At 39.3% G+C, this 72,089-nt stretch overlaps 4 protein-coding genes across 6 annotated transcripts in view; 3 read left to right on the top strand and 1 right to left on the bottom strand.

Annotated features, from left to right (window-relative positions):
• The first annotated feature begins 20,721 nt into the window (after nt 1-20,721).
• On the top strand, nt 20,722-33,780 carry LOC144529741 (uncharacterized). Its single transcript, XM_078269005.1, is given in 15 exon segments — nt 20,722-20,887; nt 22,070-22,372; nt 28,109-28,426; nt 28,584-28,880; nt 28,971-29,281; nt 29,367-29,652; nt 30,094-30,390; nt 30,481-30,497; nt 30,499-30,792; nt 30,879-31,164; nt 31,336-31,662; nt 31,830-32,147; nt 32,553-32,837; nt 33,015-33,163; nt 33,380-33,780. Coding segments are annotated over 15 exon segments (3,648 nt in total). The 5' UTR covers nt 20,722-20,736; the 3' UTR covers nt 33,389-33,780.
• A 7,680-nt stretch (nt 33,781-41,460) lies between these two features.
• On the top strand, nt 41,461-55,837 carry nacc1a (nucleus accumbens associated 1, BEN and BTB (POZ) domain containing a). Of its 3 annotated transcripts, XM_078268745.1 has the most exons (9): nt 41,767-41,854; nt 42,333-42,479; nt 45,516-45,669; nt 46,489-46,758; nt 47,192-47,843; nt 48,095-48,265; nt 50,192-50,297; nt 50,473-50,570; nt 51,702-55,837. In XM_078268745.1, exons 3-9 carry the CDS (start codon nt 45,544-45,546, stop codon nt 52,010-52,012), a joined length of 1,734 nt encoding a protein of 577 aa, XP_078124871.1. In that variant the 5' UTR covers nt 41,767-41,854; nt 42,333-42,479; nt 45,516-45,543; the 3' UTR covers nt 52,013-55,837. The 3 variants fall into 3 exon arrangements, with proteins under 3 accessions (XP_078124870.1, XP_078124869.1, XP_078124871.1); XM_078268744.1 differs by lacking the exon at nt 42,333-42,479 and having other exon boundaries at nt 41,461-41,854; nt 48,098-48,265; XM_078268743.1 differs by lacking the exon at nt 42,333-42,479 and having other exon boundaries at nt 41,461-41,854.
• Nucleotides 55,838-62,599: 6,762 nt separating this feature from the next.
• Nucleotides 62,600-63,711, top strand: ier2a (immediate early response 2a). Its single transcript, XM_078270216.1, has one exon. It carries the CDS (start codon nt 62,720-62,722, stop codon nt 63,266-63,268), a length of 549 nt encoding a protein of 182 aa, XP_078126342.1. The 5' UTR covers nt 62,600-62,719; the 3' UTR covers nt 63,269-63,711.
• A 6,210-nt stretch (nt 63,712-69,921) lies between these two features.
• The window catches only part of cacna1aa (calcium channel, voltage-dependent, P/Q type, alpha 1A subunit, a), an 81,166-nt gene continuing 78,998 nt past the window's right edge, over nt 69,922-72,089 (bottom strand). The window contains exons 49-51 of the mRNA XM_078269471.1: nt 70,857-71,274; nt 70,664-70,748; nt 69,922-70,618 (exon numbers count right to left, since the gene is read on the bottom strand). Of these exons, the coding sequence (XP_078125597.1) occupies nt 70,454-70,618; nt 70,664-70,748; nt 70,857-71,274 (668 nt within the window). The 3' untranslated portion in view covers nt 69,922-70,453. The remainder of the gene's footprint in view (nt 70,619-70,663; nt 70,749-70,856; nt 71,275-72,089) is intronic.

Here is a 72,089-nt window from a genome sequence, read left to right as displayed (position 1 = left end):
AACCGTCAGAGCTACAAATAAAGTTCCTCGAAACAAGAGACCCATCTTTCTGTGAATATTTGCATATCAGCACGTGTCCAGGCGTGAAGTGGCTAACATGCATATAGCAGAGATATCAAATACACATACAATACAAGACACAATCAAATACAAGACATGCAGAGTGCAGAAATACCAGATACAGTACAAAGATATTTGTGTTATTGTTATTTCGAGGGGCTATTGCTCTAAACTGGAAAAAGGCAAAGACTTCAAAGATGGAACTGTCTCCAAAAGAAACGTTCTAATTTTGAATAAGTTCTATTATGTACCTTAAATTAAGAATACTATTGTCCGCAGCATGTATCTTTCTCTTTATCACACTCTTACTGACATGGCCCTTTTATAGGAACACTCACCACCCTCATTATGTAGCTGTCTGATTTGTTGAGTGAAGCTCCGCATGCCCTTCCTCACTCTCTGGTCTGGAGCCTTGTGGTAGGACCTCATCTTAAATAGAATTATTAGAATCAGAATAAAGTAGCTTGCAGTACTTTACTTTTCACTGCTAAACGCACTAAGACAACAGAACACTAGTGCAGTCAGTTAACTCTTCATAGACTGTGGCTACATTCAATGATTCTGGTTGAGATAACTATTGTTATGATTTGGCACCATCAATTATTTATATATATATATATATATATATATATATATATATATATATATATATATATATATATATATATATATATATATATATATATATAACCCCAATAGCTCCAGTTCAGAGCATTTCAGAGCATTTGAGAAACATGACTGTAGCTATTCAAAAAATATTTTACTTAATCCCCAGTTTCTCAAATGCTCTGAACTGGAGCTATTGGGGTTAGCCCTATGCATAAAATAATAACGAATTCACAATGCTATGCACAGCACAGATACAATATACCGTAGTTTTTATTCTTGAATGAAACATTTGTTTTGAATGAGTTATTAGCCTGCTCCAACTTAAAGAAAATGCTTTTGATAAAACAGGCCTACTTCACATTAAATGAATAATGTAGGATGGTTGCTTGACATTATCAAATGCTTCACCTGCAGCCGGCCTGCTGACAGTTTTAATCCAGCTCTGCAAAGTTGCAGTTCTTTTAGCTGCTTCATTAAGCTCTTTCTTCTTTCTTCGTCGTCTTCATTGTGAAGGCATTCTTAAGCATACAAAACAACTAGGCCATGCATTTATTTAAAAAAATGCAAAGTTTATTACATTAACCAATTAGGACATTAATTTATCATCTCATGACAAAATAAGATAAGGTGACTTCTATCAGCTTTCACTAACGATACATCTGCTTGTTAAAATTTCACATAACATATTGACTGTAAACATTGTATAATCTAGCATGATTCAACAGCCCAAACACATCCCTGAGCCTCTTTCTTCTTTACAGAGCCACACTAGCTAATGTAATGGACATGACGTAGCTCTGCTAGCTTGCTGCTGCTAGATATCTGTCATTAGCTTTGGTTGATAGCATGAAGTTAATATAAGGCAATGTTGCGTGACGTGATGCAGGTGGATTTGGGGGCATTTGTCATAATCTCCCTAACTTCCAAAACTCACATGAAAGGCAGTAGGGCTGTCTCTCTCTTTCATATGCGGTGCTCCGTGTGTAGGAATCAGTAAGAATATAAACAAAGTCACGTGACTGGGGGCAGAGGGCATCGCTGAGGGCAACATACATAATCACAAGATTGAATGATATGACGATTTAATTTGATTTAATGTTAATAATGCTGGACTTATCGTATTGATGCAGCCACGACAAAAAAAAAAGAAAAGTGTATTTAGGCTCTTTCTCCAGAGGGGCAGCTGAGCCAATCAGGGCAAACGGGCCGTTGCCCGCGGACAACAATAGCCCTTACCTGTAGCCTACACGTCCCTGGCACAGTTGTTATTTCACATATAGTTTCATATTGGTGTTTGTCTTGATCTAGAACATGGCAGCACACAGCAGAGGAGCTGGAAGCCTTTGAGATCTTGTGTGACGAGTGTGGACTCATTACTAGTTCATTTCGTTATTATCCGAGGAGTGTCTCTCATTGCCTCTGCTTGACTCACTGAGATATTGTAGCCTATAGAGGTGCAGAGTCTACCAAGAACTTGTAGATGGCAGGTAAAATATGATTTGTGATGCTAAATCTCCTCATCGTCCTCACCAGGGACATTTATATTAACCTCAGCAGATTAGGGAGGAATTAGAATTTTAGATTAGATTCAACTTTATTGTCATTGTTGCAACTTTGTACAACTACAAAGACAATTAAATGCAGTTTGTATCTACCCAGAAGTGCAAAAACAGCTGAAAGGTGCAATGTGATATACATATAGACATATATATATATATATATATATATATATATATATATATATATAGACAGGTATAGACAGGTGGTGCATAGACAGGACAAGAAATATAGTGCCATAATATCAGTGAATACCGATAACCCCAAAATATGATGAATATCTGTTGGTGCTGCTCTTAGTGTTTGAACATTGTTCATTTTAATTCGTTCTAATGTAGGTGACTGCCAATTATGTAGTTTTTTCCCCTTTTGTTTTTAGCTGATTCCTGATTTGTTGCACATGTCAGATGGTCACTAAAGACAGAATTGAATGCTCAAAGTTGTGGCTGTACTTTACCGAACTGAATGAAGATACAGAAGACTAATGAAAAAAAAAAAGGGGGTTTTCAAGGGCTGTAACAACATAATGAAACATTTAGAGGAACTGCATATTGCAAAAATGCAGCATTTAAGCACATTTTACTGTATCATCTTTAATTTAATTATTTGTTTACTAACTTCTATTCCATTTGTTATTTATTTTATCCCTTTTTGCTGCTCAAATCAGCTATTTTAACCACAGTGACTTTTAAGGTTTATACTATCATTTGTGCTTTTGTAAAGATTCCAAAACATAATATATGCAAGATAAGGTGTGTGTAATGATCTTTGCACAGCTTGAACTACTAGGAGCTGTTAGTTGTTTATGTGTCTTGTTTTTTTTATTTTTTTTAAATCACCTCTGGTGCAGCAATTGATTAATTCAGGAAAGTAATTCAACCTGTGTACTTTATGGTCCTTCAGACTCACTACCAAAAATAATAAGTCCTTTCTTAAAAGTAATTTCAATCTTCCAGCTGAACAATTCCACTTGTACTTCAATGTTTTGTAATGTCAGCCATAGGACATGTTGGTGCACATGCCAACTGGTTAATAGAAGGCAGAAAAGTGAGTGAAGACTGCCATCTAGCTTTGTGAGGACATGGGAAGTATGTCATTGGGAAAACAAAACACTTGCACGTATACTGTATCAATGTGCTTATATTATGTAAACATAAATACAAGTACTGAAGAGGGTGGTTTTTTTGTGTGCAATTCTCCTCTTGCAGCCAAACTCCATCTCATACAGTATCTCAGTCGTCATCCAGTGAAACCGAGAGTAGGATCGTTCATGTTTCACAACAAGGCCTTATGGCCACTGTGGTAGTGTATTCAAATGTGGTCGTGAGTAGCAGCATTTTCAGAAATGTGCAGTGGAAACATTGTCCTCTTTCATACAATAGTAAAATACAGTAAAGTCATATAATTCACAATATGCAAACATTGTAAGTGGTTAGTTTTGCTGAAATGGCCATGGAAATGACCAGTGTTTTTGCAGGCCTACATTAAAAGCATTTAAATGTATTTGAATTACGCCTGCTGTACATTAATGCAGCGGCTGATGACAAGCAACCAAAGCCCTGGACTGACCTCTAGCTGCATTCAGCAGCAAAGGTGATTTTAAAGGTTGAAAATAATGCTCTGCTGCCATCTACAGGCGTACATGCACTGATGCTTCATCACAGCTATGTGTGGTTACAAGTGCAACGGACTTACACTGGTCCAGCTTTGTTGGAGATATATGTCGGGACAAGGTCTGGCTTCTGCCGCAGATGTTTTTTTCTGATTAATAAAGTCAAAGAGATTTCTTTTAAAATGCTTCATAGGTTTTACCCAACCAACCACTATTTACAGAAGCTCAAAAAAGACATGTAAACTGTACATTCTGTGGGAATCAAAGAGAAACTCTTGCACATTTATTTTGGTTATGCTATGTTGAGTAAACTGTCTCGATACTTGCTGATCTTATTTACCCTGAATTCTCCTTGTGTCGGGAAAATATACTTTTTTTGGTATCATGACACAAATCTCACCTTTCAATTTTATTTAATCAACCTGATTTTAATTTTGATCAAATTTTACATCCATAAGTCCAAATTCCAAACAAAACACCTACCTTCATAGAGCTGTCCATTCACATTAAACACTATATTTCTACTATATCCTGTAGCAGTAATAAGAAGGCTGTTAGAACACACACACTATTTGTACTTTTCAAATGCTTTATGTAAAGTGAGTTGTCCTTTTATTATTGTTTTATTTTTTGCATCTCCCCTGGCTCCCCTGGCGTGCTTGACCTGTTTGTATTGTATACACTTGTTATGTGCTCAATAAAAAAAAATAAAAAAAAGTGCAACAGACTTGAAGCCCACAGGGGTCAGTGCAACAATGCTTTTCTACCATGCTTTAAGATTAAGTGTGGAGATTATCTTTAAAAAGCTTCCTTGTAGTGGTGGGATTTGTCGGCGTTCACAAGGTTCAGAAGAGAAATCTAAATTATAAACTCTAAGTAACTCACTGGCTGTGTTTACATGCGGAGAATTCTGTTCCTGACCCAAGTGAGTCAGCGTATACAATGAAACAGTTTTAAAATGTAATTGATTTCAATATAATTGCCCTGCAATAGAACGTTGTTAACCCTGTGACACTGCCAATTTAACACTGTGGTAATGTATCAATATACAGTAAAAGGTTGGCTGCTATATAGTTTACCAAAGCACATAACAAACCCCATGAACACAGTATAATGGCTTCGCTGACACTGCAGAGAAGCACACAAACATTCACTATGATAATAAAGTTATTGAATTATTCCTAAAATGAATTAATCCTGCCATCAAACAATCTGAATTTATAAAAACAGAAAACAAATACCTACAATAGTTATTACAATCCCACAAAATCTGTTATTATAATATATAATAATTCATTTAAAAAAAAAAAAATGCTGTCTTATTGTGTATTGCAGAGAAGGGTAGACAGCTACATTGTGGCACGGGTTTTTGCTTTGTGGTGTCTCACTGTGTATATTCCTGGGGTAGCCACAGTGATTCATACAGTTACAAAAACCACTCAAGAGAGGCTAAAGTCTGTATATATTGTAAATAAATGGTGTACGTACACACTGAGTACAATCCTTGTGGCTTAATTAAAATACAGTCAGCCCAGGTAAACTAACATTCTGGATATGCAGTACTTTAAAGACCATAATTGACTGGTTAGTGTTTTTATATCAGTGATACAGTACTGTCCCTTTCCAGCCTTTGGATGTATGAATCCTCCTGTCAGAGTTGAAATGTTGTTTTGTTTTTGTTTTTTTTTGTTATACATTTTATTTGTTTTGTCATTATTTGTTTTATTTGTTTATAAATTGTATATATATATTTCTTTTAATCGTCGTTGAAATAGAGATTTCATTCATCCTGTCAGATCCTGTTTTCCGTGTTACAGTATTTTCATTTCTCATTCACTTTGTCTGGATGTAATTTGTCCATTGTTGCAGTTTTACTGCACATTGTATAACAATAACTATTTATATGTATTTGTTTTATTGTTTTTTTGTAATAGTGAAGTCCTTTTAGGAATAGATACAAAAGTACCTATTCTTAATAAAGAAAAACAAATTGTCAACAACGATCAGGACTGCACTGCTGATTCATTTCACATGTTTGATGTTAACATTACCAAATTAAAAATGAAAAACTGTTAGTTTAAGGTCAAAGCATTTGTCTGTTGTGATAGCCAGTGTGCTGGGTGGAGTTTTTGTATGGAGTTATAACACAGTGTACTATAACCACCACAGTGATACATCATGTGACAAAAATCTCCTTCCAATGAGAAGGAAATGTGGCGCTGATACGGAAAACAAGTAGGTGAGCTAGGTGTCCAAAAAAACTTTCTTTTGGAAGGCAAAAATGTATAAAGATTGACAATAATGTGATCTCACACAAACGGTTGTGTGCAACATTGGTCTTAAAAGTAATCGACTTTTCTTAGAAAATAAACTAATTGCACCAATAGTTATGAATCCACTATATCAGGCAGAGGTTTTTGTATGAGCGTGTGGCACTGTACAAGAAAAATAACAGATAAAAGTGTCCTAAAATCATTAGATTCTGAAGAAAAGTGATATTAAATAGAATAGTGCAAAGGCTAAATTGCTTTTAGGTGGAATTCAATTTTGTTTTAAAGTTTCATAAAAAAACAAAAAAAAAACAGGAAAATAATGTTTCACTTGCTTTGTATCAGCAAAGACAATACGTATGTGTTTGTTTTATTGTGTTATTATTATGTAATTGTGAAGCCCTTTTTAGGGGAGTATACAGCGAGATCAAATAAAGAAAATTAGACAATAATTTAAAAAAAGCATCATCAGGTGGCCGGGTTGGTTCAGTGGTTAGAGCAGGCGCACATATATTTAAAGGTTTATGCCTCGACACAGAGGTCCAGGGTTCGACTCCGACCTGTGACGATTTCCTGCATGTCTTCCCCCTCTCTCTCCCCTTTCTCACCTGTCCTGTCCATTAAAGGCGGAAAAAGCCCAAATAAATAAACATCATCAGGGAACTTCCACACTGCTGTTTCCTTCAACGTTATTCAAACCTTAACATTACTTGTTAAACTAATATGAAAAACAATAAAGTAACAGCTTTTGTGAGTGCAGGGTGGAGTTTTTGTATGAGTGTATAACACAGTGCAATATGGCAACCACAGTGATAAATCCTAGGACAAAAACCTCCTTCCACTGAGAATGAAATGCTGTGTATGATGATACAGAAAACAAGTTAGCAGAGATTGCTTTCTGCTGCCTGCATGTGTCCAACAAAACTCTTCTTAGTGTATTCCTACACAAAGGGTTGTGTTAGGCAACATGATCTTAAAAGTGATACGGTTTCCTTAGCACACAGAGGATGATGTAAATATTCAAAAAGTAAAATAGAAAAGCCAGCAATAATTTGGTTTTAAAGGGTAAAAGTGAAAATGAAATGGATCAAAAGTGAAAAAAAAAAGGTACTGAATTATAGTACAAAGATTACAAAATACTGACTACGCACCATGGCGAGACTGTTCTCCCCGAAAAACACCCACATCGTTCGTTCAGCACCTTCTAGTGGCCGTAGTACTTATGACGGGGACAAAGCACAAAGTAAAGTGACAAAGTATAAAGCGTGTTTCATGCTTCATGCTTCATGCTTCATGCGGTCAGTGCAGTCATTGTGGTCAGTGCAGTCCAGGCGGTGATGTGGATGCCAATTTTATGCGGTTGCGACCTGAGCAACTGTGTGCAGAGGGTCGGAGCGGCAAGACGTGCACCTCCAAGAATTTGTAGCAACACGGACTGCAGACTGCATTGCAATTATGGTCTCCAGAACCGCCCCCAAAACAAACACAGGACTTTTAACCTGGAGACCGGGGTTCATGTCTTGTTTGAAAATAAAATTAAACAGAGATTTTTAATTTTTTTACTTTAAAGAACAAACAAAACTAAGTCAAAATTTGCGTCACATGCGTAACCAGAAGTCAAGTAACGTTTAACTTTTACCCAAACCACAATCTTTTTACTAAACTTAACTAAGTAGTTTTGTTGCCTAAACATAACCCAAGTAGTTGTTGTGCCTAAACGTAGCCAAACTGTGAATGTTTCACAACGTTAACGTTTTTGAAACGCAACCAATATTTTGTCTGGTTTAAATATGAAGACGGAAAATGCTCCTGTGGGTCGTGGACGGATTGGGGGACTTGTTGATATCAGCAAAGGTTTTTGTATGAGTATGTTCCACTGTGTATTGGGGAGCTGGCCACAGTGATATATGGTAATACAAAAACCTGCTGTCAGGACATCATGAGCTTAAAGGTGATACAGTTTCCTTAACACAGAGGATGATGTAAATATTCACTTTCATTAAGTAAAATGAAACAAAACAGAAAGGATAAGGTTTCAAAGGGTAAAACGATATGCTTTAAATGTGAGTTAATGGTCATACATTTAAAAAACAATAAGTATTTAATTATCAAAATAACTACTATTGCTACCCATTTATTTTTTGGCCCATGACTTTAAATCTACTTCTAAGACACAGAAAGTGCAAAACTATAGATGAGAACCCCTTAACATTATAGGTCACCCACATTTTGGATGATATGCCTCAAAAGATACACTGGAATAGTTTTGTTTCTTATTCAAATTAGGTAGATGCCATTTGTATGGATCAATAACAATTTGTGTTTGTTTAATTGTGTTATTATCATAATTGTAAAGCCCTTTTCAATATGACCAAATTAAATTAATAAATTAATAAAAATACAAATAAATCATCAGGGCGCACACACACACACACACACACACACACACACACACACACACGATTAGATATTTAAATTAGGCTACTTAAAGTAACATAATATGTGTGTTGTGATAGCCAGTGTGCAGGGTGGAGTTTTTGTATGGAGTTATATCACAGTGCAGTATATAGCAGCGACCACAGTAATACATCTTATGACAAAAACCTCCTTCCGCTGAGAAAGAAATGATGCTGATACAGAACACAAATCAGAAGGTGATTTCTGCTGCCTGTATGCTCTTCTTAGGAAAAGCTAAGATGTCTAAAGACGGTCAATAATGTGTTCCTATACAGAGTTGTGTCAGGATATCGTGAGGGGATACACTTTCCTTAACACAAGGGTTCATGTACATTTTCACAATGTATAAGAAAAATCAGCAATAATTAAGTTAAAAGAAAAAAAATAATAATACAAAGCAAAAGTGGAATGTTTTTTTAAAGTTTTCATAGTTTTACTGGAAAAAAAATTACTGAAATATAGTACATAGTTCTGCTGAGTACAAAGAGTGCAAAATACTGACCACGCTCGATATCAGGCAAAGGTTTTTGTATGAGTATGTGGCATTGTGTATCTGGGTGGTTGGCACAGTGATGTGTGGTAGTACAAAAACCTGTCCTGAACTGAGGCACAAAGTCACTGTGCCTCAAGAAAGAGAGGATACAGTCACAAAACCAAGACATTTTACACATTTATTAGAAAAAAATAATATTTAATGGGGTAGTGGAAGAGTAGATTACATTAATGTGGAATTGGAATGTGGTATTTTTTCAGTTTTCGTCTATCCCTAATTGCTACACATACTGTACTGTATATTGTTTTGGCAAATTACTTTAAATCTACTTCTACACTAAGATACATACAGTGTAAAGTAAATATGACAACCCCTTTTGTGTTAGGTCAAACAACCTTTGGATGATATTCCTGGATAGATATACTCGGTATGAAGAATCAACCTTACCAGATCCTATCGATCATGGTTGATTCTACAGTAGTTTTGTTTCTCATTCAAATTAGGTAGATGCCATTTGTCCATGATTCTACTGCACGAAGTAGCTCAATAACAATAGGCCATTTATATGTGTTTGCTTAATTGTATCAGTATGATGTGAACCTCTTTTCACTAGTGTGTACAACATAACCCAAAAAATAAATAAATACATTTTAAAAACCATCATCAGGGAACTTTTGCGCTACTGATTCTGTTCTCTTAAAGGACAATTCTGGCGCAAAACAAACCTAGGGGTTAATAACAGTATTCGGGGCACAGGGAAAGTAAAAACAAATTGCTTTTCATACCACTAAAAAGGCTCAAAATATCACCACACTTCAACGGTAGCATAATGAGAGTCCCTAAATGTTAACCGAAGCACTGAGAACTTGGTAAGTGTACAGACAGTTTATTAAAAAGATAGATTTTAAAGACAGTTGCGTTCTCGTATACAGGCGGCCGCCGTGTTGGGAGCTACTTTCTTTCTAAACTATCTTTTTAATAAACTGTCTGTACACTTACAAAGTTCTCAGTGCTTCGGTTTACATTTAGGGACCCTCATTATGCTACCATTAAAGTATGGTGATATTTTGAGCCTTTTTAGTGGTATAAATAGCGATTTGTTTTTACTTTCCCTGTGCCCAGAGTACTAGCGTTGTAAGCTAATCAGCGGTCCGTGCTAGTTTGTTTCAAGCTACAAACACATTCGATTAGCATCAAAACATGTCCAAGAGAGTGACAGAGTGGGTACACATCTGTTATTAAACCCTAGGTTCGTTTTGCACCGGAATTGTCCTTTAAAGTTGCTTGTTAAACTAATATGAGAAACAGTTAAAGCAACAGCATTTCTGTGCCATGACAGCCAATGTGGAGTTTTTGTATGGAGTTATGTCACAGTGCTCAATATAGTGACAGCTATGGCAACACAGTGATACATCCTATGACAAAAACCTTTCACTAAGAAGGAAATGTGTATGATCCTGATACAGAAAACAAGTCAGAAGGTGAGACTACTTTCTGCTGCTTGTATGTGTCCAACAAAACTCTTCTTAGGAAAAGCAAAGATCTTTAAAGACTGACGATATGTGTTCTTACACAAATGGTTGTTTGGATATTATGAGCTTAAAAGTGATTGTTTCTTTAACACAGAGAGGATCATGGAAATATTTTCAAAGTAAAAAAAGAAGCAATAATTAGGTTTCAAAGGGTAAACTTGAAAAGAGCAAAAGTGTAATGTCCTTTTATGATTTTATAGTTTTACTGTAAAAAGGTGCTGAAATATCGTAAATACTCCTGCTGAGTACAACGAGTACAAAATGCTGACCACGCACTATATCAGGCAAAGGTTTTTGTATGAGTTTGTGGCACTGTGTATGACGGGTGGTCACAGTGATATGTGGTAATACAAAAACCTGTCCTGAGCATGCACCGTATCAGGCAACGGTTGGGAATCAACATAATCATTATGATTTATCGCCTGGGGACCATGACCATCTGTAGAAATCCCCCCCCCCCAGACATTTCAGCCTGGACAAAAGTGGTGGATAGACCGACCGACTGACAGACCAACTTTGCCATCCCTACCTCTAGAATGGATAAACATCACCAAAGTTTAAAAAAAATTAGATTTTCAAAAACAGAATAATTATTGTTTAAGGTGTACAATTGAAATCAAAATAGAGAAAAAGTAGAATTCTGTGTCATGATTGAGCACCTGCTAAGTACGCACAGTTCAAAAAACTAGCAATGCACTACATCAAGCAAAGGTTTTTGTACGAGTAAGTGTCACTGTGTATGGAGCGACCACAGTGACATATGGTGATACAAAAACCTGCCCTGTGTCAGGACATCATGAGCTTAAAGGTGATACAGTTTCCTAAACAGGGGATCATGTAAATATTCACTTTCATTAAGTAAAATAAAACAAAACAGAAATGATTAGGTTTCAAGGGGTAAAACGATATGCTTTAAATGTGAGTTAATGGTCATACATTTAAAATCCAATAAGTATTTAATTATCAAAATAACTACTATTGCTACCCATTTATTTTTTGGCCCATGACTTTAAATCTACTTCTAAGACACAGAAAGTGCAAAACTATAGATGAGAACCCCTTAACATTATAGGTCACCCACATTTTGGATGATATGCCTCAAAAGATACACTGGAATAGTTTTGTTTCTTATTCAAATTAGGTAGATGCCATTTGTATGGATCAATAACAATTTGTGTTTGTTTAATTGTGTTATTATCATAATTGTAAAGCCCTTTTCAATATGACCAAATTAAATTAATAAATTAATAAAAATAAAAAATAAATCATCAGGGCGCACACACACACACACACACACACACACACACACACACACACACACACACACACGCGATTAGATATTTAAATTAGGCTACTTAAAGTAACATAATATGTGTGTTGTGATAGCCAGTGTGCAGGGTGGAGTTTTTGTATGGAGTTATATCACAGTGCAGTATATAGCAGCGACCACAGTAATACATCTTATGACAAAAACCTCCTTCCGCTGAGAAAGAAATGATGCTGATACAGAACACAAATCAGAAGGTGATTTCTGCTGCCTGTATGCTCTTCTTAGGAAAAGCTAAGATGTCTAAAGACGGTCAATAATGTGTTCCTATACAGAGTTGTGTCAGGATATCGTGAGGGGATACACTTTCCTTAACACAAGGGTTCATGTACATTTTCACAACGTATAAGAAAAATCAGCAATAATTAAGTTAAAAGGAAATAAATAATAATACAAAGCAAAAGTGGAATGTTTTTTTTAAGATTTCATAGTTTTACTGGAAAAAAAATTACTGAAATATAGTACATAGTTCTGCTGAGTACAAAGAGTGCAAAATACTGACCACGCTCGATATCAGGCAAAGGTTTTTGTATGAGTATGTGGCATTGTGTATCTGGGTGGTTGGCACAGTGATGTGTGGTAGTACAAAAACCTGTCCTGAACTGAGGCACAAAGTCACTGTGCCTCAAGAAAGAGAGGATACAGTCACAAAACCAAGACATTTTACACATTTATTAGAAAAAAATAATATTTAATGGGGTAGTGGAAGAGTAGATTACATTAATGTGGAATTGGAATGTGGTATTTTTTCAGTTTTCGTCTATCCCTAATTGCTACACATACTGTACTGTATATTGTTTTGGCAAATTACTTTAAATCTACTTCTACACTAAGATACATACAGTGTAAAGTAAATATGACAACCCCTTTTGTGTTAGGTCAAACAACCTTTGGATGATATTCCTGGATAGATATACTGGGTATGAAGAATCAACCTTACCAGATCCTATCGATCATGGTTGATTCTACAGTAGTTTTGTTTCTCATTCAAATTAGGTAGATGCCATTTGTCCATGATTCTACTGCACGAAGTAGCTCAATAACAATAGGCCATTTATATGTGTTTGCTTAATTGTATCAGTATGATAATTGTGAACCTCTTTTCACTAGTGTGTACAACATAACCCAAAAAATAAATAAATACATTTTAAAAACCATCATCAGGGAACTTTTGCGCTACTGATTCTGTTCTCTTAAAGGACAATTCTGGCGCAAAACAAACCTAGGGGTTAATAACAGTATTCGGGGCACAGGGAAAGTAAAAACAAATTGCTTTTCATACCACTAAAAAGGCTCAAAATATCACCACACTTCAACGGTAGCATAATGAGAGTCCCTAAATGTTAACCGAAGCACTGAGAACTTGGTAAGTGTACAGACAGTTTATTAAAAAGATAGATTTTAAAGACAGTTGCGTTCTCGTATACAGGCGGCCGCCGTGTTGGGAGCTACTTTCTTTCTAAACTATCTTTTTAATAAACTGTCTGTACACTTACAAAGTTCTCAGTGCTTCGGTTTACATTTAGGGACCCTCATTATGCTACCATTAAAGTATGGTGATATTTTGAGCCTTTTTAGTGGTATAAATAGCGATTTGTTTTTACTTTCCCTGTGCCCAGAGTACTAGCGTTGTAAGCTAATCAGCGGTCCGTGCTAGTTTGTTTCAAGCTACAAACACATTCGATTAGCATCAAAACATGTCCAAGAGAGTGACAGAGTGGGTACACATCTGATATTAAACCCTAGGTTCGTTTTGCACCGGAATTGTCCTTTAAAGTTGCTTGTTAAACTAATATGCGAAACAGTTAAAGCAACAGCATTTCTGTGCCATGACAGCCAATGTGGAGTTTTTGTATGGAGTTATGTCACAGTGCTCAATATAGTGGCAGCTATGGCAGCACAGTGATACATCCTATGACAAAAACCTTTCACTAAGAAGGAAATGTGTATGATCCTGATACAGAAAACAAGTCAGAAGGTGAGACTACTTTCTGCTGCTTGTATGTGTCCAACAAAACTCTTCTTAGGAAAAGCAAAGATCTTTAAAGACTGACGATATGTGTTCTTACACAAATGGTTGTTTGGATATTATGAGCTTAAAAGTGATTGTTTCTTTAACACAGAGAGGATCATGGAAATATTTTCAAAGTAAAAAAAGAAGCAATAATTAGGTTTTAAAGGGTAAACTTGAAAAGAGCAAAAGTGTAATGTCCTTTTATGATTTTATAGTTTTACTGTAAAAAGGTGCTGAAATATCGTAAATACTCCTGCTGAGTACAACGAGTACAAAATGCTGACCACGCACTATATCAGGCAAAGGTTTTTGTATGAGTTTGTGGCACTGTGTATGACGGGTGGTCACAGTGATATGTGGTAATACAAAAACCTGTCCTGAGCATGCACCGTATCAGGCAACGGTTGGGAATCAACATAATCATTATGATTTATCGCCTGGGGACCATGACCATCTGTAGAAATCCCCCCCAGACATTTCAGCCTGGACAAAAGTGGTGGATAGACCGACCGACTGACAGACCAACTTTGCCATCCCTACCTCTAGAATGGATAAACATCTCCAAAGTGTAAAAAAAAATGATTTATCTATTAAAAATAGATTTTAAAAAACAGAATAATTATTGTTTAAGGTGTAATTCTGTGTCATGATTGAGCCCCTGCTAAGTACGCACAGTTCAAAAAACTAGTAATGCACTACATCAAGCAAAGGTTTTTGTACGAGTAAGTGTCACTGTGTATGGGGCAACCACAGTGACATATGGTGATACAAAAACCTGCCCTGAACTGATCTAAAGCACAAAGTCACTGAGTCTCAAGAAAAGAGAATATCAGAAAATGTTTTTTATATATATATATATATATATATATATATATATATATATATATATAATATAATATAATATAATAATAATAATAATAATAAATAACTCTAAGGTGATATACAATGGAATATTGTGGAAGGGTAAATTGCATCTATGTAGAATCTTTTTTTTTTCACACTGAAAAAAGAAAAACATGGTAACACCTCAGGAAGGGTAATTTCACTTGCTTTGTATGAGCAAAGATAATATATTTCACATACTGACAAACAAACAACATAAGACATTTGTGACTGCTAGTTATTTTGATGTCAGGTTAATTAAAGTACGTTTTAAATTTGAGTTAACGGTTGCATATAAAGGATCCAATAAGTATTTAATTATCAATTTTATTAACTACTATTTGCTACCCATAACTTGAAATGTACTTCTACACTAACACAGTATTAAACTCAAATACAGTTAGGCCTAGACTTAAGTTAGAGATACTATCAAAAGAGAAATGAAAATGTCTGTACATTTTGGACTTGTGGTAATCAACATCCTTACTGGTGGTTAATATTTATGTAACACAGAGGAAACAATCTTCACCACAACAGGTGCTTCCGCATCCAGTTAACAAACGGAAACTTTAGACTGAAAGCCAAAGGCTCAGACACCAGCACTGATAGTACATGATAATACATTACATAAAAGAAGGCCAGATAAACTGGATATGTATGCTTTTTTACATTACAAAATTACATTATTTTACAAAATAATTAATAATAAGATAACATTTGTTTACACCACAGCACAGTCGGAACAAGTACCACTGATTAATGAAAATTTAAAATGAGTATGAGGATTCCTAACAGTGTGATGATTATCAATCTGATAAGAAGAGCTTGAATGTAACACATAAAATGTAAAATGAATTAGACTACGACATAGACATAGTGACTATGTCAAATCATTCATTCAAAAATGTATTCTGAACACTAGAGTTTTGAAATGAATAGGTGGGTTAGCAGCATCAGTTCAAGCTACATGTCTCAACTTTTGTAGAAATCTATTAAAATAATATCAAAGGAAAAAATGATTTAAAGATTTCAATACTAAATGTAAATTAAATATAATAGGGCTGTCAATCAATTAAAAAATGTAATCTAATTAATTACATACTCTGCGATTAATTAATCGAAATTAATCGCATACATAATTAACGGTGCCTGAACCGATATTTTTTAAGAAAGTAAAAAAAGAAAAGAAAAGAAAAGGATACTAAACAACAGTTGGTGGCATTAAAGAACGGCTTGTTTATTGCTAAGGCCATATGGTCAAAATGAAATGATTTAATAATAATGTATAACAATAACAATAACTAATTTCAGTAGTAAATTGCTGTTGAACCATCAGATGGGAAATGGACATTTACAATAACTTCAAATGCACCACGAGGGTGTAGTTTACCAGTTTCATTGAACGCACCGTCTGTGTTGTTTTTCCACGGCAGCTGCAGATTGTTACATACCGATGTTGAATCCTCTACAGTAAAACACAGTCAAACTTTACACCGTTTAGCGTTAGCTGTCAGCATTTTAACCGTGTTTAATCCAGCTACTAGCTAGCGGTAGGCTAACGTTAGCTGCTGTCGAGTATAGTGTTAACTAGCACCATGTGCAGAGGTGTTTGTGTTTCAGAGCATCAGAGAGAAGCGCAGAGATATCAGTGGCACCAGATTTCCGTAGCCAGGGTTGGCAGGAAGAAGATTTTTACAAGTAAATGTTCCAATTAATAATCCAGGCAGAACATTCTCGTCTCCCTCCTTCATTTTACAGTCCAATGGTGGCTAGAATGGCTCCGGGTCAAACGTCAATATGGAATGGATTAATCTGCGTTAGTTTTTTTAACGCGTTATTTGTTCTCAGATTAATTAATCGAAATTAACGCGTTATTTTGACAGCCATAAAATATAATTATAACTTAGTTATACTAACTTATAAGTTAGTATAAACTAGACCAGCATTGCGCCATCATGTGCCAATCGCCAAGGCGGCAGCCCCTTTCAGGAGAAAGAATGGCGCTGTCACGGAGAGAGGCCCAAAAGTTGTGTAGTGGGTTAACTAAGGTTTTCACTGCAATTTGATGCACCTAAAATACATGACTATTCATTGTCAGGGTGGTAAATCGTTAAATAATGCTGGTACGTACTACTGATGGACAGCTAGCTTGAGGCTGCATATAGCAGCATCAGACTGTTATGTGATACTGTCTCCAACTAAATCTCAGCCTAGTCTAGATCAAACAGTTGGATATAACCAGATTGGTTATTAACAGACAAAACCTAGCCTAACGATACCTGGTGACTCAATCAAAGAAAGGCAATATCCGACCACTGTGTTGGGTCATTGGGTCACTAGTCTATATATTCCCAACTTCCGGGATTGCTCCGTTGCCATCGGAAATTCCGATTTCACTCTTTTTTTTATGTCTGTTACCTTCCGTTTTGTTTGTGTTGGAATTTTAAATGCCGGTTGATTTATGATGACTCTGGTTAACTGCTCCTCAGATCTCTGCAGGGTAAATGGAAACTATCTGTCCAATCTCAGTTTTTTGTTGCACGACTAAAACAGTTTTGGAACATACACATGTTCCACCAAAACAAGTTCCTTCCCGACGCTATTGTGCAGCGGCACCGTGGCTCTGCCGGGTGCTTAGTGCCGCCCAGAATGCTGTGTGGACTAGCCAGACCCTCCTACGCGGCGCTGTGGAGGAAGGTCTGGCAAAGCAAGACTATTTGGGTCACTGAAGAGGCATTGCAGCAGACTGATTAACCTTAATTTAGGTTCAGTTAAGGTTTCAAATTAATTATTAGACATTTCTATACAGCAAATGTTTGTTTAACAAGAAATGAATGCATACAAACTTGTCAAAATTATTATCCAAACACACATCAAATTGCAAGGACATCCATAGACCAAATCACGTGACATTGCACTAACACAAAAATCCCTTCCGGGTTGACAAATCAGTTGATCTGAATTGCGGAGATATGGGAAATCAGCAAACTTGTTTATTTCTGTTATTATTTTCAGTAATGTTTAACGATATGTATCCGTGTTAAACTCGGCCACATAGTCAAAGCCACAAGTAGTAGGGGATTTGAAGCCTGGAACGACACACTGTAGTCACTGTAGTCCAAACCTTACTGTAAGGGCACACTATTGATATCTTTCTTTGTATTTTTGTAGTATGTGTGTGTGGATGTCATATGTCATATGTCTGTGTGCCTATGTGTATGTATGTTGTGTATAAGCTATTGGACACCTTAATTTCCTTCGGGATAAATAAAGTATCTCTATCTCTATCTATCAACTCAGGTAAAGTTACTCTTGACAACTTTCTCCAGCTTTTCCAGCATAATCTGTTTATATGGGACCACGCTTGGGACCCACACCTACAATATTTCATAATTGCTGTTGGCGGCTGGCATTGTAGGCACTAGTGCAGCCCCACTCATTTTCAAACCTAACCTAATGTTAACCCATTTCCCTGCTGCTGGAAGAAGAAAAATAGTAAAAACTTTGACCTGCTGGATGAAAAGTTAGGGGATCACCAAAGTCAATAGAATTCACCCCGAGGTTAAAAACAAATATCTGTACCAAATTTAATGGAAATCCATGTAAGTGAGACATTTCACTCAAAAAGTCAGGGGATCCCCAAATTCAGTTAAAGTGATCGTCTGAGTGTCTGTACAAATTTGAATGAAAATCCATTTAAGGGCTGACGAGATATTTCAGGACCAATTGGTGGACCAACCCAACAACAGACCATCATTGCTATCCATTGAAACATGCCGCTAGTATGGCTAAAAACAAACCTGAAATCACATTTGCAATCAGCCTGACATGCTCCTGGATATCTAGGTTTGTGATGAAGCGTGGTCCTGCGTAACTAGAACTTGAAGGCAAGCAGAGCTCCCTTTTAGGCTCTGTTTTCTTTTGTTTGGGTCATTTCTACAAGACTAGCTAAAGCAGGCTAATTTGGACTATGGAATAACTCATTGCTTTTTTCCTAAATGTGGGTATGGCTTCGGCAATGATAAGACTCATTCTTTAGCGCTTCAGGGTTTACACATTGCAAAAGCTGATTAAGCCTTCTGTTTTTCTTTTGGAAACACAAACGTGACCCTTGAACTAAAATCTGGAGGCATTCAAATGTCCTGGTTATTCTCTGCATGTATGCTTGTTTGAGAAATGCAGTGATAATAGTACGTTGACCCCTAGAAGAAATACACTAACTCACTGATACAGTTACTTAGCTGCCCTTTATGAAGATACTGACTTTCTTTAACAAGTCTTTGTTTGATTCCAATTTATTCCATTTATTTATTTCAATCTATCATCATGCATCGATGCAATTTATCATTACATGCCTAAGTATTGTGTTTTCTGTACAGATACACTGATCACACACAAGATTGATTAGTCTCTCTGTTTCTGCTGCCATATAACCGCATAACTTTAGAAAAGTGAGTTGATGGTCTCACACTACTAACAGCCCATGCAGGAATTACTATTTGCCTTTAGGTTATTGGTTCAGATTTAACAACAAATTGACAGCACTCCTCATCAATGTAATATTATTGGCACAGCCTCGAATTCTTAGTTGTACATAATACTGAGGAAATATTGGCACAGGTGTGCTCAACTAGTCAGTATTCAAGTAAATACAAACAGCAAAATTGCATTATTACATACATTGATTCAAATGAATTTTTCTCTCAAATATTTACCAACTACATCTGTGAATACAACTTGTGGAACCTGCTGATGCCTCTTAGACATGTCACATCACAAATGGCACATCTCTGTTTAGCTCTGACTGTTGAGTAAAGGTGTTTACTTTTAAATTCTTAAATGTATGGCTGACTGAATTAGGCCTAGATATGAAAGAACCAGTGAACATTTCCAATGAATAAACCTATATCAAGCTTAATAGTAATTTGGCTGAATCAAGTCCATGCTGCAGGAACATGGGGCTGACAGGAGGGTCTGATAAAGAGGAAGTGTTCACTAACCGTTGGCAAACACACTTCATTTTATGTAACCCAGACCACAGGAAATGACTATCTCAAGGGAAGTGGTTATTAAATGCTGCAGTGGGAATTGCTTTGTCAGTGGAACATGTATTCTTTTCTAAATTTAACAACATTTATAATATTTGTATTAGAAGCAGATTCTAATATATCACTGTGATAGCTACTTTGACTACTGGGGGAAAGGGACACAAGTCACAGTAACTTCTGGTGAGTAATAATCAAATCTATTTTGAGCTAAGATAACTCCATAATTTTCTTGTTTATTATTAAATGTTTGTTGATTTTACCTGCACTTAAACTAGGATGTACTCTGAAGCAAAAGCATGAGGGTAAATGTTAGGTATATACAGTAGTTTACTGATTAAGTACAATCAATTATAAGATGAAAGAAGCTGTAAAACATTTTTGCACTAAAGAGCTATTGAAACCTATCACTGTGACTACTACTTTGACTACTGGGGAAAAGGAACAATGGTGACCGTCACAGCAGGTAAAAGAAGCTTTATTTGTCTTCATATTGAAAATGTAATAATTACACTGTTTAAAAATATGAAACTTAGACCTCAGTGGCATCAACGGTATCATTAAGGTGCTTGTTTTTGTATGTTGAATGTGTTGCCATATTACACTGTGACAATGCTTTTGATTACTGGGGGAAAGGCACAATGGTTACAGTAACATCAGGTAAGCCATTTTTCTTTTTCTTTCTCTAATGTATACATTTTGATAAAAAAAACAGGATTGGTCATTTTTAAGAAGTCCAGTTTTGACACCACACAGTTCATTTATTTCTGGGATACAGTGCGTTACATGTGTTGTAATCAGTAGACTCAATATAAATGTTGGTGTTGAAAAACAAATCATGTTTGGTTCCATCGTCTGAATCTTTATTCGCAAAAGCCATGGAAGATATGTCCGAGGGTAGATTGTCATACGATGGACAGTGTAGATATCCGGGGAACAGGTTTTTGTATGCAGTGCTTAATAATGTATTGAACTGTGACTACGGTTTTGACTACTGGGGAAAAGGCACCACGGTTACCGTCACCTCAGGTATGTAATCCTAATATGTCTGATTAGAGATTAAAACTCTTAATTGCATTACCAAAATACATATTATAGTCACAACTGTAGGCCAGTTATAAAAACAGCCAACGGTATTTTGTAGCCTGACAAAGAATGTGTAAAAAGTTTGAACCTGTTTAGCTCAGTTGGAACGCAAGTCTATCACCAGGTGTATATTTTAGTTTGATAGTAACTGTTGTGCCAGAACCAAACTTCATGAATTGGATGTAATGGGATATTACAGTAACGGGTTTTTGTGAGAAGTGTGAATTGACACTCTTAACTGTGACAACTGGGCTTTCGACTACTGGGGAAAAGGCACTATGGTAACAGTGTCATCAGGTAAGATTTGTACCATTTAAAATCTACAATAGGGTATGTTTTAGACTGTAAAATATCATATTTAAGTTCTCAACATGTCAAGTCTCAATTCAAAAGTTAAGCGTTTTCTTATAACAAAAAATCAGTATGTACTGTAAAAAGTCAAACAGCAATATTCTTACTATGACATAATGGTGGATAATTATGGCTAGTGTATGTTACGGTTATTTAAGTGGATTTTATAACATAGCGGGATTAATTATATATGAAGGCAGATATTTTGCCCTCATCATTAGATGTAGTCTTTTTATACTAACAGCTAAGTAGATTCAGCACTGTGCTACTACTACGCTGCTTTTGACTACTGGGGAAAGGGTACAATGGTAACTGTTTCATCAGGTAAGAATACTCATATCATACTGTTCATAACTGCTTAATTGACTAAAAGTGCGTTTTTGTAACAATGATTGCCATCTGCTCAGTGGACGGTAATCAACTTTACAGCTTCATTCCTTCTACTTAAAAAATGACTAATTATTACTGTAAAAGTTGTGCATTTAAAGTAATTGACCTATTTATATATAATGATAACAAAAAAAACTGCCACAAATAATATTATTGAAGGTGCTAAACTTTAGTGCAACGAACATCTAAATAAATGGGATATGGAAAAATAAAGGTTGGTTTATGGAAGGCACTTGAAATCTCCACTTACAACATATTACAAGGTGATGTATAAATACTGTGCTTTGTTGTTGTTTTGTTGTGTTTGTCTCTGTTTTAACCAATACTTCGTGAAAAATTTTATTTTTGTATTTTAATTACATGCATATGTTTTTCCTTTCTTAGCCACTTCAACTGCACCAACTGTGTTTCCTCTTATGCAATGTGGTTCTGGGACCGGAGACATGGTCACTCTTGGCTGCCTTGCCACCGGCTTCACACCCTCCTCAGTGACCTACGCATGGAACAAAGTAAATGGGGCTGCCTTGACAGACTTCATTCAGTACCCTCCGGTGCAGAAGAACAACGTTTATACTGGAGTCAGTCAAATCCGAGTGAGGAGACAGGACTGGGACGCAAGGGAGACTTTCAAATGCGCCGTGACGCATGCATCAGGACAGCCAAAAGAGTGTATTTTCCAAAAGCCAGGTATGCCACCCAAGTCATTTATAAATGCCTATTAATTATATATATATATATATATATATATATATATATATATATATATATATATATATATATATTTGGTTTTTTTTGGTTTTTTATAAATTTGGTAATAGTAACTGAGAAATAATAACTTGAGGTAGAGTACAGTATCAAACAGAATACACTCAATCAAAGAAAGTGTAATATTTTACAGTGCAGTGAACAAAGTACTACAAGGCTACTACATATGATAAGAATTCATAGATCATTTGGTGACCTCTGTCAGTTAATTCACAAGTTCCAAAAACTTTTGTTGTTATAAAATGTAACAATAGTTATATTTAAACAGCACAATTCGTGGAATAAATTTAGTTCTAAGTGCTTTATGCAGAAAATTAAAGGAAGACAAAAAAGAGACAGTGGACATCACAATACCAATAATGGTAATAGAATACAGTCATAAATAAGTGTTAGGTAATAATAAGAAGTAAATCTCTATTACTTGGTTTTGTATATTTCTGAGAAATGTTATTAGAGGCTGACTCTACCACACATTTATAAATGTATCCTGAGCTTGTGTTTAAACGTTTGAACTGAATTTAAAAAAAGAGAGCAATAATTGGTTTTACTGTTTTAGGGACAAATATACACACCAAGCTGTCATTTCAAAACAAAAATCAACACAGAGAGGAATGTGTGAAATTAGTTATCAAATGAAATTGTGTAAATCAGCATCCTTAAATATTGTTCATTTTAAAACCAAACAGTGAGGTGGACAGAAAAGGCTGAAGCTCAGCTGCTGACTCCCTCTATTTTGTTCTTTACTAATATGCTGTATGTCCTCTGCACCTTATTGCAGTGTTCTGCTTCTTTCTGTCTGTCTGCATAATCCTAGTTCTTCCTGCCTGTTTCCGCTTTCACTGTATGTTGATAATAACATTCAAACTGTGTTTGCTTTCCCGAGCAGTCAATGTATATGCAGAAGTGTGCATTTAAGCTCTGCTCTTCAATTTTGTAATCGTGATACTATGAAAATCTCATTTTCCTTTTGACTCTGTCTGCACATTTTAGAAACAAACTACAGTAAGTGTTAATTTGAGGCGCATAATCACAATGTGCATATATGTGTGTGCAAGTTGCATAACATACAGTAGTTCAGAAAAGTGATAACTCATATTTTGCAAGTCTATTGTAAAATCTAGATTACATGAGCATTGTAGCACATTGTTTACCTTTGCTTCTGCATATATATACTGTACATAGGATTCGATGCTTCTGCATATATATATTTGTGTACGTTTTTTTTCCAGTGGTGCCTTGTAATCCACCAACCCTTAGTGTGTTGGCCTCCTCTGATGTGGGAGACAAGGCTTCCTTCTCCTGCTTTGCCAAAGATTTTTCACCAAAAGATTATGAGATCAAATGGCTGAAAAATGAAGAAGAAATTGTCAACAAAATAGATGAGATCCAAACACGTTTTGAGGGAAGAAAGTACAATAATGGAACTACACTGTACAGAGCAGCAAGTTTTCTCACGGTGGAATCCAAGCTGCTTGAAAACACTGAGTTTACATGTGAGTTAAAAGTGAAAAGTGGAGGGTGTCTTACACTGAATTCAAGTGTGATCTACAAACCAATACCATCTCCAAGTGGTGAGTAAAGTGCTACTTTTTCTATAAACATAATATGTAAATGCCATTCCAATTCTTTTGGTTTTTCAGCCAATTCTGTTCATTAATTGTTTATTAATTACACATTCAGGAAGTGAAGTATGTCTTGAAGCAGATGTGGAGGTAGATATCATAGAACCCAAAATGGAGGACATGTTTTCACGTGAAGGAAAAGGAAACATAACATGTCAGGTCAAGATAAACAAACCATCCGTTACTGAGATTTCATGGGAGACCCACAATGGACGCACAATACTTCATCCTTCAGTATTCCCCACTGAAGGACAAACAGGCGTAGTTAGCGCTTTACTTCCCATCACGTATGACGAATGGAGCCAGGGGACAAAGTTTGTCTGCAAAGTGGAACATTCGGAATGGATTGTACCACTTAAGAAAACCTACGGAAGGACTGTCGGTAAGAAAACTATCCAGCAATTGTGCAAAAAAAGTCATCTTATCATGCCATCAAACATGTTATGAGTGTAATTTCTAAGTGTATTTTGTAGCATGGATTTCCTACACTACTGCAGGTGTGTTTATTTGTAGCAGGAGCCCTAATTGTTCTCTCATGCTTGCAGGAGGAAAGATTCAGCGTCCTTCAGTGTTTATGCTACCTCCACTAGAACATACTCAAAAGAAAATGGTGACCCTGACTTGCTTTGTGAAAGACTTCTTCCCTCGGGAGGTTTTAGTTTCTTGGCTTGTTGATGACGAGGAAGCAGGATCAAAATTTCAGTTCCATACCACAAACCCTGTAGAAAACCATGGATCCTATTCTGCTTATGGCCAGTTATCTCTCACCCTTGAGCAGTGGCAAAACAGTGACATGGTGTATAGCTGTGTAGTTCACCACGAGTCTGTGGTTAACACATCTAAAGCTATTGTCAGGTCCATCGGGCACAGAACATTTGAAAAAACCAACCTGGTCAACCTCAACATGAACATCCCTGAAACGTGCAATGCCCAGTAGACGTCATTCTGTGTCGTTGTGTCTTCTGCTGTTTGTTGTTTAAAGTTTGTTGCTTGTGATTGTGTTTGTGAAACATTGTGTTTGTCTTTTTAATGCAGATTCAAAATAAAAAATAAAAAAAAAAGCACTTTGCAACTCTGTTGATGTATGTCGCATGCTGTTTATGTCTTTATTTAACCAATATGTTGAGCTACATGTTTGTGTGTGTAACAGTGCTATCCTAATGCAACACAAATTAGATGTAGCTATCACCATGTTTGACGACAATATATAAAACTTTTTTAACGTCACATAGTATTCACTAGAATAACGCTAACTTTAGCATTTGACCTTAATGAAGCCTATTTGTTCAATGTTATTTGTAGTCAGTGCATTAACACTGTTTGTGTGACTTGTCTTCGTGTGTTTCCTCTACTGGGTCTTGCACCCCCAACAAAAGACGGATAATTGTTTAAACTCTAACTCCAGCTCTGTGGTCTCTCAGTCAAATATCAGAATATACTGATTCACAAGCCAAGTCATGCATGCGACACCAATAGTGGGGTCTTTCAAAAGCAAGTCAGGATCACATGCAAAACTATAAGGTCCTATGGTACATTAATAACAATGTAATAAGTAACAAGACATATGCTGCTATTGTTCTTTAAATTTATGTTGTTGATTTTATACTTTGACTGACTGACTGATTAGATCCACTCCGACCTGTGAGGTTATAAAATACGTTACCCTACTACAGGAAATTAATCCAAATTTGGTCATTAATATAATTTGGTGATTTGTCTCATGAGCTAGCCTACTGTTTAAAGCTGGGTTTGTCCCAAGTATTAACTCAATAATTACTCTGCGGTACATCCAGACTACATCGACCAATGGAACAGTGCCACGGAGGCAGAAGAAGATAACATGGGAAGCACAGCGCTCATCTTCATCCTTCTCTTCCTCATCACTCTGCTGTTTACCATTGGAACCACTGCTATTAAGGTAAATAAGGATTTTTATATGTTAGAGTTGTGCACATATTTGGATTTAACTTAACCAGAAGAAGACAACCAAGTTAATAGTTGTATGTATTCAAACAACACAGATGGGTTGACTCCTCTAACATGAGGAGGGAAAATAGGTTGATACGGGGCATAGAAGAAATGTCAGTAGCACATTATAACAATCATCGTAATCACATCATAACTACCTCATTAAATATCAATATGCATTATTCATGTTTGACTACATCTTGTTGGTGTTATAATTAGTGCTGTAACAATCCCAAATGTACAATTAATTGTCTCAGAAATAACTGCGATTGACAATAAACTTGTCTCTTTCAGTCAAAATTAAAAAAATATTTTTTTATTTAATACTTTTGCAAACAAATTAAAGTTTTGAATGAATCCCAGGATACATCTTTTGGTTATATCCCTGCCATGTGACCCAGATAAAATAATAACACAAATACACAGCCTATGAATTAAATCACGCCTATTTATTATCATAAAACATTTTTTCTAACTTGTCATTTCTGTTGCTATGAACATGTTTAGGGTCAAGTTCCAACAACTAACAATTGAAATAATAATACAAATATATAGTCCGACCAGTAATTACTTATATAACTACAATTTGGCATATCTAAACAAAATCAACAATTACCAGTCATACGCCTTAAGACCTTAGCTAATGTTGCTAACAATTCCGTGATTGTGTAAAAAAAAAAAAAGACAATTAATTAACAATGTAATAATTCTTACAGGCCTAGTTATAACAACTTTTCAACCACTCTGACAGACAAACAAAAATTCCTATCTTTAGGAAAATTCCTATTCCTATTTCTATCCTATTTTTAAATATTGATTTTTATACTCTATTATAAAAGTGCAGCGAATGCTCAACTGTCAATGACACGAACAATATTACAAACTTCAAATAGAAATTACCTTTGTGAGGTATAATAGTTTAACAGATTATACTGGAGAGGTGTTGAATCAACTCTCTGGATATTGAGTTATTGTCATAACATTAATTTAAAAAATGTTAACGCTATTATACTGACTGAATTATATTTGCAGAATTATACTTATGCTGCAGGTATCGCTATTATCGTGTGTTGAAAATTATCCCGAAATGTTTTTTTTCTCTCTGGTAAATATCTATGTTGATACATTTATTTCACAATATTATTAATTTATATTTTTATGTTTTATGTCTTTTCAGGTTAAATGAAACAAAGTGAACTTTCTGTGTAAAAGTATTTTTCACACTTCTTTTTATAAACTCGTAGTTTCATGTAAGTAATCACAATTGTCCTTTTTCATTTCATTACAAAAGCTTTGTGTCTTTTTGAAAATAAATGCTTAAATGAAGAAAAACATTGATGTTGCTCCTCCAGCCTTTTTTTCTCTGACATTATTTTGAAATTGTTCATGCTTGCTCATTTTTAAAATGATTTCATTATGTACTATGTTCCGATGTTCACCTCCCTAGCATCTGGAATCAACAGCCCATGTTCAACTCACTGTGTAAATTTGGAGATTTCACAGTCGGTTAGTTCTCCAGTCTATTATTAATAGAGTCGAGAACTAAAACCTTTAGCAAAGTCATGAGAAGCCATGTGAAATCTATGTGAGCACACAATCTAAACTGAAATGATATATTTAAATGCGCACTCTGTTTCTCTTACTGGCACCACCACACCTCACACCTGGTGTCTGTGATGCACCGTTGCTCTTTGCATTGTTTCACTTCTGTATTTTGGTATCTTTGGGGACCTGGGTGTGACTCAATGCTTCCGCTTGCTGCTAGCCCTGATCACTCTGCCTCATCATGCTGCAACAGCTGTGCAACAGACCTCAGCAATTTCTCCACCTGACTTTAAGCCACCAGACACTGTAAAAGTACAACTCTGCCACCTAGCCTAAATACAGAGATGTTGCACTTAGAATTGAGACACCACAGTTGGTTACTTAACCAGTATCTAAAAGGTATGTATAACTGAGAAAGATTAAATCAGCTCATATTTAAAAATAAATAAAAATAAAACAAAAGTCCATATCCCATGTTTAAAATAAGGCAATTAAAGACAAAATTATCTCTTTTCTATTTTAGTTCAGCGGATCGTCTCTCCAAACATCACATTACACCCTGTCTGGGAAGGTGAATACGGGGCCTCACCAGTCAAACTCCTCTGCACCCTAAGAGGCTTCTTCCCAGACAACCTGAGTGTGGAGTGGAAGCAGGACAACCAACCTTTTAACATTGCCTCAATCCAAACAAAGCTGCAGAGTGTGGACGGAAAGGAGAAAACCTTCAGTCTAATCAGTGAGATTGAGCCAAAGTTGGCTGCTTGGAAATATGGCTCAAGATTTACATGCAAGTCCATTCACAACAATCAGGAATTTGTCAAAACAATAAGTATTTGTCAAAGTAAGTATGTATGCCATCTGTCTCACAGCACAATGTGAAAATAGCTAATATGTCATGAATATTTTAAGATAAATGCATGTTGTAATAGATTGAGTTTTAATTTAGCTTGATTTAGATCAGATAGACATCTGCAGCTAAAAACTTTTTTTTCCTGCAGTCTCTGGAAGTGCCCCTCCCTCCATCCACGTGGAGATCCCCAGCTTCAAGACAGTAATGATGAAAGAATCCAGTAACTCTGTGAAAGCAACATGTTTGGTTCTCACTGTTCATGATGCCAAGGTGACCTGGCTGATGGATGGGGGAGACACACTGAGTAAAACAGAGAGCCAAAACACAACTCATATAACCAGTGAAGTGACGGTTTCTTTAACACAATGGAAACAACTCAAGTCTATAACATGTAAAGCTGAACATAAGTGCTTCTCATCCACTGAGAGGACTGTGAGTGTTGCAGGTAAGATGACTATACAACATGAAAATCAGACATCTTGTGACAGCAAAGCTATAAAAGAATAATTTAAGATATTTCTTCTGTATCATCAAGGGCCTGCAGTTACAGCCCCGTTGGTTGAGATTAGAAGATCCCTCAAAGATTTGCTGAAAGGGGACAGTGCAGTGCTGGAGTGTGATGTCACACAACTCTCATCACGTGAACTGTACGTCACCTTTCAGGCCAACAGTGTTGACATCTCCAACAAACAGTATGTTGATCTTCCTGAAGGCCCAGGCCTCCATTCAATCAGCAGAAGGTTCTCTATCCCTACAAGTTACTGGAAAAAAGACACAAGTTTCAGCTGCACAGTGACCCAAGGCTTCTCCAGCAACTTCAAGTCAAACTCCACTGGCAATGTTTTTAGGTGAGTTACTCTTCTTTCCCTTAATGACTGCTAATTTTATGTTTGGCACTTATCAATCGATGCACTGATTCATCTTTCCTTCAGTGGACCCATCAATGGAACTTCTTCTGGCCCCCAGTGAAGAATCAGAACAACAGAGGCTTATTTGCTCTACATGGGGCTTCAACCCTCAAATTAAATGGTCTTCTGAGTCTCAGCAAAGATCTTCATCAATTTATGAAATCAGCATGGCTGCAGATGGACGTGTGGCAGTAACCAGTCATCTTAATATCCCTCGCACAGAGTGGAGCACAGGGAAGGTGTTCACTTGTGAAGTAATTGACAAGTCTCTGAATACAAATGTGAGAAAGGACATCAGCCTCTGCTCAGGTAAAATGAAAACACAATCCATAATTACAGCAATGCATTAAGTGTTGAATAGATACATTCACACATTTCTTTAATCATCCATTAAACAGTAGTTGTAGAGAGAGAATTGTTGCCCTGTGTGTGTGAGGATGTTTGGTTGTTAATTGTCCCTGGTTTATATGGACACACCGAAGGGGTCAAGTAAGGATCCCGAGGGAGGGAGGCTTGGCATAAGAGGGTGGGATTTACATGCAAGTCCATTCACAACAATCAGGAATTTATCAAAACAATAAGTATTTGTCAAAGTAAGTATGTATGCCATCTGTCTCACAGCACAATGTGAAAATAGCTAATATGTCATGAATATTTTAAGATAAATGCATGTTGTAATAGATTGAGTTTTAATTTAGCTTGATTTAGATCAGATAGACATCTGCAGCTAAAAACTTTTTTTTCCTGCAGTCTCTGGAAGTGCCCCTCCCTCCATCCACGTGGAGATCCCCAGCTTCAAGACAGTAATGATGAAAGAATCCAGTAACTCTGTGAAAGCAACATGTTTGGTTCTCACTGTTCATGATGCCAAGGTGACCTGGCTGATGGATGGGGGAGACACACTGAGTAAAACAGAGAGCCAAAACACAACTCATATAACCAGTGAAGTGACGGTTTCTTTAACACAATGGAAACAACTCAAGTCTATAACATGTAAAGCTGAACATAAGTGCTTCTCATCCACTGAGAGGACTGTGAGTGTTGCAGGTAAGATGACTATACAACATGAAAATCAGACATCTTGTGACAGCAAAGCTATAAAAGAATAATTTAAGATATTTCTTCTGTATCATCAAGGGCCTGCAGTTACAGCCCCCGTTGGTTGAGATTAGAAGATCCCTCAAAGATTTGCTGAAAGGGGACAGTGCAGTGCTGGAGTGTGATGTCACACAACTCTCATCACGTGAACTGTACGTCACCTTTCAGGCCAACAGTGTTGACATCTCCAACAAACAGTATGTTGATCTTCCTGAAGGCCCAGGCCTCCATTCAATCAGCAGAAGGTTCTCTATCCCTACAAGTTACTGGAAAAAAGACACAAGTTTCAGCTGCACAGTGACCCAAGGCTTCTCCAGCAACTTCAAGTCAAACTCCACTGGCAATGTTTTTTTGGTGAGTTACTCTTCTTTCCCTTAATGACTGCTAATTTTATGTTTGGCACTTATCAATCGATGCACTGATTCATCTTTCCTTCAGTGGACCCATCAATGGAACTTCTTCTGGCCCCCAGTGAAGAATCAGAACAACAGAGGCTTATTTGCTCTACATGGGGCTTCAACCCTCAAATTAAATGGTCTTCTGAGTCTCAGCAAAGATCTTCATCAATTTATGAAATCAGCATGGCTGCAGATGGACGTGTGGCAGTAACCAGTCATCTTAATATCCCTCGCACAGAGTGGAGCACAGGGAAGGTGTTCACTTGTGAAGTAATTGACAAGTCTCTGAATACAAATGTGAGAAAGGACATCAGCCTCTGCTCAGGTAAAATGAAAACACAATCCATAATTACAGCAATGCATTAAGTGTTGAATAGATACATTCACACATTTCTTTAATCATCCATTAAACATTTGAGACATTTTTTTCCTCATAATCAATTCTTGATCGGTCTTGCATTTTCTCCCTCTTTGATGTCACGTTCTTTTTTTCCAGTAACTCCAGCATCATCTCAGAAACTTGGCATATATGTTCAGGGACCACCACTCCAGGAGCTTCAGAACAAGGGTCCGGTGACTATTACCTGTCTTCTAGTCGGTCCTTCTCTTAATGATTTCTCTGTCACCTGGAAAGTAGGTGGGAACAATTATTCCCTCAATGTCCATAAGGAGCCACCAGTGAGTCACAGCAATGGGACAGAGACTTTGTGGAGCTCCCTCAATGTGTTAGCGGAGGATTGGCATGCATATAAACAAGTGTCTTGCGAGGCAAAGCATCGATGTTCCAACAAAAGCTACGAGGACCATATAAGCAAAAGCAGAGGTAGTACATCATTATTTGTAATTGTTTATTGCCGTTTCTGAATTTGTGGTTCAACATAGTTTAAGGCAAGATTGCATCCGATACTTTCCATAAAAAAAAAAAAAGTGACTGAAATGGTCAAATTATATAGTCTTATTTACTTTTGTCTTCTTTTTGTGTTCCTCAAGACCTGTATCCACCAGCAGTGAACATAATGCCATCAACTGCCTCTGACCAGTCTACTTCAGACGTCCACGCACTTATTTGCCTAGTGTCTGGATTTTTCCCATCTAACATCATAGTGTACTGGGAAGAGAATGGCCAGAGACTCCCTGCAACTCGCTACACCAACAGTCCTGCATGGAAATACACAGCGAGCAGCACTTACTCAATGAGCAGCAGACTAAACACATCAAAAACGGAGGACAATGAGTCTACGTATTCTTGTGTTGTCAGACATGAGACATCTGAAACACCTTTTAACAGCACCATAAAGGATGTGTTTGGTGAGCTGAGAATTTGCATTTAGCAAAATTGAAGTTGACTGGTGTTGTTCATTACATGATCCAGCCAATGCATATCAGCCAATACACATTTATTTTAATGGTGATATATTTTAGGTGATTGTATGAGCTAAAATAGACACGCAAAATCCAATCCTTTCTTTACTGTACTCTGTTTTATCCACCTCAGCCTGCCCACATTGCTGCTCAATGTCAGTCATGTAAGCACAAGAGTAAAGAAGAAAGAGGCGTATCACCTTTAGAACATTTGCTTTCACTTAATTAAAGTGATTTCATTTTTTATGAAAGCCTTCCCATACAAATGTTCATTGATTTCTCTTGTTCCATGATCTTACCCAATGCAAATTCACAAAAAAAAAAAAAAACTTTTCTCACTATTTTCCCCAGCCACAGTCACCCACAGCAAACCTTCAGCCACCTTGCTCCAGGGCTCTGGTGAACTTGTGTGCCTGGTCTCTAATTTCAGCCCAGCGTCCATTAACATCACTTGGTTACTCGATGACAAGGAACTGTGGGACTACAACACTAGTGAACCCCACAGAGGCCCAAACGGAAAGTTCAGCATCCAAAGCCACCTTCGTCTGTCCCAAGTCATCTGGTTACGTGGGGCAGTCCTCACTTGCAGGGTGACACATGCAAACACCACCCTATCCCTGGATATATCTAAACCAGGTGTTAGTTTGTCCATTGATTCAAGTCTTTCTTGTACATTAAACACTGCACATACTAAGTTAACCACATATATAGCTTTTGTAACTGCATGGATTATTTTATTACTAAATCTTTGGAGTCTGTCTTCCAGTGTAAAAGTTACCGTAATTAATAAATCTCATTTTAATTCTTTCATAGACATCTTGGAGGACTGTAATTTCTTAGATGACCTCATGCATGCTGAAGTAAACCAAGACACAGATGTGGAAAGCTGGTATATGGCTTTCACTTTTCTCGTTTTTTTCCTCATCTCGATTATCTATGGTGTCTTGGCTACCATTATTAAGGTAAGATACAACAGTTGTAGTAGTTTTGGTATTTTAAAGTAATCCTCCAGTGCTGTAGTTCATATCACTGTAGGGTTGTAATATCTCTCTTATGTTTAATATTGTAATGATTCTGGAATACTAATATTTTCGGCTAGTTTGAATTTAGCATTTGTTTTGTACAAAACAAAAAGCTGTCCCCCATATCCTGACACATTCTCTGTTTTCTCCTTTTAGACTAAGTGATGATGACCAAAGGACAGATCCCATTTAATGAGCCACATGTGGACTTATGAGGATTTTTGATGGCAGATGGCCTTTCTAGTTTTAGGGTGTAATAAATTAATTTCTGCTACTTCTTTCTTTTATTATGTTATGAAACTGTTTTGTACTATATTCATTTCTTTTTTTTATGTTTCATGTATGTAGTGCATGTGTGTAAGAGGAAACAAGACAACAATAGATAAATAAAATACATGAAGCTTTAAATTCTGACTTTGAGATTCAAATACCAATGTAATGAACACATTCTATCACTGGACTCATTCTTGCATTTACAAAAATAAAAATATGAATATGAAAAACAGTTATCATAATTTGCTTCATTGATAACAATAAAACGAAGGATGACAAATGTTGATATGAAACTGTATTTTTTCTTCTGGGAAACAAAGTATACCACGTCACATGTAAGGCCCCCTGTATTACTCATATTGTCCGCTAGAGTGAGACAAAGCTCCACATGCAGCAGTGGTGATTAGCCACCTCTATGTGAAACACTAGTTGTGTAATAATTTGAAGATGCTGGCAGGCATGAACTGGACTGGTTCAGAATACAGAGGTGCATTCATATAAAAACCCAAACAAAGACTGTTTTTATATGTCTTCTCCTTTCCATCCATACACACACTGGGTCACAGTAAACTCTGTCTTTGAGTTAGAGCTGCGTGTTTGTGTCTGCATTTGTGTACCTTGTGGGTTTAAAGGAATTCACATTTGGGAGGGATGACACTAAGCACATCCAGGCTTACTATTGGCTTCCTCTGGAGTGATCTGGCACTGTGTGTGCCCTGATTGGCTGGGGACCCTTTGGCAGCCAGCCCAAATCTGTGACGCTGTTGCTGGGATGGAGTCACAGCATGCTGCTGCCAGTCTAAGTGCCAAGGCACTGGCAAAGGGGATGCAGGGCACCATGCCGAGCAGAGAGCGTCTAACACCCCCATACCCCCATCCCACCCTCTTATGCCAAGCCTCCCTCCCTCGGGATCCTTACTTGACCCCTTCGGTGTGTCCATATAAACCAGGGACAATTAACAACCAAACATCCTCACACACACAGGGCAACAATTCTCTCTCTACAACTACTGTTGAAGCACCAATGAGCAAGGTACTCAACCACAAACTGCCCAGTGGCCAACAGTTGAAGGCTGTGGTTGAACTGAGCAGCTCCCAGCGTTAATTGTGTTGAACTGAATGTGAAGTATAGTGCAGCGCTGAAAATAGAATAGTCAGTTAGCTTTATCTGGTAAATTAAGGTTTATCTGTATCTTAAAGTATGACTACTCTTGTTTTATCCTACCTTAGAATTATCAAGAGAGAAGCAGTGTGTTGAACATTCAGACCTTTCTGTAACATTTCCTTTTAAACCATATCAGTTTATGGGAAGGGAAAAAGATATGAAACAACATGTCTATAACCACTGTTGGTAAAAGTGGTCATTCTAATGTTCATTAGAGTATTCACTGTAATTATTGGCATGATCAGCATAATCTTCATGCCATCTTCAAAGTTCACACACACACACACACACACAGAAAATGTACACTTAATATTGAGGCATATGTACAGATACTTTCTGAAAATGCATTTTCAATTAAATTTACAATTTTCAATTACCAAAATAAAGGAAAGAGGGAAAAGCATTCCAAAGCATCACTCCACCTCAAGCTAAAGCATCTTCATCTCAGTACATTCTGCATCCTTCTTATTGTTACAATTGCTTAAAAATAAAGACAGGATGAAGTACAGTTAATCAATAAAGTGCCTACTGCCAACCAAATATGCAAAGGAAAAAAGAAACAGTGATACAAAACACGGGCATTGCCTTAGCACCTGACCATGTGTTTTTGTTACACAGCTTTGTCTCTAGAGAGCCAAAGTGATTCTAAACTAGAGAGAATTTCAATCAGTTAATCAAACACAATCATAAAATTGTAGGCTACTTGTAGTACTAAAAAAGTAATTGTATGATGCTATGGTGTCATTATTGTCTACCTACTAGCAACCAGAAAGTAGCCTAGTTCATATGAGGAGAATATTTTACAAGACTTGAATATTCAGGTGTAACTTTAGTGTCATTCTTGTGACAAAACAAAAGTAACATTTCAAATTCTAATGCAAGGCATGTGCATTGTAACACTTCCAGCAGGTGGCAATATTCTACTAACCATTTTGACTTATAATGTAATGTCACCAATGGGCCTTTTCACATTTGGCATTTTCTTTCTTTTTTTGGGGGGGCTTTTCCACCTTTATTCAATAGGACAGCTAGGTGACAAAGGGGAGAGAGAGAGAGAGAGAGAGAGAGAGAGAGGGGCAAAACATGCAGGAAATCATCACAGGTCAGAATCTAACCCTTGACCTCTGTGTCAAGGCATAAACGTCCAAGTATATGTGCACCTGCTCTACCCGCTGATTCAAACCGGCCACACATTTGGCATTTTTACATGTCAAAAGTATAACATTAGCCTACATAATCAAATTAATAATGGCTTAATAGCATTTAGCTACTTCAGATTGAGGGTCCTGGTATTATGCATTCTGGCCCACTGATACATGTCCATGCCCAACTAGGACACATAAAACAGAGCTAACGTTACCATTAATCTGATTAGTAACACCTGTGCTTTTACAAAAATTGAAATGTTAGTTAGCTCTTACCAAGCTTTAGCATGCTAGCCAACCATCACATGACAGAGACACAAAAAAAACTAAAACAACAATAACGATAAATAACTGACTACAACTCACCATTTTCTCTTGGTGTGTAGAAAACGGTGACAGACTCCAAATCCTCGACAACACCTAAATTCCTGAAGAGTAACATTAGAATCTTCTAGTCTACAACCAAATAAACTGAAGAAAGATAAAACAAATTTACTTCCATATTTTACTTAATCTAATTCACCATGAATAATGTAGGCCAGGGGTGTCGGACTTGGGGGAAAAAGGGGACCGAGTACCCAGGGACCTCGTGAGGAGGGCCCAAAAAGATGCTAGAATGAATAGCTGTAGATGCGGGGAGGGGCCCACAGAAAATGCCTTTCTACAGGGCCCAGAATTGTGTGCTACACCCCTGATGTAGGCCTACAGTCGAAACGGCTTGGGCAGTCGTGACCTGTTGGACGTCATTCACCTGTGTGTACTTTTTAAGTATTTACCGCTGGGGGCGAAGTCGAACCGTAGATGGTCGGACCGAGAACATTTCCTGTTTTGATCAGGGGTGGAGGGTGGAACGCAATCAAGTAAGCTATAGCCTACATTTACTCAAGTAGCCCTACTGAGGCTACTTAAACAAATTGGAGATAGGCTACTTGTGCTTTGGGCCACTTGATTAAATTATTTTCATGCCACCAGGCCTACATTTTAGAGGAAAATATTTAACTTTTTACTACAATTATCTGACAGATAGGCCTACATACTTTTCAAATTAAGATATTTACCTGCAAAGATATGAATTAGTTAGCCTATAAAACATGCACATGAAAGAATATGATGATTTGTTATAAATGAAACTCCCCAACAGTAGTTGTACTACAAGTAGGCTACGGCTGAAATGATTAATCGATTGATTGACAGTAAATTAGGCCTAATTGGAAACTATTTAGATTTTGAACGCAAAAACATCATTCCTACTTCTCAAATTTGAGGATTTGCTGCTTTTCCTTTCAATCATTTTCATTTATTGGTAATACATTGAGGTTTGGACTATTGGTTTGGACAATACAAACTTTGTGTAGATGTCACTCTGGGCTCTGGGTAAGAAAGACGTCTCTCATTTCTTTTAAAGAAATTTTTACAAACCAAAAAATCAATCGATTAATGGAGAAAATAATCAGCAGATTCATCCATAATGAGAATAGTCATTAGGTGGAATCCTATACAAAATAGTTAACAATTAGCTCCACCTCAAAATCCTGCTTTACATTAGTGCTGAGTAATAATAATCTACTGATATAATAATATAACTGTCACAGTAGTCCGGCAGCCCAGAGCCTTTTGATCAAACAAAAAAAGAGTACCAACATTTGAGCACAGAGGCATCCAGGGGATGACCTCTCATATGCAGATATGGATGTCTGCCGGAGCCCCACTGCTGCATTTGGCCCCTGGGGTCCTGAAAGAGGGCTGAAAAAATGTGTTTGATCAAACATTCAAAAGTACCATCTCAAATCAATCTGATATGAACAGGCAGGTCACACAGAATAGTGAATGGCCCGTGCCAGACAAATTATCTGCTGCGAAGGGCCCAGCAGACACCAATAAAGGGCCCCTCAGATATGGCCTAGATCAAACGAAGGAGGTATCACATGAAACACCTTGAAATGAAAAAGCACATCCAACCGAACCCGAAAATCACCATGCCAGACAAATTACTTGCTGCAAAGGGCCTGCCAGACACCCCTCAAATGCGGCCCCAATATACAATATCATACAATTGACCTAGATTAAAGGTTTTGAGTACCACTTAAAACTGTTTCTGAACCAATTGTGCACATCCACAAAGTACAACCATCAGCATGCCAGACAATTTTTCTGCTGCTTAAGGTGCACCAGACACCCCTGAAATACAGTCCCCACATACTTGACCTTGGAGCAGATGGTAAATAGAGATGCAGCATCACCCATGAGGGGCATTGTGAGGTTCACTCATTCACACAATGCAATAAGAAGATGGTGTATTACTTCAGGTCAGCGAGGAATGTCTGTGACAGAGTTGCGAAGTCTGACAGGATTGGAGGCAGAGGAACAGCCAGCTGCACAGCTTCAGGCCAGCAGAATACAGAAAGACAGTCACCATAGGGATGCCTTGATCAATGCAATTACAGACTCATGTGATCCCTTTTCTTCTCCAGCAACATCTCCATACCTCCTGAATATAGCTACGGGAAGAGCAGCATCACAGGAGACCCAGGAGTATCAGACTGGAAGCTGTACTGAGATGTATTACCATGATATCCGTATCAGAGGCTCTGACTATGACATTTCCTGTAGCATTTGCTGCATGGAATGCCAGGCGGGTATCAGCTTCTTCATGCCTACTTTGGAGATGAGCCAGATATTTCACTAACATTTTGAGGTCAAATTCATTAAAAGTAAGTTGAGCACAGATGCCTCCGTGACAGACTACCAGTATCTTCTTGGCAAAAGACTCTGGGCTGCCAGACTACAGGTGCCATTTTTCTGAATTGAGTACTTTTACTTTTGAAAGTTTAAGGACATTTTCCTGATTATACTTAAATACTTTTACTAAAGTTTTATTTTCAATGCAAGACTTTTAGTTGTACATAAACAGAGGGTTTTTTCAGTTTGGTATTTGTAATCTCTGAATACTTGCTTCCCTACTGATTTTAAGAGAAAATAAAAATAATCAATCATTTTCAAATAAAAGCTTCAAATTCTGACTGAAGCATCAGACAAATATTCTGACTGACCTCTGCTGTAGCCTACTGCTTTCAAAATAGAGAGTATAAAGTCTAATGTGCACACAATTCACCATGCTCTTAATCTGAAAATTGGATACTAGATTGGATTTGAAGATTTGAAGATGTCAGCACATGATCCAAATGGGGGTGGCAGTAGCTCAGTCAGTAGGGACTGGTAGCTAGAGAGGTGCTAGTTCACCTCCTGGGCACTGCAAGGCACCGAACCTCCAACTGCTCGGGGCGTCGTTCCATGGGCAGCTCCCTAACTCTGACATCTCTCCATTAGTGCATGTATAGGTACTGAGCATATGTATGCTGCACAAAGTTTTTATTTATTTATTTGTTTATTGTTAATTTGTGTTTTCATTATCCTCTGGTGGTACAAGCTCAATGACTATTTGGCTCCTGAGACCTTCCTTATGGTTAGTAGTAGTAATGTACTGTGTGCTGTATATTGTAGTCTAGGCCGTGTTGTGTGATATACAGCAGTGAGTAACTATGTTTTAACCACAATTACGTGCCCTCAGATGCAGCTAAAAAAGCTTGATTTATTAAAACATGTAGACTGCATCAACAGCATGATTGTTAAAGTATGTTATAAAAGTAGCCTATTTCTAGGTATCTTTTCTAAGATAGCCAGTGTCATATCTGGGTCAAGCAAATGTGTGATTGGACTTGTGAAAAAAAAGAAGCTTTTCTTGAAAACAGAAAATCAAACCAGGAGATGGCACTGCTTTGGATATGTTGCAGTTACATTTTGTATGAATTGATTGTTCAACTACAGCATATGTTCAGGGATTTTTTAAGGCCTAGGTCACATTACTTAGTATGAAGCTGAAAATGTAATACAGTGCCAAAAATCATTACTCATAAGCTGGGAAAATCATGGGAAGTCCATTTTTTCCTTAGGAATGAAAGAGATAAATGGTTGCTAAAGCAAGAGCTGAATTCAAGATTTATGTTGCGTTACAATGTATCATACTATTTATTTGCAGCAGTAGGACTCAGCTTTGATATTACACTTTTATTAGCTGTAGATAGTGGTACTGTTAAGTGTTTTGACCCTAGTGTGTTACAGTAATATGAGTGGCTTTCTGGAGACGGCCCCCGGAAATAGTGGTGTATGTACGGCGGGAACTCCAGGCATGTAGACGCTATATCTGTGGAGCTGTGGACGTTAATAAAGAGGAGTCAAACTTTCACTCGGTTACATTATTGACAAAACAACATTAGCCTTCCGAGGCATTTGAATTAGGTGGAGTGTGAAAATGCTTATTGACTAACCAGCAGTTGAAACTTCCTGTTACATGATCACTTATTCAGGTGATTTCCATTTAACTTTTGTGACTTCAACTGGCTCCATTAGTGACGACTTAGATGTGACACAGTAAAGGGTCAAGTATCTCTTTGTGTTTCTTCTTATCTCTTGTCTCTTACCGTGCTTTTAACAGCTTACTTGATTGCTACTTGCTCTGACTGAGTTTTCTTTTTTTAGCTGAAAGGGAATTTTCACATCATAACATCAGACATTCAAAAGGCCATGCCACATAGCTAGTGATTGTAAAACATGGTTGGGGTTTTTACAATAAAAAAAATAAAAAAAGACACATATGGGGTAATTTGAAATGAGAACCATAAATCATTTAGTTTTCTCTTATCAAATCTGTACCAGACACACACGAGGTGTAGTCAACACATGTGCTAAATCAAAACATTGTGACTTAAAAAGATGATGCCATGAGTTGACACTTACTCACTTGTGGGACTATTTTACATTAACATTAGCATAATTTCAACAGAGACTTACAGCTGCCCCATTAGGGGATATTTTCTCTTTGAAATCACAATTAAGAGTTTATGAGATCATAGTTGTATCACCAGTATTTTAACATCTTATCAGCCTTTACCCAAATGGATATACATTATAACAGACAGGACCTCTGCCAATGAAACACATGAAATATACACAGACAAGACAAAACAAAAAACAATCCAGTGACTAAAGATTTACTTAAACTTAAAACTGCATTCTGAGATGTTGGTCTCTAACATGAGCACAGACACTTATGAGTGATATGCATGACAAAAAACAGCATAGTTTCCAGTGGCAAATGTATTTTCCCAGGGCTGTTTAGTGTAACCATTAACCAATGTTTGGTTTCTGGTTCCAAGAAAGTCACGGATTACTTTTTTTCCTGTACATGGCCGACACATTCCCAGTAATTGCTGCCATGCTATTTTTGTGTATTGTTGACACTTGAAATATTGTGGTTTAATATCTGCTGGGCCTCCAACTTCATAATAAATGCATGCAAGTAGATCCACAGAAAGGATTTGAATGCATACAGAAATGTATAAGCTATTGTTGTTGAATTGGGTCAAGAGTTCTAGCATAACCATACAGTGTGCCCATGTAGATTTTACGTCCTAATGGAGAAAGCCGTAGGCTATATCACAGGTGCGCACAGCAGGTATGGGTCATAGCAGCCTGTATTTTGCACATAATGCTTCACTTGTTTACAACCAACAAGGGCGCGGCATTATCCCTATACGTGCGCCGGGTTCACGTTAAATAAGTAGCCCACACACACACACACACACACACACACACACACACACAAAAAACACACGCACGGCCTACTTTTCCCACTTCTATCGCACAGAGAGTGACAGTTTTCCCTTGCAGGCTGCTGCTGCTGCTGTTGTTGCTGTGCCAATGCGCAAACAGTCTACGCCGTGGGATAGGTCTTCCCAAATTGAGGCTGCTCTCGAAACGATCATCCGATTGAATGACGAGCGCGTCATGCTTGTCTTCCTCCTTTTATGTTCCGTGCGATCAGTGGCTCTGTGTTCCGCAATCCCCTGGGATACTGTATCACCCTCGATGGCTCTGCTATCGGCGTTTAGCTCACACTGAATGGCTTTCTGGAGCAAGGAAAAACGGGAAGAGAGATCGCTGCGTCTCCTCCTTTAAACCAACGCTCTGCGTTAACTTCCCAACGAGGGGGTGAGTGTCTTGCCTGCCGTTGTGTGAGGCGTCCTGCCGGGGTATAGTCTAAAGGTTTCACTGCCGGCGGCGGCAGAGGAGGAGGAGGGAGTAGAGGGGTCTGTGCCGGTGTCCTTAGTTAACGCCGTGGATTCGTGTTGATGGCGAACGGCCAGTAGATACGCCACGGGACAATCAAAGTTTGGGATAAGTAACGTTAGGCCTATGCCGCTTAGGGGAAGGGTATAAATTGGCACAGTCCTAAACTTTCTTTAGCCGTTCCAGCCTTTTACGTTAAATGTATCCTGTTATCAGCGTAGAGTGCAATGTTTGGAGTTAAATGGTTAATTTCAGCTCTTCTCTCAAATATGTGAAAATGTGATGGCAGTCAGGTTTTCTGGCACGGCTGCTCTTGCGAGCGCCGGTTATAAGAATTGTGCCTTGTTGTGCTCCCACCCCCCGCTCCGTGCCGCACTGGTTCCGTCTGGCTCGCCCTCAGCTGCTGCGTGTCCTGGGATGACCTGTTGATGTCGGTAGAATGGAGAATGGCAGGGGGAGCGATTTCCCCCATCACCAAAATATTTAAATAAGCAACATTTGGGCTTGACAACCGGCGTCGCAGCACAGCTACCTCGTCCGCAAGGCAGTAAGTGTCTTGTTTATATATTAAGTGTGGACTATTGCGGAAATGCTTGACATTGTGCTGCTGAGCTGAGTGTGCATGAGGTGGATGGTGCGCCGGGGCGAACCCAAAATATTTAACAGTAGCGTTAGCTTAGCCATTAGCTACCTCTATAGGCCTGCTGCGGATGGGAAAGAGCATCAAACATTTCAGCGTTGTCAGCCACAAGAGGGAAAGGGGGACGAACTATGACCGCCTAATCTGCTTAAGATGGTTTAAGATGAATATACTTGAATGCCATTTGACCGCACGTAAACAGGAGCACACCGTCGCCCTCACCCGGGTACCACCGGGGCTTGCTGCCATCCTGTGTCGCCCCCCTCCCGGCTCCGGTGTCAGCAGAGAGTGGAGCACTCCCGGCGGGTAGACTGGCACACGGCGCGGTGTGTTAACGAGCTCCTTATCTGTTCCCCATTACCCGGCATTCTTTCCCGTTTAAACATTTTCGGTACAGAGGCAGACTATAGTCGGGAACACTCACATGGTACAGCCTCAGTAATATGGAGTTAAGAAGTTTAGACGCTTTAATATATGTGCTGCTTTATATTCAGGATCCAACCACAAATCAGGCCTGTATGTCTTGACTTGATAGGAGAAGCACAGCCATGCAGACATGGGCACATGAGAACCAGGAAATGCCTATAGAAGGGACTGCACCAATGACTCCACAGTAATCACCCACACAGCAGTGTCAGAGCCAATGCTTCTTTCAATTTTAGAAGTGGATCAATTGGAAACTAGTCGGACAAGTATAAGTTCTGAAATATGTTGACAGCCGTCCCATCATAACATAGCCCTTATGTTTGTATGTTTGACCTACTTTCCCCAGCAGGCTGGTTGGTATTTATAAGACACAGGGTGAATTAGGGTGAATTTCACTCGTTCACTTTGCTGCACTCTATTTATTTTACAGAATAAGGACCTGAGATGATCCCTCTCATCTCTGCAGGCCTCACTGCCCATCCTTACTGCATAAAGACACACACACACACACACACACACACACACACACACACACACACACACACGTCACATTCTCTTTCACTGTCAGGGGCAAACTGTGCAAACACACCCTGCTCTCAGCCCTGTGTTTGTGTGTCTTTATGTGCACGCATGTGTGCTTACTGCGGCTCGCCAAACTGTAAACAAGCAGTATTGTCTAATGTCTGTGTGTGACTCAGTGTGCCTTTTGTGGGTTTGTTTGAGTTTGTGTGTGCGCATCTGTGTTTTAGTATGAGGGAGAGGGAGCTTGAGTGAGACAGAGACAAAGAGAGCATTTCTCTTTACCCTGGAGCTTGGCTAGGTCCCAAATGAAAGGCTTTGGATATGATGGGGCGGCTCACTCCAGCCCTCATCAGTCCGTCACACCAAAGTTGGTTGTGTGCCTCTTACAGGGTGGGCTTCAATCAGTTTGTTCTCACAGTATCAGAGATTGTCTTTGTTTGGTATGTATCTACGTGTGTGTGTGTGTGTGTGTGTGTGTGTGTGTGGCTTGTACTCATGAAACACTTTGAGGTGGTAAAGCATCTGTGTGAAAAGCAGCTTTATCTAGGCCTGTGTACTCATCGGTGTGGATATATGTGAAAACACTTCTGACTGGTATTCTGCTTGAAGTAAAGGTTTATGACCAATGCAATGTCACGTAGGCTTATCAATGGATCTGTTGTATTCCTAGCTGTATTTGTGGAGGTTATATAGTGCTTGTGGGTACAGAAGGGCATACAATGCATATACATGTGAATCCCTGTACTGAAAAGTAGATTTCTCCCCATGCTATTGTACAGAATGAGGTCATGGCTACAAATCTAAAACGTAAAAGAAAATATCTGGTGTCTTTACATATCCTGACACTGAATACAAAACTTTCTCAAATAATCAAGCAGTTACAGTGTTCATAACCGCTCAGCACAGCAGAGGGAACTTCTTTTTAATTCAACATTGACATGCATAGTAAGGGGGTATGTTTGTCTTTGGCTGTTTATAAAAGTGAATGGAAACATGCAATGTGGTGTTTGTTTAGGCCACACACTTTCCAACATAGAATAACAGACCATGACCCAGTTATCTGTTTTATAGCTCATAGAAGACAGAAAATAAAAAGGCTTTTACTGAGCCCGCTCCTGGCAATAACCACTACTGCGAGGCTGAAGTGATGTATAGGAATTAATGCAATGCAGATTATCCATGGCGGTTTCAACAAAACTTTGTTTGAAATATCAACGTCCTGTGAGCCTGCCAAACGCCTTCAGTAGGACTGTGTGAAGAAATATTTGTGGTCTATGTCAATTGGATATGCCAAGGGATAGAATGGTTATTCAGGAATTCTTTTCTCTAAAATTGAAGTGCTTCATTATTACAAATTTGGCCTAGTAGTAACAACAAATAGACTTTTATTAGATTTAGTTTGTTTGGTATTACTGTATCCCTGTTAAAGACTCATGTATCCCTGTTAAAGAGGCCATTTTATTGTGTCCATTAATGTAAGAGTCTGGCATTCCTCACCTGTTTTGTTTTAGGTCTGTTCTCCCTGAGCTTTTTGTCTTTTAACACAGCCTTGTTACATTACACCTCCTCCCCACATTTTTTTTTTTTTGTCGTTGTGAATGGGCCTGCCCATTTTATAACACCTGGGACAATGACCCTGCTCTGGACAAAGTGGTGTAAACGCTACAATCAAACACTCCTACTCCAAATGGCCCCAACTCAACTTGGTTGTATTTTCTTAACCTTCTCTGCCCTGTAACACCTTTTCTAGGTCCTAATATTTCAATGACCCCAAAAGTAGGAGTCCCACACATTACTCCTAATGACTCAAGGTATAAATAGCAACAGTCTGATACTGCCATGTAAAGTTGAACCTACTGTATGTTAACCATTTTAATACACATAGTTTATGTGTGGATGGGGTTTAAATGTCATGTATTGTAATTGTGTCATTCCTCTTTCTTTCCCCGCTTTTCGTTTCATTCTCTGTCTTCTGTGTCTTTATTTCCCAACAAGACCCTTTGGTGGTGTGCGTAGGCGCACCATGGCCCAGACCCTCCAGATGGCGATCCCAAACTTTGGCAACAATGTTTTAGAGTGTCTGAATGAGCAGCGGCTGCAGGGCCTCTACTGCGATGTCTCTGTGGTGGTCAAGGGCCATGCCTTCAAGGTACTGATGAGACAGCGAGTTACTGTTTTTATTATGGAAATTAACCTTATATTTAAAGTCAAGGCTAAATTTAGAGAAGTTAAGGCTTGGGTGTAATGTAAACAATTAGCCCTGTGGCTCCATGGCAGCCATGTTACATGGAGGATGGAATGCTAAAATACTTCAAAAGAAGTGCTGTTTGGACAGTCTGAAAGTGGGGGGCAGACATCGTAACGTTTTTCTTTTTTGTATCTGGGGTGGCTCAACCAACCTGGAATGATGATACACTTTCACAGAGAGCAGTTCATCCTAGTATAATGTTGAGAGATATTTAGCTAAATTCTTCCTCTCTGGCTAAAGGTTTGGCGATTAGTTAAATCATTTCTTGTAGTCTTTACTTGAAATGACAACTGGACCTCTTTAATTGCATGCAATTTCCCACTTAGCCTTTTAAAGGTAATGGGTTAGATTGCCCCCAATTTAAATGCCCTGAGTCTTGGTTGGATTTTCTTAACCTTTTCTGCCCTGTAACCTTTTTTTCTAGGTCCCAATATTTTAATGTCCCCCAAGTAGGAGAGCTGTCCTTTTTTAAGTATGGCTTTCTTTCCAAGAACATTAGGAGAAGTTCTAAATAGTATTTTAGGATTCATATATTAAAGACTTATTAAACAAAAACACAAATACATGACTGGGAACAGAACCATGCCATTTACACTTTTCTGAAGTTTAAAATATATTTTATTTTGTTTAAGTTCTCAGTTCATGATCTTGTGCGGAATATTACATTTGCACTACCCTAAAAGTTCTAATGTGGTGCTTTCTTATCTGCTTTTGTCTCAGGCCCATCGAGCTGTGCTGGCTGCTAGCAGTTCTTATTTCCGGGACCTTTTCAGCAGCAGCAATAGTGGAGGAGGTAGCAGCAATGAGACAAGCCCAAACGTAGTGGAGCTCCCGTCGGCTGTGCAGCCCCAGAGCTTCCAGCAGATTTTGTCTTTCTGCTACACAGGCCGTCTCAGCATGACAGTGGGGGACCAGTTTCTCCTAATGTATACTGCAGGCTTCCTGCAGATCCAACAGATCATGGAAAAAGGCACTGAGTTCTTCCTAAAGGTAAGGCTGAAATGTGTTTAAAATAAAGTGTCTATTCCAGTTGGAACAATATTGAAATATATCTTGTGCTCAGAGTTTGAAAAGGCAATATAAGCATGAAGGAAATTTAAGGGCAACCTGCCTTGTAGTTGTTGAAATACCTTTTCATGGGTCAAAAGTGATTGTGGAAGTCAAACTATAGTGTGACGATGGTTCTAGCTAGGGAGGGGGTCACTTAATCATTTGGAATCATTTACTGAAAACCATAAATAATCATACAAAATGTGAAGGAAAATTAGCCAATGGTTGTTGAGATGCTGTTGGACGGACAGGCTGACCATCCTTCATCCCAGCCACCAGCATGGCAAAACGCTACGAGCAAAAACACATTTGTTGGTACATCAGTGTGTTTCTGTATGCTGACACAAAGTTAATATATACATTCATTTTTTAGGTTTCCTCCCCCAGCTGCGACTCCCAGGGCCTGCACGCTGAGGAGGCCCCACCTTCTGAGCCCCCACCTTCTGAGCCCCAGAGCCCTGTGACGCAGACCAGTAACGGTGCAGGCCGGCCTGCCTCTTGCTTGACGCCGCTCCCTCTGGTATCACGAGTGAAGACGGAGCAGCCCGCTAGCCAGCCGGAAGCAGCCACCCCATACTCAGTGGTCTGCACTCCTGTAGCCAAGCGGCTATGGGAGGGTGGCAGCAGCCGAGATGGAGGCGGGGTAGGCTCAGGGGGAGGCGGTGGGGCCAGGAAGGCAGCCCGTTATTCCCAGGAGGCGGTGCGGGGCAGTGCCATTCAGAGCCCCGGGGCCCTTGGACTGGCCATGGGTATGGGTGCCAACGTAACCAGCCTGGCGGGCATGGTGGCCAGTGGCGGGCTTAGTGGCAGTGCCGGCACCGGCACCAACGGGAGCTCTGCAGCAGGCCTCGGCATGTCAGAGGGCGCCAGCCCCGGCACCCTGAGCACCTACGCCAGTGACTCACCCATCAGCTACCATGATGATGAAGAAGAGGAAGAGGGGACAGATGAATGTGCTGAAGAGCAGTATAGGCAAATCTGCAACATGTATACTATGTACAGCATGCTCAACATGGGAGCTGCAGGTAATGGACATGAGACAGAATAGTACTTGTAAATGCACCTGAAAGACAGAGAACATGTAGTCTAATGTTTATGCCTACTTTTATTTTCGGTGAAAGTGAAATCATTTTTGCCTTCTCTGCTGAGATTTCCTATTTAATTTGAATGGATTTAATAGTAATCCTGATGTTTTTCTGGTTTAAGCAGGCATTTTACTGTGCACCCTAAAAGTGATATAGTTCTATTCTAATTTTGCAGTATTGTTTTTCTCCAGCAGCTGGTGAACGTGTTGAGGCTCTACCAGACCACACAGAGACACGGGGTCGGATGCGAGGCAGAGACCTTACATGTCTCCCCGCAGAACTCATCGCTCAGATAGGCAACCGCTGTCATCCCAAACTGTACGAGGAAGGAGACCCTGCTGAGAAACTAGAGTTAGTCTCAGGTATGGTTTGTGTGTGCATGTGTGTTCTCAGAGAAACCTGTCTTTTCAAAAGACAGACTTTTCAACATGACATCATGACTTCGCGTAAACATACACGCCTCTTTGTGGCGTGTTATCTGTACGCATTTTGAGCTATCCGCGTGTATGTCTACACTGTATACAGCGGACGGCAGTCTGCAACATCACAGCGTAAACATACACGCCACTTTCTAAAGCCACGTGGCGTGTTATCGCGAGGCTACGGTTGGGTTTAGGAAAAGTCACACGCGGGTTGGGTTTAGGAAAAGAACAAACGTGGAAAGGAAACCTCACGCGCGGAACACGAAGGAAACGTCTCACACGGGACACGATCCCCGCTCTCCTGGGTGAAAGTTTACTACTCGCTACGGCGTCAATTCACACGCAATCGCAAGGTAATGTAAGTCAATGGAGGCCAAACGGCGTTGCTAAACACGCTAAAAAGCGAGTATGTGTCTTGATAAAACGCCGATAATGGCATACAAATTGGCATGTCATACATTCGCCACTTCATGAAATCAGTCTGGACTTTTATAGGATAGAGTTTTAGAGGAGCTGGTAAAATGCTCAATGACTCGGTTTTGTGTTAAAGGTCTTTAACCATTTGGAAGCTATATGTATGTCTATAGTAGAGAAACATACACTTGAGCTATAAAATGTACATGTAGCAATATACCAATACCAATGTTTGTTCATTCAAGGGATCTGGCAAGGCAAATGACAATGATATGTATGCACGTATTTAGAGGAAGCTGTCCTCAAATGACTGGCCTTGGCATTGGTATGCAGATTACATGGCAGTACTGCACATTTGACTCCTTGTGTTTATGTCAAGGACATCCTGTGACAATGTGTGTGTTACCTCACAGGCTGGGTTACATACCTTTCAATGCAGTGTGTGCGTGTGACTGAGAGAACTGTAGAGACATGAATAAAGAAAGAAAAGGAGGGAGGTAACACACACCAAGCTAGTATTGTTTGGTAGTAGTACATTTAAAAGAAAAAGGCAAAAATGCAACAACAAAAAATGTGTTATACCGTAATAATATTAAATTGACTAAACTTTACCCATTATGAAACCTGTGACACAGATGCAAATTCAATATAGAGCAATAAACGGAACAAACAGAAAAGAAATAGCAAGAAGCAAAACTCTTAACTATGGCATGTCCCTAAACCACAGCCTCCTCACTCTCCACCTACAGCTACAATGTTTGATATGAATCAGACTTGCCACTAGATTATCAAATACTCCTTACATTCCAGTAATTTAAAGTGAAGATTTCATGATTCATCATTACTGCACATGATAGGGTTGGGCGATCGTTTTTGGGCGGCAGCGTGGCTCAGCGTCTGGCAGGGCTTTGAAATAGCAATACAGTTAAAGTGACATGAACAAACATTTCTAAACAGTGTGAACAATTGATTGAAGAAGAATCAATTTAATGGAAATGTCTTCGCAAGGGGGGGGGGCGGGGTTCGGGGCCTTGCTCAAGAGCACCTTGGCATTCCCCAAGAGGTGAACTGGGACCTCTTCAGCTACCAGTCCATTCCGTATTTCGGTCTGTACGGGGACTTGAACCAGCGACCCTCCAGTTCCCAACCCAACTGCCCACGGACTGAGCTACACCCAATGAATGCATAGAAGGGCGCACATTCTAGAGGTTGTTATTATAACAGACATACTTTAACATACTTTAACATCTTAGTTCTGATAGTATTTCTGATTAAACCTTCAATAATCAATATACGATCCGAGCCTAGTATCCGACCTACAAAATCTGAACTTGAACAAATCAATCATGTCCTAAAGCGAGACAACAAATGAGTCATAAATGTTGATAAGTACTGATCATGTTTGGTGGTTCATTTGTTTGTTGATATTCATTGCATGTGCATTCTTTGCAGGTACTTCTGTATATATATCGCGAGCCCAGCTAATGAACTGTCATGTGAGCGCAGGGACCAGACACAAGGTGCTGCTTAGGAGGCTGCTGGCTGCCTTCTTTGACAGGTTTGTTCCTCTTGTCTCTGGGTCTATTTCTGCAAGTGTTTCATGTAAAGTTAGCAAAAGCTCAATTTTAATACAGAGATTAATGTATTTGTTTTTGTCTGCTGGCATTAGAGGGATATAACTATTTTTGTTTTCTTCTGTTCTGTGCAACTCATTCTTATTTTTGATGCATCAGGAATACTCTGGCCAACAGTTGTGGAACAGGCATCCGCTCGTCAACTAATGACCCGAGCCGCAAGCCCCTGGACAACAGAGTTCTGCATGCGGTCAAATGTGAGCGTACATGTTTTTTAGTCCGAGGGTGTTTGTCCACAAGCATGCAAACAATTTGCACATTTGCTTGTGAAGTTGGGTTCAGATAGAGGGGAATGTACTGTACATGCATTCATATTTTACATATTTACATATACTATATGCATATTGCAAAGAACGTTGTTGCTGAATTTAATGATTGGCTGTTAAATGTCTCAGTTCATTTAACAGTGAAACAAGTCTGGTTTTAGTCTACTTTTGGAGTAAAGTGCAAAGGGGAGATTTGCTACCTACTGCACCCTTATGATTATCATTAGGTAATAGCCCACAGTGACCACTAGAGAGCAACATTCAACTATGTTCACATTTGTGTGCTTGTATATAGGTGATAATGTGTTCAGACATTTATGAGAAAAGCTAACAGATTAACTGATTGCTCACTGAAATTTCGGCTTGCTTTGTGAAGATGAACACATTTCCCTACATCACATTAGTGAAATGAGAAAGGCAGCAGGACATGGTCGAAGAGATCAGCTGCCCCATTTACAAATCGGTGTCAGTGCCTTTATGATCTGCAGGATATTATCTCTCTTAAAATTTAACTTCGAGACATGGTTATACAGTATTTGTTGCTAACATCAACTGAAGTGTGTATGAATGTAGGACATTTCTGATGTCATTCAGATGATTAAGGATTTTAGAAGTACAGTCCAATCTTGGGATATAATCCCAAATTGACCAGAAAATTGTTGCAGTGTGAGTAGAAGGAGCTCTGATACTTCACGCTGCTGAAATTCTCCTCGCACCTCGCAAATAGGCGACTTTGTGTCATGAGCCTGCGCTGTCGCAAAGAATTGGCGGTACGCAGACCTCCGCACAGAGCCTACACATATACCCTCTGATGACTATATGCCATGCAGACACCTGGCGAACACTCGCGCACATGCACAGTATAATTTCGGCTTAATCGAGCCTTAAGTAATGTGTATTCCACTTGCTTAACATTAAAAACATTTCCCATGACCATTGTTTCTGTTGTTTAGCTTCCTGTCTGCCTTATGACACTAGTTCTCGTCTTAGGCGTAGGTCACAACATAACAAACTAACTTGTTTTGTTTGTTTTTTTTCTTCCTTTTTTTTTTTTTTTTTCAGTTTATTGCCAGAACTTTGCCACTAGCTTCAAAGAGAGCGAGATGAATGCCATCGCTGCTGACATGTGCACCAACGCCCGACGTGTGGTCCGTAAGAGCTGGATCCCCAAGCTGAAGCTACTGATGGCTGAGAGCGACGCCTACACCGCTTACCTTCCCGACGGCGTCAAAATGGAAGACGACACCCTGGGGGCGGACCCAGCTTTCGACTCTGCCTCCGTGGAGGCCGCCGGCGGTGCCGGAATGGAGTCAGGTGGCTCTTCAGGTGAATCGCTACCAGGTGTGGGCGGGGACGGAGGACCGTTATTTTGAACATTGTGTCCGGGGAAAGTTGAAATTTGGTGACACACATACAAGTATTCCCCAGTTCTGCTTGCCTCCTCGCTCTTTGGCCCACGCTGATCTCTCACATCTGACTGTCTATACTACACTGCTAGGGTCAACAGTTGTTACCCTGATGTAACCAGGACATGAAAATTTTAATTTTTGCTTTATGACTGTACAATGGAGTTAGTTGAGGAAAGGGAGAGAGTGAGAGGGTTTTCTCTCTGCCTCCCCTTGTCTTTTTTAGGTGTGTAAGCGCATCTGTTGCATATTACATACATTCCCTGAAATGTAGGTGGTGTGGGGAGTTGGAAGGGATGGCTGGATAGACAGGCTAGGAGTAGAGGTGGCGAGTATATTGAATGTAAGTGGCAGTGGCAGTTTTCTTTATGCAACCCTAACAACTTGTATTCCAGCCTAGGAAAAAGGAACTAAATTTTAAAATAGATACAATAATAAACATTAACACTACCTTCCTACTTCCTCTCCTTTCCTCTTCCACTCATCACCCTGCGAGTATTCTTCACCACATCACCTCTCTCGAGACCAGAGAATCTCACCTGAGTGTTTCACTGTGCAGTGTCTTATAGAAATGTATCTCATCTTTCTCGGTTTTCTAAATGTTTAGCATGTTTCTCTTGTCTATGAACTGAAAAAAGTGATCCAGAGAGAAGGGGAAAGCTTTTTACTGAGATGATTGTAAAGAAAATTTAAAGGGCAACAGGTAATCAAAGATGGTCATATTTTTAGAAGACAAACTATATTTATACAAGTGCCCATGCCTAGAACGGTGTGAGCAAAGAGAGTGAAAGGGGTTGTTTTAAAATCTCTCAGATCTTCGTGTTTTATTGAAAGAGGTCTTGTCAAATAAGGAAAAGTGCTATTTTTGCATAAAAAAAGAAGTATAATAAAGCAGTATAATCATAAGTCCCATAGTCATTTATTTTTATCTTTATTTGACAGTGCAGAGTGATGGAATGAGCAGTTGAACTGCTAAATTTGAAGCATTTCATCCTCAGCTTAGCTTAAAATGAATAGTGAGACTGATTCAGCTGGCTTGACTGTTGTCTATGATAACCTTTTCTTGTTAGGTTGCGAACCCCCAACGTTTGCATCCTTCGACAAAACATTTGCCCACAACTTTGAAATTACTTGTAGAAATATAAAGGTTATTGATCTGACAGCTCAGTTAGTTTCTTCTTTGTACTGAAATTATTGACAAGGAAAAAAACTGCTGTCAAATAATAATAATTATGGAATATTGGAACGTGCCTTTTTATTTGAAATCAATGAGCAGAAGCTTGGTGGGTACAGTGATGTCATGAGGAGGCAATACTGCTTGAAAAGCAAAATAGGCTTTATGGTACTATCCATGTGTGGGAAATAGTTCTTTGGTAAAGGAGAGCCTGTATTTCGTGGCTGTGTCTTTTAAGTATGTAGTTTATTCATGTATCTAATGCACCACCTCAAAATGGCTGACAGTTTTATTTTAGAGTTTAACATGATTTTGTATCTTCCTTGAGAGTGGAGGTTTCTGCACCTTATTGAGAAAAACCAGAGGTTCATGCACCTTTTGAGAAATGTAGCAATTGAACCCCGTTAGGTTGAATCTGTCTTCTTTGTTTTTGTTTTCCCATGTCTGCATGTTTCTTGTTTAGAAGTGGCACACATTCCTACTGTAAATAATCAAGACGACTGTTGAGTTAAATCCCAAGTGTTCTTCCTTTTTGTTGCTGGATGCGTCTGATTATAAAATGTCAATAACTGACCTCTTTTTTACGTGAAAGTTTGTTTGCTAGAAGCTTTTTGAATGACCTGTAAGAGGTCACCACAGGGGCTTCATTGTTCCTGTTTCAGATGGATATAAGTGAAAATGGGGTGTGACGTAGGAATGTGTTCTTAACCCGAAATGCTCTTCCAGACGACTGATTGCTTTCTCCTTCTGGAGGGGCTTTCTAAAGACGTTCTATTTTTCTGAAGACAGGTACAGGGTAAAAACCGGGAAGGAATCGGTGCTTCTTATTCAAGGCAGTTGAGTCAATCTTATTGAGAAAAAACAACAGCTAGAAACATGATAGATGAAGCTCAGCCTATTTTCACTATTGATTAAAGGATGAGTTTACTGAAACGTTTGACCTGATGATTTACGGACAGCAAAAGTGCAGTACCTTATAAGTATTCTGTAAAGGGTAATGACAACAATACCTCAGTAAGCTCTGCATTTGACTGTAGATGCCACATGATCACCCCCTCCCCCACGAACGTACCTCTCCGGTATCTTTGAAGACTGCTGTGCTTCCTGTCCTTCTTGCAGCTGGTGTCATGTTTCACTTCCACAAGTTTATTCATGTGTTTCAGAGAAAGGCAAAGCAGTGGTTTTAGTTGGTTAACTCTGAATTATAATATGTACGTTTCCTTTTCTCAGTGACTTTTAACTGTTAACTGTTTAAGTTTACAGTTGACATCTTCATGTTTTCCCCAATGTTTTTTTATAATTATGACACTACTTAAATTAGTATAGTTAAGTCAACATAATACCTGAAATAGTTTGCTGGGACATCAAATTATGTTGTACAGAAAAACATTTCATTTCAGATTTTTCAATATATTAATTTCAAGGTTTTTCAAAATAAATCCACTATAATTCAAGATTCTTAGATAATTACTTTGTGTGCAGAATTAAAGGAGAGACTAATCACTAGGACCTCTGAATTTAATTGAGGGAGTTTTTGGGACATTCTGTCTTCTTAATATCTTCTTTGGCCTAATAGCTACTACATTTGTGGATGTCCCTGCATAAAGGAATAAAACCAGATATGACAATAGCAAATTACTGTTCAAATGTCTAAATTTGTGTCCTTCACAGAGGTAGTCTATTAGTGAAATCAGAGGGTAACTATGGTTATGGTACTTTTCAGGGTTTTTTACCTATAGCCATTGTTAAGTTCTCTGTCCAAAATGTCCCTCGCTCACCACCTACTTGCATACTGCTTTATCTGCAATAGGTGTGTGAGTGTGGTTGTTTTACTTTATGTGCATTTGAGAATAGAGATATTCCATGCTTATTTTTTCAGTATGTTCTAAGCATATTGTAATTTCTGTACCTTTTCAACGTGTTTACACTTCACAAAACATGTCAACCTACACACTTGAATGGATAAGGTGTTGCACGGCATGGGGAACCTTTTGTCACTAAACCGTACATATATAAATATGATTATACACATGTATAGATAAATACTGTATATTATATATAGACGCGCACATAGAGGTCAGATTGTTTGTTGTGCACTCGCAGCATGAGGTATATATTTACCCAGAAACGGCGCTTCTTCACCTCCTGTACAGTAATAGGTCTGCCCATGTCTTTGCCCCTGCTCCTTGCCCTCTGTAACCCTGTAGCGCCAGTGGACATTCTGTAAAGCTCATCCTATTTCTTTCTGTGTTCCAAGTGCCAATAACTTTGTGAAAGCCCTGTAACTGTGACCCAACATTATCAAAAGGTAATTGCACATTAACAACTGTAAAATAAATAAATACAAATCATAGAGAAAATGTCAAAATGGATTAAATAATGAATATCTTAATAAAAGATTTGTAACAATTTCTCTTTGACTATATATATTTCTTTTTTTACTGGGATGTAACTGTTCTGCTGCTTGTTGGGTGTCTGGTTGTTTTTAATACACTTTTCATTCATGACACTGGAATAAAGTAAATGTATAGAAATGTGTTTCCTAGTGGTTTCACTAGAACTTCATTAAGAAATTGGATATTGCCTTGAAAAAAACAAGCATTCCCTTTTTACCAAAACTTGGGTTCAAAAATAAATTTACAGCAATATCTCGAAGTTTTTCATGTATATTTCTGTGGCAAAATTCCTTTTCACTGTGAAATACTTTAATGTAATTCACTGTAAGTAGGCACTTTTTTTTTTTTATAAACCTGAAGATAAAAAGCTTAAACATGCATGCTACTTATTGAATGTTTCTCTTCATGCACACTTCAGTAATCCCACCTGGAGGCTGCCGTGTATGACCAGTTTCTTTCATGCTTCACGAACATATCACCCCACACAGTTATTCCTGCCTTCATTTGGCTGTAGTTTTGCTTTCATACTTGATATACAGTACATATTCAAAACGACAGCTGCCTCATGAGGCCAGTATTCGCTGACGTGTTTCATACTCTACTCTGTATAGAACAAACTCAACTTTGTATAAAGATTGTGAAATAGGGCTTTATGTTGCCTCAAATGATCTAAAACGGTGATTTTACCTTTCCTAAACGTGAAAATCTGTTACAGAATAAGTATCAATGACTCATTTTCAATAGTATAGCACCACTTTCAGAATTGTTTAACTACTGTTTGGCTGCTGTAATGATTTATAATATATATATATATATATATATATATATATATATATATATATATATATATATATATATATAATAATCATCATAATAAAAATAATAATACATTTTATTTGGTGAACGCCTTTCTAGATACACAAGGACATACTACATGTTTAAGAGGGCATAAAAGAAGAAAATACAATAGAATACATTTAGCTTCATAGAAATACATACATACAAAATAGACAACATCTGAAAAGTGCTAAGAAATGTCAGAAAAGCAATAAAAAATGTGTGTCGGGAGGAAACGGTGATTTGATTGTGGTGGTTTGGCTGAAACTTGGAAATCTCTATATAAGATTATTTCTGATGAAAATGTGACTAGATCAGCACATTCAGAATGATGCACTGTATGAGATAACCTACTGGCACTCTCTTCCTTTTCTGTGCATGGATGGCCTTATACCAGACACCCAACAATGCATAGCCCAGCGCAGAATCAAGTTAGCTTTTGAATCTCCCTTAAGAGGGCACCATCTAGTGTTGAAAGGCAGACAAGACAACTGAGTGGAGGGAATCCAATACAAGTTTCCTGCAAAAGACTGCAAAAAACACTTAGCAATTCAAATTTAAAGCTATAGTGTATGGAATGTCGTTTTATTCAGAATTAAATAAATGAATAAATACATAAATAAATGAATACATACATAAATAAATAAATAAGCCTTTGAAATACATCATGAAATAACTACATGAGGCAATAAATACATAAATAATTAAATAAATTTAATTATTTCATGGTACTTTTATTTCATAAGTCCACATTTATTTATTTCAAGAGACTTTTATTTCATAAGTCCCCATTTATTTATTTCAAGAGACTTTTATTTCATAAATCCATATTTATTTATTTCCGTGGACTTTTATTTCCTAATGCCACATTTATTTATTTCCCTCTCTATTTATTTCCAGTTCTTATATGCAAATCAGGGGGCGTGGCTATCTCTCACATTCAGAACACACATCCTGCCCCGGCCTCTAGCTCGTCGCTCGGTCAGTCCTGCTCAGACACCTCGCTGTAAGCTGGAGGTTTCTCAGACCGCTCTCTCGGTTCGTTTGTTTAAATTTAAAACACATGTCCATCATAAGATTAACGGGAACCTGTGGTTAACTGTCTTTTCGAAGTTAAACTCCACAAGCGTGTCCTGCGGCTCGCCGGCTGTCACACACACACACACACACACACACACACACACACACAGACACACACAGACACACGTCCACAGTGCAGCAGGCAGAGGCGGGGTCTGTTCCGAGTATAATAAAGCCCCGTCTGTGTTGAGCAAAACATTACGTGAATTACGACGAGAATGGACGGAATGCGGAACTCGGAAAAGTGGACTGATGCGGAGGTGCAGGCACTGCTGGCCATGTACGGCCTCCTCCATGCTGCTTTGTTGTTGTTATATGTGGCGCTAAGGTCTAGTGACGATGCTATAAAGACCGTTGCCGTGCTTGCGTCACTCCCTTACCCCTCCTACCAGTCCCTATGGCCACTTGGCCAGTGGGAATGCAAACGGAAAAAAAGATTTTGGGGGAGAGTAGTTCTTAGAACTGCTTAGAAGTGTACTTTTCCTCTAAAAAGTACAAGTACTATCCGGTCGGAAAGCACATATTAGTTGAGGCGTTGTTAAGTGAGCTAGCGGGCAAACGACTGCTCTAATTCACATTAAACTGAACATTTCCGTTGAAGGTGAAGTGAGACAAGGTGAATGGGAATTCTTCTCGAAGAGAAATAGGTATCTCTCTCTCCCCCGCCTGTGCCTGCTGCGCTGTGGCCGTGTGTCTGTGTGTGTGTCTGAGACCTCCAGCTTACATCGGGTTCTCCGAGTAACGAGCTAGCGGCCCTGGCAGGCACTAGCTGGCTGTCGCGCCACTATATGGAGCTTCTCAACTCCGAAAACTTTGAAGCAAATTGTCAATTCGGCAACGATTTTCGCAAGACTGCCTGTATTCGAAATCTAAACAGTTCATTTCTCGCCTAAAACGTTCTCAGAAGTGAATTTAGTGATGCATAAGATGGCGAAAATTGTTAAAATTGTCCTGTTGTTTGTCTGCCAAAGAAGTCCCATTCACCTTGTTCTGAATGTGAGAGATAGCCACGCCCCCCGATTTGTATATAAGAACTGGAAATAAATAGAGAGGTAAATAAATAAATGTGGACTTATGAAATAACAGTCTCTTGAAATAAATAAATGTGGACTTATGAAATAAAAGTACCATGAAATAATTAAATGTATTATGTATTTATTGCCTCATTTATTTATTTCATGATGTATTTCAAAGGCATATTTATGTATTTAGTCATTTATTTAATTCTGAATAAAACAGCATTCCATAATAGTGCGTAGTTTCTGTCTCCCCCATGAGGAATTCTAAGTAATGATAGCAAAACTGTTGCCACGTCCACATGATACAATCCTTACATGATCGCGCACCTGTGTGCTGTGTGCTTTTAACCATAGACAGTAAAAGAAATGGACACAGTAATGCCATACACTTCGACGGAGACCAATGAAGTCAATTAGAAGCACTTTTCCGGTGATGGCTGAGCATACTGCGCAGCCTCAAACTGAGCTTGACGACATAGATGTGACGTGAGCAACCTGTCTGAAATTTGTAAGTCTTCTAGTAGCTGTGCCAAGAGAAATCTCAATCATTCCGAATCTTGCAGAGACGGAGAGTGTGAGTAAGAGCTGTCCATGAGCGTAGGAGCAGGAGCAAAACGTTGCTGAAATATTTTGTTCCGATGCTTTCATGGACTCTCTATGGGGTTCTCTCTTGACTCTATGCCTCCACGTCCCCCCAATTGCCTGTGAGCTTCTCCTGACTATACAGTAATTTCTCTACTGTGTGACAGAAAGTCGTGTGGTCATGACACAATCGTGAGCCTATTTTTACAAAAATGGCTACTACGAGGCCATAACGTGAGCTACAGGGTAATGGAGCCTTTTATACATTGTCGTGTTTCTTTAGAAATAAACAATGGACAAATAGAGTCTTTAAACGCTTCAGATGTAAAGTTATTCGCTGTCGAAGTGACGCCAAAATGAATGGCAGTCAATGGAATGCTAGCGGAAGGTGATGGCTTGTTATCCTCAGAATCTCCCCATATGAGGTACGCTTTCCGGATGCTCGCTTACCCCCTTGCTTTTAACAGCCATTGATCTATATGTTTTATATTAACATTAGCCTCTTTTAGTATATTGTTTTGTTTTAGTTGCTGGCACATTTAATTAATGATTGAGTCCAAGCTGTTTTCGGTTACCTAGCAGCATTAGCAAGAAATGTACAATTGAACTTTCACAAACTGAATGTACTGTATACCCAGTAAGAATTGGCAGGCAGACAAATTAGCAAATAAAGACCACAACAGAGCTAAAAGGCATTTTGTCAGTGGCTCCAAATATGACTGCAAAGAGATACCATAGTGGCTGTGAATCTGTCTGCTTATTGTGATGTTGTACTGCTCTCTAGTGGAAATACATTGATTAATATGTTTAAGGCATAATATCTTGGAAAGGACTGCAGTCCACTGTAGTTGTTACATAAATATACTGGTTGTAACATGACATTCATCTGAAGAAATTTTCCAAAGACTTTAAGTGAGGTCCCACACTGGCACAAGGGCAATGTGTTGCCTGACATATGTGAAATGCAGGACACACATTAGATACTGGATTCAGATTGGAACAAAGAAACTAATGTAAAGAGGGATTAGGAGTGGAGAGAAAAATGAAGGGTGTTACAATACCCCAGGCTTTGAATCAAGGGCTACAGGCCTGTAGCAGTGTGTGAGTTATTTCCTCTCCATGTGCACATTTAGTAGCTCATTTGATGAGCTCCACTCTCCACAATTTTGCTTCTGTTCCATTGCACAACCAAAAGAGAGCACTCTTCAAACTATTATTGCACTGAAATGTCCACAAACAAGTTTCCCTCCACCTCTATTGATGATTTGGAAACTAAAACCAAGTTTCAAAACATCAGTAAGAAGTTAGGAGGAAATGTGTAATGTAATTCCCCCCCCTGATCAATAAAGTATCTCTTCTTCTTCTTCTGGGATGCTATTGGTCACAATAACACAGTCAGATTGTATCTTTAAAGCTACATTGTGTAAGAATTTCTCCCATCTAGCGGTGAAATTGTATATGACAACCAACTGAATATTACTTTCTACTTTCTTCTTTTTTATGTTACAAGGTAGACAATCCTTTTTCATCATTGACGCGAGGAAAAGTATGCTAGACGTCGTTCTAGCGTTATGCACAACCATGCTATAGTTAGCCAAGCAACTATAAAACTTTGAGTTTACACAAATAGGTAGAACTACCTTTTGAGAAGAAAGCAGGCAACTTCAGCGTCCCTTTTAAAATCCCTGCTCCTTATGAGCTCTTTCCATCTTGGAAAAGCCACTCCAATGTTAACTTTGGGCTTGTTGCTTTGCCTGTCGCGTTGTCGTTTTAATTCTCTTTTTAACTTCATTACATGTCCTAGAGAATAGACGTGATCCTCCATCTTCAACAGGTTTTCAAATCTGCCGGCTGTCGCGAGTAATCTTCTCCCCCTCCCTGGCATTCGTCACAGTGCCACTGAGTGTAAAAGCGCGAAAGGTGGAGGTATGTCCCTCTTTGGCTAATGTATTTTAAAGATGGAGGCGCAACATGGCGGCCGCCATTTGAGCGACTCGCTCGTATATTCTGAATGATTCTGAATGGCAGATTCTACACGTACGAGAATACTTTTATTAGTTGGTGGAAGTAATTACACATGAATGATATATATATATATATATATATATATATATATATATATATATATATATATAGACATATTTGTGAAAGAACAAAGGTTTTTTTGCTAAGAATCAACTCAAAAAATTACACAATGGAGCTTTAAGAGAGGCAACTGATCAACGAGGAATTACATTTACCTTTATTTTCCTTCCTTTCACATGCTACTTATTGATTTTTATGCATTTATACCACATAGTCAGATATTTTTCTTATAGTTACAGCATATTTAAAAAATGCCAGCCTGATATCCTGTGCAACTGATGTTTTGTTGAACTGCAGCCACGCCACAAACAATCACCTGCATACCACAAATTCCTCTGGAAGTAGCTTGGAAAAAAAATGGTCTCTCTCTTTCTGTTTCTCTCTAAGAATTACAATCTGCTTAAATACACTTTCAAGCTGATGCTCGAGAGTAAAATGTATTGTTATAGCTGTCATATTGATGTAGTATTCACTCCATATCCAGTTATAACGTTACATGACGTAAACGTACGCTGTAGTTTCTGATCATGTTACGATTGGGAGGAATGGATTCCATTGCCCAAATATGGACTTAGGGAAGTGGAAAGCACTCTGACGCAATCCTCACCGCTGTTACTTTAAATGGCTTCAGGAAACAAGGGCTTCCACTCACGTCATGGGTTTTCCTCTGCATGTGCCACATGAGCAGGATGTGCTTAATATGGACATTTGTCTGTTAACCTCCACCCACCTTTTTTTTTTCCCCTTCAAAAGAAGTAACACTCTCTGGGGGATGGGACAACTAGTGGAATGGTATTCATCCCTGCTGTGAGACAGACTAGAATATTTTTAGACTTTTCCTGCTCCAGGTTTTGCATAATAAGAAATACATTGTGGTCAATTTGTAATGTGCTAATGATTTGAACATTAAGAATTGCCTGACAACAATTCGCACATACAAAACATACAATTCGCAACAACTTTTTAATCCAGCAGTTACCAAGAAATAAGCATCCACAATCGACCTCTATTTCTCCATGTGTTTGTGTAATGATTGTGTAAATAAGACAGCTTTGGAGTTGTTGTGAGATTTATTTTCAGTTTTCCCTCCTGTTTTCCAGTCTTTGTGGTAGTGTTCTTAGGGGGGGGTAGGGCTCTTTTCTCCGATTGTTGTTCATAGATGGTTACATCACCAGATAGGTGCCTGTGGGTCATTTATATGTGTTCTGTTGATTTTAGTTTCTATTTGAAAAGCAGTCGTATCTTGATAGATTAAAATAGCACAGTTGCCTAACCAGTTGTTGGAGGGCTGTTTGAAATAGCTGAGCAGTGTTTGAGGCCAATGGGCGGGGCTATATGACGCTGAATGATAGTGACGTCAACGAGGTAATAAGTAGTTATTCTGCACCCGTGCCCGGCCGGTCTTTATTTTGTCTTGTGTGAAGTTATATGGGAGAGGCTGAGTCTTCCAACCTTAACGTTTGATTGTTTGTCCTGGACTCATTTCAAAACAAGCTGTGACATGGAGGTCAGCGTAGAGGCCAAGAGGATCATGGTCGTGGCTTTGGGGAAACTGTACAGCTCCCGCACCCAGCGAGGGGGTCTCCGTCTCCACCGGAGCCTCCTTCTGACTCTGGTAATGAAATCTGCCCGGGACATGTACCATGCGGCCCAGACGACGGCGGAAAGTGTTGCACCAGGATGTGAACAGCAACAACAACAGTCCACGGGTGAGGTGGCCACAGAGCCTACTGGAGTACAAACGGAGCTCCAGGGTTCCGCTTCGCTTGCCACCGGAAAGCCTCGGACTTTACCCCGAGAGGAGGTCGTATGCTCCCCCGCAGAGCTTCGCCGCGACGCAGAAAACAAGGAGAATATGTGCCCGACTCAGCACTCCAGGAAAAGACGGGGGAAAGCGGCTGTGGAACCGGACTTTCTGCCTTGCAAGAAAGCTAAACTTGAGCAGCAGCTCATTGTAAATTCAGTTTTGCTGGACTATGTGAACTGCAGCAGTGAACTGGGAGCACACCCAACCCCCATGCCTCTACAGAGAGCTATTGCAGCGTGTTGAAACCCTGCGCAGATTAAAGGCAATAAACTTTCGACACGGCCTGGGAGCCTGAACTCTACTAATAAGGGCCTCTTCCAGGGTAGTTCGGATGAACACCCGGGATTATGTGTCCTGAAAGAACCAAACCAGACTCTGAACGAGTTTGGGCATGTTACATGTATCAAGGAAGTAGGCCAGTTGGTGTGTAATAGTCCCAGTGACTTTTGGTCCAATTATTGGCCAACGCTAAGCAATGGACTGGCTTCAGCTGACCAAAGGCGGAACTAAAGCAATAGGTTCATCTGGATGTGGCCTTGAACTGCCTCTATGCATATTTACAGCTCAGCAAATGCAACATGTTGTGAGCGTGGGGACCAGCGCTGTAAGATAAAATGTGTTGATGAATTCAAGTGTAAAACAGTGACTACAACTACCTCAGTATTTATTAAACCATTTTTATTGAATTTGGAGTGATGTGTTGTTTGTACCAGAAACTGTCTGCAAAAGAGGTGGAAGCATGATGAGGGTTACATGTTTACATATCTTAGTAATGAATGCTGCTGGTATAGTGGCATCAGTGTGCCAAAGTGGTATGTGACAGGAAACTGGTTGAGTGTGAGAAGTGTTGCTTCCTTCCCCCACACTGATTTGCAGAACAAAAGCAGGGACAATTCATGAGATGGCAGTCCAAAGAGTGAGGGGGGGAAGCTGTAAAGCCATTGACTGGACCTACACTGAGACCAACCAGGCTCCCCTGGCTTTTAAAGTAGTGTTTTACTATGGCCTGAATACTGTCATAATAGTAATTGGTTTAGAGTGCAAAAGGTTAGAATCACCAGATTTATTGCCAACTAAGTAACCCTTACAAGGAGTTTGCCTTGGTGAATGGTGCGTACATAATCGTAGGCCTATTAAAAGGAAACAAAACTAAAATAAACGGTAACATAAACAAATATGCCTGTTTTAACAATAAGAAAACAAGACTTTATGGTTTAGTGCAGAATGTGCAAAGATGTTGATTAATGGGCAGAAAGATGATGATATATTTGTGGGATTGAAACGTGTTGATAATCAGTAATTCTTTACAACAGAGAAAGGAACATAAGGGAGTTGTTCAGGTTAAACAACTATTGTCATATTAAAGTTGGGTGTAAGTTTTGGAATGTAATGTCACCACATACTATTGAGTGGGTGCAACAGGGTTTGCCGGTGTTGGGGGAGGGGGGTTAGTCCAGGAAAACAGAAGAAGGAATGTGGGGGGAAGTGCCTGTGTGAGGCCCCAACTGTGCTGCTTATTCTTCCGGCTGAAACCAGAGCACCCTGTCTGTCTGTGTACAGAGGGCTGGGAGGAGTGTCCGGAACCGTCTGGACATGCCTGTGAAAACACACACACACACACGCCTTCTCATGTTAGTCTGTTCGGATCACGCACACACTTTCTTTACTCGTTTTCTCTTCCCTCTTATTTTTTTTTTCCTCAAACGCAAGCTCATTTGTGAAGGAATATGCTGACACATCCATGTCCTCTACATAACTAAGCATAAAGATAAACAAGTCATGTTCTTATGGATATTTGGTATCATTCAAACCTGCTAGAATTCACAGGAACATAAGACATGAATTCGCTTCAAGCTATTGGAGTGATTTAGATCTCTCTTTCCTCATCGGCCCCATTAGTGGATAACAGCTGAACTAATGCATTTTTTTATACTAACAATGCATCTAGAATGGAATTATCACCCAACAGTTCCTCTCAGGTCATCTTACAGTTCATTCTTTTGGTTTTACAGCCCTCAAATTTATTGTTTGCTTTACTCTCATCAATCCGGTTTCCAGCACCAAATGGCAGATGGACAACATTATTGACTAGCTGGTGAACATAGTGGAGAATTTAGCAGCTATATCAGCAGAGTTTTCCATCAGGAGCTGGTGAAAGGCCAAAACAGAGTTAAAAGAGAGCAAATTGGAGATACATGTTCAGAAACACAACTCCAAATGAATGATAATGCTGCTCTGTGTCTGCTAGATATTTAAATAGTTTAAAGGGCTCATATTATGGTAATTTTCAGGTTCATAATTGTATTTAGAAGTTGTACCAGAATGGGTTTACATGGTTTAATTTTCAAAAAAACACCATATTGTTGTTGTACTGCACATTGCTGCAGCTCCTCTTTTCACCCTGTGTGTTGAGCTCTCTGTTTTAGCTACAGAGTGAGGCATCGCACTTCTATTCCATCTTTGTTGGGAGTCGCACATGCGCAGTACCTAGGTAAGGACTGCTACCACCCAGTCAGAAGCAGAGTATGAGGGCGTGCCACGCTAGCAGCTAGGCGAGCATTATAACGTGTTACAAAGTGACGCACGTTCGTCACGGAAGTAAAGGCAGGACTACAATAAAGCAGTTTGGAGCAGTTTGTGAACAGTGTTTTCTGTTGGAGATGGTAAGTCCCTTTTGGGTGGACTTTGGGCTTTTTCACTTTGTAAACCTATAAAGCATAATATGAGCACTTTAACACTTACGCCTGTTGTATTTACAGCGTGTTCTCCTGCCTTCAAGTGGCCACAAAACAAATCAATTTACAGGCACCCTGGTGAGTCGAGTAGAGCTATGGAGCAGTTTTTTGTAAGTGGGCACTGTCGTGTGCGTTTCTCATTTCTGCTAATAATTTCACATTATTCCACTGATCGGCAAGTGGCAGTAATGCACCAAATAAATGTAGAAATGCGCCAGCAAAGATGGCGACTGCACGCTAACCCCCAATTTCCACCAGTTGCGGAACAGCGGCGGAGTCAATAGCTTTCCATTAAAGTCAATGTGTGCATTTCCACTGACTGCAGAACGGCTGTGTTCCGACTCCGACGCTCCGCAACCCTCCAGAGCCCCTCCGGAGCAGATACGCAGAGCTTCTATTTTTGCCGGACGCTGAAGAGCTCCGCAGCAATTCAGCACAGGGCAGAAAGTGCGGGACAGCAAGTCGAGCACAGAAGCAAAATAACATTTTCAAAATAAAATACACCGTGCTCACGGCGGATCATATTTCCCTGCACTGCACCTTGAAAACACAGTACAGAGTTGTTTCCCCTCTATTGCTCTGGATGGAAACAAACTGTTGTTGGTTTTGTGGTTCTATTCTACCTGAATTCGCGAGATCTCGTGGGTCCTCGTGAATTCAGCTGTCAGTCACGGCCGCAGCCGTTATGCAACAAATCCGGACCTGGTGGGTATTGACGGATGGCGGAGCACGGAGCCGACACGCAGTGGTAATAGAGTAATAGATGGATGTAAACAATGCATGTTCCAAAACGTTCACAAAAATTAGCTTTGCAAGTCTCGATAGTGGAAGGCAATGTATTAAACATGTTTGCTAAACCTCAAGGATTCCTACATTACGTTTTGGTGAATGTAAAGATCACTTTTCACAAGATCACAAGAAAACGCCACAGGGCATTTTTAAGCCACATACTGTATGAGCCATTAACACCCACAACACATCCTCACAGTTAAAAAGACTAAAGCAATAATGTGGACAAGAAATGAGGCAAAACGGTGTGCATTCTCTCTGGATTTTATTCTTTAGGAAGAGTTCTGTTTGGAATTACAAAATGCACTGGTAGAAATAGCGGTGAGACAGTTTGAGAGTGCGACAGATAAGAGTGTGAGAGAGACAGAGTTAGAGAGAGAGAAAAAAGAGGGAGTGAGTGAGAGATCAAAGGTTCCAAAGCCAGTTTTAATACAGTACATCATCAGACTTGGCTAGCTCTTGCATCCCCTGACCTCCACAAAAAGTAGAAGGGAGAATACACCATCATCTGAACTGTACTTTCTTTTCTTTGTATATATATTTTTTTAAAAACAGTTCTTTTCTGTGGTGTCCTGAACATGGTTGTGTTGTGCCTCAACCCCATGTAACAGAAGAAAACTCTCACCAAAGTCTCTTTTGTGTTTTCATTCTGTAGACTTTTTTTTTTTTTTTTTTAAATAATTTTTAACCTTTTTTGTTCTCAAAAATAGAAGGAAAAAAGGAAACGTTGCTTTTTTAAAAACATCTATCTATTCATATATCTTTTTTGTAATTCCTCTGAATTCATTAATCTGCTTTTTCTTTTATGTCCTGAAGATGACTGTTAACCCACGGTGTGGCATGCACATAGCACATGCATTTCTGGAACTAGATATTTTTTCCTTTTTTTTTTTTTTAAATCTTTTGTACTTAAAAAAACTTTTTTTTTCTTCTCAGTAGCGGCTTTACATTGCTTTTTGTAGACTTTGTGTGGTTAATCAGCGCGTTAGTGGATTTCACTGCAGCATAGACAAAAAGATGGGTGGTGAATGTTTGGGGCTTTGCATGTTTCATTCAGGGGGTTACTTACATCATACACGCACGCACCCAGGCACACACACACACACACACACACACACACACACACACACACACACACACACACACACACACACACACACACACACACACACACACATATTCACACAAACACAGAGTTGAAGATTGTTACAATGATTTTAAGATTTCAAAAGGATTTCTGGAGACGAAAGAATAGCAAAGCACGCACAAAAACCAAAAACACCAAAAACTGATCTGAAACACACTCACCCATGTACATACACACATGCAAAAAAAAACCCACTTACACACACACACACCGCAACCAGGAGCTACATACATAGTGTGCTTTCTGATTTTACATGTAGTGATGTGAAAAAATACTTGTCTGTGACATTCCACTGAGGTTGGAAAGACACTAATAGGCAGTTTTTTTTCTTTTTCTTTTTTTCAGTGCATTCTCTGGTCAACATGTGATAGGCCTCCAGGTTAAAAAACGTATAGGTTAAATAAATAAAAATAATAATTATGTTGGGGCTGACAGTGGTGTGCATTAGTGACAAGTGTTAGTTTGAGGCACACAGAGAAACACACAGAAATAAATAAAAGATATACAGGAGTGATACACACAGAACATAGATGTTTTCCAGGACCTTGACGAGGCCCAGACATCTTTTCTCCAACCCATCTGAACTGTGCAATTCAGTCGCCTGTGTTTACGCGTGGTGAACACACACGAGATGGTCTACAAGTGAGAGAATGAGCTAAACTGTATTCGTGGTGCGCTGACACTGTAGAACTCTGAATCAGAAGTGAAGTAAAAGGAGAAGTACAAAAACTAGAGGGACACCGTTTGTCATACGGCGCCACCGGACGGTCACAAGCGGTGGTGGAACTCTGCTTAAGCATCTGCAGGCGAGGAGACTCGCCCATTTCAATGCAGAAACCTGGTCGGGAACTGCTGTGTTTGACACATTTTTAAAATGGGGCTCACAATCAAATTCACCCACTGTCTAAACTCTATATAGTCTTTGAAAAAGAGTGACAAAAAAAGACAGACTTATTGACTGCTTTGGGTAATCTCTGTCTCATGTGTGCCATACTGCAGACTCATTCTCCCACAATGCAACTGTGGGTTAGAGCTCCACCTCAGGGTTGGAAAAATGATTAGCTGAGCTCAAAATGAAACAAACATACAGAACAGAATATACAGACCAAATATGCAGAATCTGTCTCATTATCACGACCATCATGATCATTAATAGTTAATATTATGCTATCTGTTTATCCATCATTACAGTCAATAACAATAAAAAACAAAGATGAAGAGTCTCTCTCCTTTCTCTGCCTTTCTATTGGTCTCTTTCCCTCTGATGTCTCTGTTTTAACCCCAAACCCTGGAAGACTTTGAGATGTTACTGATTTGTCTGACTTGTTCACCAATATGGACATCACATCTTTTATCCACTTTACCCTGCTTCCCAGCATATCGCTTTATCACCTTAGTTACAAAAAGTTACTTCCACAAAAAATATGTGCAATTCCAGTTGTGTCAGTGGCAGGCATCTGGCACAGAACATACAGACAAGCAAGCAAAAAGTAATCATTTCGTTCCTTCTAGATATACATACAGTAATCTCCCCATAGCCTTCTGTCACTTGATTTTAGTGTAATGAAGGTACCGAGAGAAGAATGTCATACAGAGGAGAGAGAGAAACAGAAAGGCATTTTTACTAAAAAAGAGAGAAGCCCTGCAGACCACAACAGAAAGGACCAAGTAAAATTTCCCCCCACATACAGTAGATTCTCATTGTTGCTATTATTATTATTTTTTGTATCATTCATGCAGGATTCCACAGGTTGTACAACTCCGCAAGTCTAAAAAACGAAGCTGTGTGGGGTGCAACAGAAGATTCAAGCTTCAATGTTTTGAAGAAGTAGAAGAGAAGGAGGGAGAAGAAGCAGGAATAGAAGAAGAAATACTGCAGAAAACAGTTATTGGTTTGTTTGTTTTTTTTGTTTCTGAAACCCATCTCCACGTTTTTCTTTTTCTTCTCTCATAGGTCATGGGTTGAGGTTAGTTAAACAGTTTGATTCTGCGAGGAGGGTGTTCTCCAGGGACAACGGTAAACATCACCAACACACCCATCCTGTCCTCTAGATTTTGACCAAGGGACTCGTCAACCCCGTGCAGCACTCCCCAACTCTCCCACCCACGTAGCCTCCTCACCTCATACAGGTGGAGGGCTCATTGTCAGTTTTGTTCTTATTTAAAAACACAGATGATAAAACTCATCAATATTCAACTGGTGGCTGGGAGGGTGGGATTGGATTCTTAACTTAACTAAAGTTAGCTTTGATAAGCAAAAAACAAAACAGTGGTCGTTCTTTTGTCTCTGACTGTAAAGTGTCTTTTGTCGATTCGCAACTGTTGACATCTTGTAAGTGGCTGTAGCTCGTTGCCAGAGGCATAATTTAAGACACACAAAGACTAGTGTCCATTACCCCTCCTGCTTGCATCCTTAAAAACTGCAGTTTGAGGTTGGTCTTATTTGGCATCAAGATATGAATGCAACAATAATGCAAGCAGAACATGGAGGTGCATGGTTTCCCCTTACACCACTTGTTTCTCCAGATCCTGCCTCAGCATTCTTGTTCCACCCCTCCATCCTGACACCTACCCCTTCATCTAGACCACCATCACTGGGACATGCCAAGCAGTAGAGGAGAGAAAAAAAATTGAACGGGCAAGTAAGAAAGAATCATGGTTTCCCCTGGCAGTCAGAGCACTGGCTTAGAGCTTCCCATCTTTCGGTCCATCTATCAATTCTTTTTCCTCCTTACGCCCCTCCCCCATCCCCAGAGGCTAGCACCAGTCGTCGTCGTCCGTCTTGCTGTAGGGTTCATGCAGGCCCTTGCGGGGACCTCTAGGATGCCCAGCTGGAGGGGGGACCTTGTGGGGCCCAGTATGTTGGGGTCCATGGAGATGTGTGGAAGGGGATGAAGAGCGGTAGCCATTGGGTAGGCGGCGCTGGGCAGCAGGCTGCATCTGGCCCTGTACAGGCCCAGTCAGGGCGGTGGTCGGAGGGGGCGCATGGCCGGCAGTCCTAGGTGAGGTGCGACTGGGCTGTGGGTGTGGCGGTGGATGAGGGTGGGGATTGTTTACAGGGTGTGGCTGGGGAGGGGGGTGGGGGTTATGTGGCTGTGGCTGTGGCTGTGGGGGAGGCGGCAATGGGTGGTTGGCCAGGGCATGGGGGGGGGGGCTGCTACCCTGCATGGGGCTCTGCTCATAGGCAGGTGGTTCATGGTGGGGCTCATAGTCTTGGTAGTCCTGGTTGTAGAAGCAGCCATCCCCTTCCATGGAGCCACCTCCTCCACCTGAGTCTCCCCAGCGAGGTGGGGGATGATGACCCTGGCGGGTTGTGCCATGGTGGGCTAGTGGGAGGCCAGCGGGGGGAGGGCCCTGCCCTTGGGGAGGCTCAGGAGAAAAGCGACGGGGGGCAGGGGCTGGGGGTCGGCCCTGTGGGCCCCCAGGTGGTGTGGGCATGGCCTTACGGACCACAGGGGAGTAGGTAACATGGGGCCGGGGTGTTGCGGGGGTCTGAGGCAACTGTCGACGGCCTCGACGTGGCGTACTGGTCCCCGAGGTTGAGGGGACGGGACTTCCGCTGACCGAACTACTGCCCTACACAAAAAGTGAAATAAAGCAAATAAAAAGAACGAACCACAAATTCAACGACAGAACATGTAGAATAAAGAGGATGGGAAAGACAAAGTATAAAACAAGTAGAGAGGTAAAGAAAGAATGCAAGATAGAGAGGACGAGAAAAAGCAAGAAAGTCCAAATAGAAAGGACAAGAACAAGAACCACAGCAATAATAAAGAATAAAAGCATCAGTCATAATGTGCGTGGAGTGGAGGAGAGAAAGGCAGAAATGAAAGGCATCAAAAAGCAACAGAGCAGAGGATGTGGACAAAAAAGATGAGATTTCAAACAGCGCCATACACAGAGAAGCAACATGTCACGCAGTGGAAAGAAAACAAAAGACGACAAGAGAAAAAAAGGGTAAAGGGTTGATTTCCGCAGCAACAAATGTGGTACAGGGTAAATATGTTGACTGAACATATATAAAATGTGTTTGGTTTTAAATTTTTGTTAGCGAGCTGTGTGACATGTATGCAAAAATGTCTAGTTCTAAAAAGTTATTTATTGTAACACAAAGACAAAAGTTAAAATGTGAGGAAACAATTCTTCCCCAATTAGTCTTCCTTTGCAAGACAAGTTATAACATACAAATTCAATACATAAGGCTGGGTGCTTGGAGTTTATGTTGTTACGTGATGTGTTCTTTTGTGTAATTCTGTGAAATGTTGATGTAATATATTAGTATACAATGTATCTGCTGCATGATTGTGTAGTTATGTGTACACTATGTAGTTCTTTTAAAAATTATATTTGGATTATCTGTTTAGAAAGGCCTGACCAGGGACTGGGGTTGCAA

This window comes from Sander vitreus, chromosome 15 (assembly GCF_031162955.1).
Source record: "Sander vitreus isolate 19-12246 chromosome 15, sanVit1, whole genome shotgun sequence".
Classification (NCBI taxonomy): Eukaryota; Metazoa; Chordata; class Actinopteri; order Perciformes; family Percidae; genus Sander; species Sander vitreus.
This window is presented reverse-complemented; position numbering and strand designations above follow the sequence as displayed.

Bases quoted from the DNA above. Each gene is read 5' to 3' on its own strand.
- ier2a (XM_078270216.1), top strand. From the start codon at position 62,720: ATGGAGGTCAGCGTAGAGGCCAAGAGGATCATGGTCGTGGCTTTGGGG.
- nacc1a (XM_078268743.1), top strand. From the start codon at position 41,637: ATGACGAGCGCGTCATGCTTGTCTTCCTCCTTTTATGTTCCGTGCGAT. The intron at 50,298-50,472 runs GTTTGTTCCTCT...TTGATGCATCAG, and splicing joins CTGGCTGCCTTCTTTGACAG to GAATACTCTGGCCAACAGTT. The intron at 50,571-51,701 runs GTGAGCGTACAT...TTTTTTTTTCAG, and splicing joins AGTTCTGCATGCGGTCAAAT to TTTATTGCCAGAACTTTGCC.